The sequence below is a fragment of the Dipodomys spectabilis genome, unplaced genomic scaffold, assembly GCF_019054845.1.
Source record: "Dipodomys spectabilis isolate Male_0828 unplaced genomic scaffold, ASM1905484v1 ptg000024l, whole genome shotgun sequence".
Classification (NCBI taxonomy): Eukaryota; Metazoa; Chordata; class Mammalia; order Rodentia; family Heteromyidae; genus Dipodomys; species Dipodomys spectabilis.
The window spans coordinates 11,667,921-11,740,009 of record NW_024870701.1 but is presented as its reverse complement, the minus strand read 5'-3'; the positions used below and the strand labels follow the sequence as shown (position 1 = coordinate 11,740,009).

General features: G+C 37.7%; 1 protein-coding gene across 4 annotated transcripts; it reads left to right on the top strand.

Moving 5' to 3' along the window:
* Nucleotides 1-22,475: 22,475 nt before the first annotated feature.
* Nucleotides 22,476-63,857, top strand: Dsc3 (desmocollin 3). 4 transcript variants are annotated; one of them, XM_042675202.1, is made up of 16 exons: nt 22,476-22,538; nt 31,022-31,106; nt 33,505-33,704; nt 35,833-35,952; nt 39,103-39,258; nt 40,404-40,548; nt 42,559-42,725; nt 45,739-45,873; nt 46,471-46,656; nt 51,162-51,418; nt 51,525-51,667; nt 53,318-53,542; nt 57,178-57,402; nt 58,263-58,384; nt 61,366-61,620; nt 63,578-63,857. In XM_042675202.1, the coding sequence occupies exons 1-16, from the start codon at nt 22,476-22,478 to the stop codon at nt 63,773-63,775; spliced, it is 2,682 nt and encodes an 893-aa protein (XP_042531136.1). In that variant the 3' UTR covers nt 63,776-63,857. The 4 variants fall into 4 exon arrangements, with proteins under 4 accessions (XP_042531136.1, XP_042531137.1, XP_042531138.1 ...); XM_042675203.1 differs by having other exon boundaries at nt 33,505-33,713; nt 35,842-35,952; XM_042675204.1 differs by lacking the exon at nt 63,578-63,857 and adding an exon at nt 63,456-63,482 and having other exon boundaries at nt 33,505-33,713; nt 35,842-35,952.
* Nucleotides 63,858-72,089: the final 8,232 nt, after the last annotated feature.

Genomic DNA, 72,089 nt, shown 5'->3' with positions numbered 1-72,089 from the left:
AATAAGAAAAATTAAATTCAATGACCAACCAAATTCCAGGCCAGATTTCATGGCTTGCTTAGTTGATGAATTCTCTATGTGTGCTAACTATTCAGACATTTGAAATACATATCTCATATTTATAATGTGCCTATCTGGACTTTGTAGGGTTGGCTAATAGCAATTATTTTTCAGAAGTAATATTGGTTCAATAACCAACTATTTTTCAATAGCTTCATTATTCCTTAGTCAAAAATACAATACCAAAGAATTATTTTTATTATAAATCATTGTCAAAATTCTTGTATATTATTAATATGGTGAAATAAATGGGGCAGATATTTAAAAAATTAGTGTGTTTGCCAGTTGTTGGGTTTGATACAAGTTTTAGGGTTATGCTTTTCTGATATAGAAAGCTGAGTCTTTTTTAAAGACTATTTCTAGAATTTGCTGTTTTCTTTTGGGGATATCTTTGGTATAGTGTTACAACCACATTTGTATAATGTTACTGTTTTAAAGTTCAATGCTGTGGTATTGGTTAATGTATTTATTTTCTCTGTATCTGTTTTTTTCATCTGAAAATGGAAGATACTACTAGAAGTCGTTCCCTGGTGGTTGTATGACACAAATAAAATTTGCTTTTAAGTGTGCATGTCAGACAGTGTTCTGCCTTAATGGGCACTTCTCATAATAATAAATGAATTTTAATAAGCCACACATATAACCCACTTTGTATTAACAAAATGCCAATCAAGAAAATATAATAATGAACTCCATAAATTTTATAAGTTGTCAATTGAGACCATGTTTCTTCATAGTGATCATCTGATGATGGGATTATGTATGTATACAATTGTGCAGAACGTATTTTGGTACTGCTGATGCATCTGCATAGAATTACTTAGTTTGTATTACTCGGAAACTCCCTGGTTCAAAAGATGGAACCAGAAGATCTGCCAGCAAGCTTTTCCTTACTACTCTGCTAGCTGTCCTAATGGACATCAGCAATGCTTTCTGGGATTTGGAGGCTCTTTATTAGTCACTATAGTAATCTTAAGTGTAAAGACGTTTTCCAAGTAAGATTCCCAGAGGGAAGTCCCAGTTCCACCCTTACCAGTCATGGCTTTTGAAGTCTACTTGGAAGGACTGTTGTCGGAATGAATAGAAGTTGATTCATTGTGAGACCACACAGAGTTGCACTCAGTGTACTTTAGCTATTGCAACTGTCAACATGAGGTGATTGTTGGAAATAATAGTAGATTCTGTTTCAGATGGTATTACAGTTGCTTTATTGCTATGTGCCCAAATCGTCATTTATTTGAGATGGGCTTTGGCAACTTTCAGGGCTCAGAACAGTGTCTAGGTCTCCCATTCTTGCTATATAGGAATTTCACCCACAGCCTAGGACTCAGCATGCTAAATCCTGATGCAATTAAATTGGAGAGTAAAATTTCTAAACCATTGTTTGCCTCAATGAAGCAAAAGCATTGGGATTTCTCTGAAGAAAGGATGATGCCTTTTCTCTACGAGGAGAAAAGAAAAAGAGGGCTATTAGTTAGTGCAGTCTTCCTTTCTTCTTCCTTTCTTTCTCTCTCTTTTCTTCCCTCCCTCTCTTGTTTATTTATTGTTTGATTTTTTTTAAAACAAGTTTCTCTTATAGCCAAAGCTGGCCTCAAATTCACCTATGCTCTTCCAAGTGGGAGGTGCAGTGCAGTTTTATTTGAGATTTCCATCTAATCATTTTCCTCTTTCTTTAAATTTTCATCTTAAGAACAATTTTTATCTTGAATCTTAATTCTCTCATGCCAAATTTGATATTGACTCTGCCTCCTTCCTGTATCCTAGGCTCCAGGTTGAAGTCTTGATACCTGACTTCATTCTGGTCAACCCATTTCAAAGCATTCTGGGAAGGAAAGGCCTTTTCTTCTCCAATAAATGAAGCCTAAGGTGTTGCATCATACACATGGAGACCTACAGCTCTTTTCAGCTCTTTTTTGGAGACTCTTGTTAACCCTCTAGCATTTTAAATTCATATGTAGAAAGAAAGATGTGTGATGCTACTACCTCAAATCAGATCCTCCCAAGTTTTTGACTAAATGGTGTCTTAAACTGAGAATCTTTGATTTCTTTTCTCTTTGTACAACCTTTTAATGCCTCAATTGTTAAATTTTTTGAGTATTTTAAACACTAACTCATTCATAAAACAATTCAGTTGTTCAACATCATTTAATGCCTTTCTAGTGTAGTCATTCATGGTCTTCTAGTGTACGTTACACACACAGCTCTAGTATGAGAAAAGAATAAGATGAATCAGCTCTATTCCCCACCCACATACTCTGCAGGCCAAGACATGGTAGATGTGATTAAGGAATGGGCTAATAATGCCTGTAAAATATATGTGATGCCTGGAATATACATTGAAAACCAAATGTGAAGCTGTGGCTCAAGCAGTAGAGCATTATCTCTCAGCAAAAAGTCTCAGGGACAGTATTCAGGCCCCAGGTTCAAGCTCCAGGACCAGCACACACAGAAAAAAGTCACCAACCTCCTTTTACTCTCCCCTCTGTGGCACAGGTGCTTATACATTATTGTCCATTATTAGAGTAGGAGGTGTTGAACTTCAACACACATTCTTTGTCTTCCTCCCTGATTCACTCATTGTCCATTTCTTCCTTTGCACATATATAACACTCTTTGAAGACATGCTCTAAATATCATCTAGATATTGTTCTTCTAGAGCTATAGTGTTCATTTATAAGTGTGTGTGTGTGTGTGTGTATGTGTATATCTTCATGTAAGAGACTCATGGAGGACAAAGGTAAATCACATCTGTATGTTTTATATGCTAGTGGTCAATATATTTCAGGAGACCAAATTTCATAGTCTAAGTCACTAAGAGAAAAGATATCAAAGATTACATATTGAGAGTTTTGAATGCTACATTACTTTCTCCTGGCATACATTTTCTATTATAGACCTAAAGTATTTATGATTCTAAATTGAATCCTTTTGAATGAGGAGACCTTGAGTGAATAGAACATCAAACATTTGTAGTTAGAATTTAGTGCAAGAGATTGAAGCATGAGGCTTTGGAATCTCACTCTTCTGTTTCCGCTTGAGTAGTGTGGGTGGCAGGTGGCAAAGTTACAATCCGAGTATTATGGCTTCAACTCCTCCACTAATTATTTCATAAACCTGCTTATAGCCAGCTGCACCACAGAGAAATGCAACCCACAAGGATTCTTGTCTCTCTTTGTCACCAGGGCAGTGGGTACTCCCATTTGTTGGATGGATGGATGAATGAATGAATGCACATGTGTATTCCATAATTGATGAAGATTAGTCTGGAGGATTGCTTGAAGATTATTTTTCTCAATGTGATACTCACTGTTCAATGTGAAAACTATGTATAACTACCCATCCCCTTGATGTCATGATGTGCTGTCACTGGAGGGAATTATATTTTTAAAATAATAAAAAAAAAAAAAAACACTTTCTGAAGAATAGCAAATATGAACCAGTATGGTTTTTGGAATTTGGCAAACAGTTCTTAAGAGCATACCAGAGTGGGGTGCTGGTGGCTAAGCCTGTAAGCTTAGCTACTCAGGAGGCTGAGATCTGAGGAACACAGTTCAAAGCCAACCTGGGCAGGAAAGACATTCATCTCCAATAAACCACCAGAAAACCAGAAGTGGCACTGTGGCCCAAGTGGTAGAGCACTAGCTTTGAGCTGAAGAGCTGAGGGACCCAGACTTCAAGCCCAGGACTGACCAAAAAAAAATTATACCAGAGCTATATTAATTATCTTAACCCAAGAAGCATACACAAACTAGAAGGCAGGGAAGAGGACACAGATCTGAGAATTTTATCCTCATTAGATAGGAAGTCCATTCTGTAACAGGCACCACAGTACTGTGCACTGAGAGAAACCTTCAGATGAAGACCAGAGAAAGGCCCAAGCCTTCAAGGCAGTGACTGCATGGTCTGTCACATGACAATATGCTGTGTGCGGTCATTGTATGAGATGACACAGACAATGTGGTGAAAGACCCTACTGCTAATGATGGGAAGTCCTGACACACAGCTGGATGTCTGTGTTTCCTTGGGGTGGGGCGTGTATTTTTCTTTATTATTTCTTCCCCACCCAGTCTGAGTTTCAAGATCTGAAGACTGACATCCTAAAAAGTAGGAAGTGATCATTACTGGGAAGATTTTCTATCCCGATCTGACCAGTGTCCCTTATTCCAACTCTGGTTAATTACAGGTAAGTCATTTTTACCTTAAATCCTATTTAAAATTAAGCAAATAATGCCCAAGTCGCCTGTGCATTTTAAAATTTAATTTTAAATTTAAGGCATTCAATTTAGAATCTTCAAGTAAAATGAAAAAAAAAAAAAGGGAATACCAAGAAAGTAGCGTTTTGATAGAGCTAGTTGAGATAAAGCACTTTGTTCTCATATTAAAAGAAATAAATCTCATTTTCCAGAGGACTTTTATTGTGTACTGGCTTTGGGACATCTTGCTTGTTTTTTTCACTCCATTGAGAATTTTCTAAATTCTAGATGCATGTGAAGCCAAAGATGAAATGGTAGTTGATGCATGGGGCACATCTGTGTTAGGCTTTATTTCTTTAGTATTCTACTCTTGTGCTCCTACGGACAATCTGGCCATAACTACATGTTGAGTATGTAGAATTTCTAGCCGGCACATTTTTTTCTTTAATTATTTTGTTATGATTCAGGAGTGAGCATAGAACAGAATATTTCTTTAAGCTGTTTATAAATGTCAGAGTAGACTTGGTGAATATTTGCTTGATTATTTTTTTGAGTATGGTTCACAGATCATCTGTATTATAATTGCCTATGGTATTTGTTAAGGTAAACATCCCCTACAGAACCAGTACATTGAGATGACAAACTACTGGGTAGAAAATGACTTTAGCTTTTTCCAATCATGCTTTTTATCTCCACTACTCTGATGAGTATCACTTCCCTCTTGTCACCAGTGACCTATTCATGTCAAACCCGATGTTCAGTTTCTAGCCCTAATCTTACTTGATTTCTTCCAATGCCCTACTGCCTTCTGGTCAGCAGATTCTCTTCTTGCTTATGGGGTGCCACATTCACAGGGCACCTACCTTGGTCACTGATCTCACCTTTCTAGCGTAGGAGGCATTTTTTTCTTTCCCTCCCCTACTCTAAGAATTGGAATACTCACCATTATTTACCATAGCTAAGATATGGAACCAGCCCAGATGCCCCTCAGTAGATGAATGGATCAAGAAAATGTGGTATATATACACAATGGGATTCTATGCCTCCATCAGAAAGAATGACATTGTCCCATTTGTTAGGAAATGGAAAAACTTGGTAAAAATTATATTAAGTGAAATAACCCAGGCCCAAAGAAACATAGGTCCCATGGTTTCCCTTATTTGCAATATCTAGTATATGTATGAGTCAAGCGGAAAAGGTCAGATAATGTGATGTTAGGAAAATGAACCCTTAGATATGTATTTTAATGTTTTTTTCTTTCATGCATTTGTTTCTAACACATTTATAAGATTATCTCTTTGTTGCTTTGTATGTCCCTCCCACAGTATAACCCCTGCTTTCACTATATTTGATGTCAGTATAACTTGTAGAGGAGATGGGGAAAAACAAGTCATTTAAGGATACAGGTGGACCTGTTGCAACAATGAGAAGCACAAGTTGTCATGTCGAAAACGAGCTTTACAGTGTTGGTGGGGGGGGGGGGGTTGGGGGAGAGGTGGGGAGGATTGGGTGGGGGGGAGGGAGGCTGGGAAGGGATGTAAAGGGTAAACAAAGGAGGAGGCTTTAATGCTTGATAAGAAATGTATGCATTATCCTGCCCATGTAATTGTAACCCCTCTGTACAGTGTGTTCACAAAAAATAAAATAAAATAAATAAATAAAGAATTGGAATACTGTGTCTTCTCTAAATTTTCTCTTTTTCATCCCAAAGTTTTAAGTAATTAATGTATCTGAACTTGCATACATAGAAGACATGTCAAATGTCACATCTAATAAACCCCTTGATATTTTAATCCAATGATATTTAAGTCTCTCTTTTTTTTCTCTCTCTTTCTCCTTTTCTCCTAATTTCCCATTCTGTTGTCTAGTCCAAAGTCATTGTAGGCATCTTTGAGTCATCTCTATCTTTTATAACCTGTCTCCAACCCAACAACTAGTCCAAGGAAGGCTATAACAAATGAAAATTTTGATACCCATGCTTTTTATTTCCCTCTACCAATTGTTTACTGAGAGCAATCATGACTTAAAAAATGTATGTAAAACTGATCCATGGTCCTTTGCATTCAAAATCTGTCCATAACTTTTTAGGAACAAATGTAGTTAATATGAAGCCTATATTTATTTATGAGTTCTTTTTCTTTAAAGACATTCATTGCTTCTTTTTTTATACTTTCATGTCCTTTTACCCCTCTTGACTCATTTCAGCACCTCATTTCAGACTTCTCTTTCTTTTCTGAATACATCAAACTTACCTTGACCTAGGACTTGTACACTTGAAGCCAGGACACTTTTCCTTCAGATCACTAGTCCCATCTAGTATTATTTCAATTACTTCCTATAAAATATCCATATCTTGAGCTATTTAAACTGTCTCAGATGTCAGCACTGTTTGGTCTTCCTAAGAGGTGGGTTTTAGAAAACCTTTAGTTTCAGGAATCATTTGGTCCTACTGTTATCTGTGTCCTGAAAACTTGGCTGTTTTCCTGGTTCACAGTGTGGGCTAGAAAGACAAATTTAGGTGAAGCATGTGCTAAAGGAAGCGATTAAAACCAAACCAAACCAAACCCATAATCTCTGGGTGGAGCTGTCTCAAAAGGAAACAGGGTTTAAGACTGTGCAATGCCTCTGATTAGGAAGGTATTATACTTCAGCATTAGGGTGAAGGCTATGGAAACACCTAACTTTGTCTTATATTTACTATCTCACATTGATCAAAGTGATACTTAATAATTTTGGTTTTCTAAGCATGAAAAGAATACCAAAATAACATGGACTTTTTTTCTTGCCAATGCCTTTAGATATCAAAGCAAACTGTGAAAATTGTTTCTCTGTAAGATGAGGTATTTTGTTTGCCAGCACTGGGATTTGAGCTCAAGACCTTGAACATCCTAGGCAGGTGCTCTATCATTTGAGCCAGTCATATTTTTTCTGCTTTTACTTAGTTTTATAGATAAGGTCTGGGGCCTGCCTTGGTCCTTCCACCTATACTTTTCATGTAGCTGGAATTACAGCCATGCACCACTCCAAGTCCAAGCGGAGGAAAACTGTAATGACATATATAGATCATCTGAGAACCATAAAAGAAACACCAAGTCCCAATAATCAGAGTAAATATTTTCTGTACAGTCAAGCAGAGCTGTTGGAAGTTTACTAGAGATGACTTTCTCCAAGGACAACAGGAAATATCTGGCTTTGAATGGATAATTGGAGAAAATAACTCTTAATGAGGGTTACTCTTGAAGTTGGCTTATATTAAGGAACGGAGTCTGGAAGTAAGAGTAATGGAGTACAGATTAACAACAATGAAGACAGCAAAGTGGAATTTTTTTCATGCCCACTATGAAATGAATACACCTAAGGCTTTCTGATTGGACACAGAGTAGACAGTTTATGCAAGTGCATCAAAGATGGTTAAAACATAGGAACTGGAGATGTTACTTCTAAATTAAATGAAAACTAGTGCTAAAGAAGAGTCATTTAAAAACATGCATCTTGAGAGTTCTCAAGATGGCGACGGGGCAGTAGGGAAACGCCACAGCTCTCTCCAACCAAAAAGAGAGTTCGAGTTCCAACCTTTAATCTCCCCAAGAGACCGACAACAACAAAAAGACGAACACTCAGAGAAAAACCAGAGGTGGAAAATAACAAAAAAAGAAAGAGACGAAAAGAAGAATTTCAGAACAGAGAAGAGCGAAGACCCCTCCCCCAACCTTTACTGGCCGCGCGGCAGTGCGCCAAGCCGCCGGCCAGCCGGCCCGGCGGGGGCTGCCGGAGCCACAGAGACACAGGGGGCTGCTTGCAGATCACCAGGTACCGGATTGCAGAACAGCGGATCGCCAGGAACAGAGAAACCTACCAGCCGGGAGTCTCCAGGAGGATCCCACCCCACCCATCACTCTCCACCGGAGCGGAGAGGCTCCATCCCGCCAAAGCCGCCCGGCACCAGCAGCGCCACAAAGGGACCTGTCGCGATCGCAACGACCCGGCGGGGGACCGCCCAACCCAGCCCGCAACCACCCCAACTGAACTCGGACTGCAACAACAACTGACGGACTGCAACAACAACTGACGACCTACAGGGTGAGTACCCATCAGGGGACAGGGAATCCATCAAGGGAGACCAGAGCTGGAGGGAATCCCCAGACCCTGACCTAGACTCCCTACCCCAACACCCGGACCACAGGACCCACTAAAACTGGGAACTGTTCGAGAGCCCCACCAGCCGGTGGAGCACACTCTGCTGGCCAGGCCAGAGCAAGAGCGCCCCGGGAAGGGAGCTTAAATGCTCAAGCCAGGAACAGTGCCCCTGGGTCAAGACTACCAACAGTAGAAGAAATTTGAACTGTGTCCTCCAGGCTGCATAACCAAGGTGGTATACACATTAGCACAGGCCTAACGAGCGCGCTCCAGGCTGGGGCCGGAACCAGGCCAGGGGACCGGCGCCTGAACAAAGCAAAAAGGGTCAGAAGTGGGGCTGTGGCTCAAATGGTAGGGTGCCAGCCCTGAGCTGAAGAGCTGAGGGACAGCACCCAAACCTAGAGTTCAAGCCCACAACCAGCCCAAAACAAACAAAAACACATCAGGAGCCCATAGCAGACTCCAGTATTTGGGAGAGTGCATCCAGAGCAACTGATCTTCCCAAGAGCACCCGCAGGAGCAAACACAAGCAGTCTAGGCTGCTCAACCCTTCCAAAGGCGGGAATTGCTACAGCAGAGAGCTGAGAATCCTAAGTGAATAGCAGCTGGAAATAGGCTCCCAACAGAATCCAGATCAGGCACAGACTCTCTCTACCAATAGAGAATCAGCAACCAAGCAAAGACAGACACACCAAAACAAGATTGAAGAGCAGTCTCCTGAACCCCCATGCGAAAATCACAGAGAAAAATCACAAGGTTTACCACTACCCAGGACAGCAAGCTCACCTCAAAAGCCAGCAGCCACGCAGGGGAGAGCCCCAGTGGGAGCAAAGCAGGAATGGAAGACAAAAACTACATCCAAGGGTTGCTGGAGGCAATGACTCAAGAAATAAAGCGAGAAATGGATCAGAAATTGAAAGAGCACAAGGATGAACTATCAAAAGATATACAGGATATCAAACAAAAATTGGATGCAAAAATAGAAGCTGCACAAACCTCAGTAAGAAGTGAGATAAACGCCAAATTAGAGGTAATGCATACTGATATCACCTCATTGAGAGGTGAGATCAGTACTCTGAGAACCAACATTGAATCCATAAAGGGATCCATTTCCATCATGCAAACCACAATAGAAGCCACGGTCAACAGAGTGAATGAAATGGAAGGTAGAGTGTCAGATACAGAAGACAGAATACACCAACTGGACCAAAAAGTGACAGATATGGAAAAATCACTCAAATTAAACCAAAGGGAAATTCAAGAGCAAGCAGATAATGCTAAAAAATTTAACCTTCGCATAATCGGAGTGGACGAAGGTGAGGAATTCCAGAGCAAGGGAATGCAACACCTATTTAACAAGATAGTCAATGAAAATTTTCCCCACCTCAAAAACGACCATCTTAACTACATCACAAAAGCTTATCGAACACCCAACAAGCAAGATCCCAGGAGAAACACTTCTAGGCACATAATAGTAACAATGATGGATCTGAATAATAAGGAAACAATCCTGCATGCAGCAAAAATGAAGAAGGAGCTATACTACAACGGGAAAAAAATTAGAATCACTGCAGATCTCTCCACACAAACAATGAATGCAAGAAAAGCCTGGGAAAGCACCATACGAGCCCTGAGAGCCAATAACTGCCAACCCAGACTGATATACCCGGCAAAGCTAGCATTCACATTCGATGGAGAACTGAAAACTTTTAATAGCAAAGAAAAACTAAATGAATACATAAACATTAAGCCAGCATTACAAAGAATTCTAAGAGGGGGGACACAACCTGAAGAAAGCAACCAGGAACTGGGACCTGCCCCAAACAGGCATTACTCAAAGTCTAACTGAGCAAGCACAGGAGGAAAGGAAAGAAGAAAAACTTAGGAAAACGGAATGGCAGGGACAACAATGCATCTCTCTATACTTTCTCTTAATATAAATGGGCTGAATTCGCCAATTAAAAGAAAACGAACTGAGGACTGGATCAGAAAACAAGACCCATCCATCTGTTGCCTTCAGGAGACCCACCTCTCAGCCAAACATACAAACAAACTCAGAGTGAAGGGGTGGAAAAGGATCTACCAATCAAATTCCCCCAATAAGAAAGCAGGTGTAGCTATCCTGATATCTGACAAAATAAACTTTTCATTAAAATCAGTACAGAAAGACAAGGACGGACATTACATATTAATAAAGGGAACAATCCAAGAGGAGGATATAACCATCATCAACTTATATGCCCCAAATATCGGTGCACCCAGATATGTTAAACAAATGCTCTCAAACTTACAGAATAAAATAGATCCCAATACGATAATACTAGGAGACTTTAACACGCCACTCTCACCAAAGGACAGGTCTACCAACCAGAGGATTGGCAAAGAAGCTACCGAATTAAGTGAGGCCATACTTCAAGCGGAATTAACTGACATCTACCGAGTATTTCACCCTAAAACAACACAGTACACATTCTTCTCAGCAGCTCATGGAACTTTCTCCAAAATAGACCATATCATAGTTCATTCAAGGAACTTAAGCAAATACAAAGGGATCGACATAATCCCCTGTATCCTATCTGACCACAGTGGAATCAAGCTAGCTCTCAATAACAAAGCATACCGCAGAAATTTCTCTAATACATGGAAATTGAACAGCACACTCCTTAACAAGGCCTGGGTAACAGAAGAGATCAGAGAAGAAATAAAGCATTTCCTAGAACTCAATGAAAATGAAAACACCTCACAAAGAAACTTGTGGGACACAGCAAAAGCAGTCCTGAGGGGCAAATTTATTGCCCTCAGTGCCCACATCAAGAGAATGGAGACAGACCAAGTAAATAATCTCATGTTGCAACTAAAACAGCTAGAAAAACAAGAAAAAATGGGACCTAAAGCTACTAGACGAAGCCAGATAACCAAATTGAGAGCAGAGATTAACCAATTAGAAAATCAGAAAACCATAACCAAAATAAACCAAACAAAAAGCTGGTTCTTTGAAAAAATAAACAAAATTGATGGCCCGTTGGCAAGATTAATTAAAAAAAGAAGAGAGGAAACCCATATTAATAGGATTAGGGATGCCACGGGAAACATCACAACACGTACCCAAGATATCCAAACAATTCTAACAGACTACTTTCAAAAGCTATACTCTCTAAAGGAAGAAAATCTGGCGGAAATGGATGCATTTTTAGAGAAATACAAGTTACCCAAACTGAGCAAAGAAGAAGTTAACCAATTAAATAAGCCAATATCCTATAATGAGATACAGGAAGCTATCAAAAGTCTTCCAACAAAAAAAAGCCCAGGACCAGATGGATTCACAGCAGAATTCTATAAGACCTTTAAAGAAGAACTAATACCCATACTCCTCAAGCTCTTCAGAGAAACAGAGAAGGAGGGAGCTATCCCAAACTCATTCTACGAAGCCAATATCACACTCATCCCCAAACCAGGCAAAGACCCAACCAAAAAGGAGAATTACAGGCCAATCTCCTTGATGAACACAGATGCAAAGATCCTTAACAAGATTCTAGCTAACAGAATCCAGAAACACATAAAAAAAATAATACACTATGATCAGGTAGGCTTCATCCCAGAGACACAGGGATGGTTTAACATACGTAAGTCAATAAATGTAATCCAGCATATCAACAGAGCCAAGGTCAAGAATCACATGATTATCGCCACAGATGCAGAAAAGGCCTTTGATAAAATTCAACATTCATTCATGCTAAAAGCTCTGGAGAAAATAGGAATAGAAGGAACATTTCTAAAAACAATAAAAGCCATTTATGACAGACCAATAGCCAATATTATACTTAATGGGGAAAAGCTACAACCAATCCTCCTAAAAACAGGAACAAGGCAAGGATGTCCACTGTCTCCACTCCTCTTCAACATAGTCCTAGAACCCTTAGCCAGGGCAATAAGGCAAGAAAAAGACATTAAAGGGATCCGCATAGGGAAAGAAGAAGTGAAACTATCCCTTTTTGCAGACGACATGATACTATACCTCCACGATCCCAAAAACTCCATCCCCAAACTTTTAGAAATCATAAGTCACTTCGGCAAAATAGCAGGATACAAAATAAACCCACAAAAATCAGTTGCCTTCCTATACACTGATAACGCACAGGAAGAGAGGGAAATAAAGGGAGCAACCCCATTCACAATAACCTCCCAAAAAATAAAATATTTAGGAATTAACCTAACCAAAGATGTAAAAGAACTATTTAATGAGAACTATAAAAAGTTAAAGAAAGAAATTGCAGAAGACACTAGGAAATGGAAAGACCTCCCATGCTCCTGGATAGGCCGACTTAATATAGTAAAGATGGTGATACTTCCAAAATTAATATACAAATTCAATGCAATTCCTATTAAAATCCCAATGACGTACATCACTGAAATACAGAAAACGGTCCAAAAATTTATATGGAACAACAAAAGACCTAGAATAGCCAAAACAATTCTAGGGGATAAAGACAATATGGGAGGGCTATCCATGCCGAACTTCAAACTCTACTACAGAGCTATAATCACAAAGACAGCATGGTACTGGCACAAAAACAGACCCGAAGACCAATGGAACAGAATAGAAGATCCAGATATAAATCCACAGGCCTACAGCCAGCTGATATTCGACAAAGGAGCCAAAGACATACAATGGAAGAAACACAGCCTCTTCAACCGCTGGTGCTGGGAAAACTGGGCAGCCACATGCAGAAAACTAAAAGTGGACCCCAGCCTATCACCATGCACCAACATCAACTCAAAATGGATTAAAGACCTTAACATTAAACCTGAATCTCTGAAACTACTGCAGGACAGAGTAGGAGAGACACTTGAACTAATAGGCACAGGAAGGAACTTCCTGAACAGAGTCCCAGGGTCACAACAAGTTGGAGAGAGACTCGACAAATGGGACTACCTTAAAATAAAAAGCTTCTGCACAGCTAAATCTATCGCAACTAAGCTAGAAAGACAACCAACTAATTGGGAAAAAATATTTACCAGCAATATATCAGACAAGGGGTTAACATCCTGTATATACAGGGAACTCAAGAAACTAATCCCTCCCAAACCTAACAAACCAATTACTAAATGGGCAAGGGAACTAAAGAGGGACTTCTCAAATGAAGAAATAAAAATGGCAAAGAAACACATGAGGAAATGTTCATCATCCCTGGTGGTGAAGGAAATGCAAATAAAGACAACCCTGAGATACCACCTTACCCCAGTCAGAATGTCCCACATCCACAAATCAGCCAACGACAAATGCTGGAGGGGATGTGGAGAAAGAGGAACCCTATTACACTGCTGGTGGGAATGTACACTTATACAACCACTTTGGAAAGCAGTCTGGAGGGTCCTTAGAAAGCTAAAGATTGACCTCCCTTACGACCCAGTCATACCACTTCTAGGCATCTACCCTGAACAACAGGAACCAATATACAAGGACACGTGCACCTCCATGTTTATTGCAGCACTGTTCGCAATAGCTAGGATATGGAAACAACCTAGGTGCCCCACCACAGATGAATGGATCCAAAAATTGTGGTATCTATACACAATGGAATATTATGCAGCCATTAGAAATGACAAAATAATGGCATTTGCAGGGAAATGGATGGAGCTAGAAGGAATCATGTTGAGCGAGGTAAGCCAAGAACGAAGAGACAAACGGTACATGGTCTCCCTCATAAGTGGATGCTAAATCCAAAAGGTTAGTGATACGACAAAACTAACAGGACTTAAGAAACAAAGAACTCCCGCTCATCTGGTTGAACCACTACTAAATATCCTCATGCTGCTGATCACAAATATGGTATATAACATGTGAACACTGTTATATATTACAGACTGTGGTAGACAATTTGCTCCAGGGAAGTTAGAATGAACTTGTGACTTTGAAATTATGTAATCATTTAATCACAATCAAAAAAAAAAAAAAAAAAAAGAACCTCGGGGAAGGGAGGGAGGGAGGGGATGGTAGGGGGAAAACAATGGAGGGGGGTAACAATGTTCAAGAGGAAGTGTACTCATAACCTCACTCATGTAACTGTGACCCTCTGTATAGTAGCTTTACAATAAAAAAAAAAAAAAAAAAAAAAAAAAAAAAAAATAAAAACATGCATCTTGAAAACTTCCAGAGACTGAATTCTTCCAAACTCAAATTGTTTTATGGGTTTTTTAATTTCTGCTATTATATTTCTAGCTGAGCAGAGAGTCTTCTCTTCTCTAGCAGATACCTGCTCTTGGTCAAGAAACATGTTTTAGAATCAGTTATCTAGAGCAAGAATCTTACCCTTGATCTCACATTAGAATACATTGAGAAGCTTTTAAAAAGTTAAAAAATACCAAATAGAGTCCTCTCCTCCAGTGAGTTTAATATAAATGGTTTGAGGGTTAGGGTAAGTGCTGAGGTGGACCAGCATGTTGATATTCATTAAAGTCTCCCCATCATACAATGGCATGCAGTCAAAAGTAAGAACTGCTGTTTCTAATGATAATGTTCCTAACTTTACAACTTCTCTCGTGGAAGTCAGGACCTTAGTCGGACCTAGACCAACTTCAGCGACAATTTCTCATACTTTTCCAATCATTTGCTGTGCCAAGTCTTTCTTTTTGAAGACTGTAAATTAAAAATAGAGCCAGGCGCTGGCGGCTCATGCCTATAATCCCAGCTACCCAGGAGGCTGAGAGCTGAGGGTTGTGGTTCAAAGTCAGCCTGGGCAGGAAAGTCTGTGAGACTCTTATCTCTAATAAATCACCAGAAAACTGGAAGTGGCACTGTGGCCCAAATAGTAGAGTGCTAGTCTTGAGCTGAAGACCTGAGGGATTCCACCCAGGCCCAGAGATCATTCTTATAAGTTTTTGTTTCTTCAGTTTCTCCTGGAATACATTTTTCTTTTGGACAATCTCCAATTCTGGCTTTTCCTCCACTTTTTCCAGGAAGATCATCTCAATGTGGTAGAGGGAGCTCAGATATAGATTACTACAACACTGACTTCTGTAAGTGCTGTGGTGCATCCTGAGTTCTTTGTTTGCCATCATGTCTACCTTTAAACTCCTAAATTCACCAGTATTCTCTACATTTTTAAGCTTGTGCAACAAGAACTCAGAAATTGTGTGTGTGTGTGTGTGTGTGTGTGTGTGTGTTTGTGTGTGCCAGTCCTGGATGTTGTCTTTGAGCTTGTTTGCTCAAGGCTGATGCTCTACCATTTGTGCCATGGTGCCACTCCTGGCTTCTGAGTAGTTGATTGGATATAAGAGTCTCAAGAACTTTCCTGACCATGCTGGCTTACTGCTATCCTCAGAGCTCAGCCTCCCAGTAGTTAAGATTACAAGTGTGTACCACCATGAACCAGGCTCAGCACTTTTTTTGGAGTTGGAGGGGAGGGCTGGTCCTGTGTCCAGCCTCACTACTTGGCCTGGACACACGTATCATCTTCAGCATTCCAACGCCAGAATGGCATATGTTGCTTTCTGAAAGTGACATCTTTCAGATGCTTGCTGATATACTTTTCAGATAGGCAAATTCTTCATGACCTAGACAGTTTCATGGGTGTTCCTAAGGTAAGCTTGAAGTGTTGAATGTCTTGACTTCTATGATTTTTGTGAGATTTTCTGGGTCAAGATAAATAATATGCTGTTTTCATAGGTCACCACAGGCTGGTTTGGGAAGAGGAAGAAAACAAAAAAAAACAAGAAGAAGAAATAAAAGAAAAATATAAAAAGTGGCTTTCATCCATCAGTTCAGACAATAATGCACTAGGAAGATGTGTTTTCTTCTATCTATCCATCTGTACATTCAAGAATTATGAAATAAATAAAACCATCAAGAGATCCCATAGGAAAAGGTGGGGGAGTACTTGGGCTCAACTTTTAGCAAATAAAAGATCATTCTATGAAAAGAGTACCAAAATTTGAATTTAATAACTAATTTATATATTATACAGAAATAAACATTGTGAAGAGTTAATAAACATTGCCATTATAAAACATTAATACAAAGAAGAGTAACTCAATTATATTTACCGGTAGAAATGTGTGCATGAAAACAATTGCTCAAAATTATTCATAATTAGGGAAAAACTATTACAGAAAGACAAGGAAATATAAAACTACACTGGGAGGCTCAGGGCTGAAACTGTAAGAATGGCCATAGATAAACAGCAATTTTATTGAACAACACTGGCATCTTACTAGGTAGAGGGAATGAAATGGCCCTTCCAGGAAAATGATTAGCTTCTTGGTTTTTGTAATGTTTAGCTAGGACCTCAGAATATGTGGGGGTTTTTTGTTTGTTTTTAAGAGATAGGTACCTAGTGCAATCCTACATAGATGTCTGCAAGTTAGATTATCGCTTTCCTGTGAAGGTGGGGTATAGTTTATTATAACACAGAGAGGCCAATGCACACATGATGCTCAAAAGCAATGCAAGAGAAACACTTGTGGCACTGCGTGCCTGCTCCATGAACACTAATAAGCTAACTGATGGAAAGTATTTCTCTTTTAGAAATGCAACCCTTTAGGAATTTGTGACAGATTGAGAGAAAAATCTAGATGAACAGATTTTGAAGTAAATTAAGTTTACAAATGCATTATTATCAATGAAGAAAATAATAAGGGGCTGCATGTTAAGTCATGTACTGCACATAGGGAGCTGGTGGAAAAGCTCCTTCTCTGCTCCTGAGTTGGGCATGTTGTGCCCCTTCCCAAGCCTTCTGTTGAGGGATGGTCCTCCACAACTTCTGGGAAAGAGAAGGCTAATAGGGCAGTGAATCAGGGGATGATGCTGGGAAAATGACACATGAGATCTGGAAGTCAGCTGGCTCACACCTGTAACCTTCACTTATGCAATCCCATTTGTGTAGGCAGATGCTCACAATGAGGTCCAGAGGATATTAGAACATCCAGGAAAAACTAGAGTCTCACCCAGTAGGAAGACAGTTTTACTCTGAAGGGGTACCAATGGATGATTCTGAATGAGAGAAACTAAGAAAATTCCTTCTGGAATGGAGCTTTGTCACTCTGCCTTTACTTCGTTTCTGTAAGGAGTTGTCACACACATGCACACACACATACACACACATACAATGTTTGTCTTTGTGGAAAGGACTATCCCTTCAAGATCAGAGAGAAGCCACTGGGCCACACTGCCTGCTCCTTTTTGAAAATACTTTGCAGAAGAGGATATTTTGAGGGAGACTGAAGATGGTAGTGGAGGAAGAGAAAAAGCATTGTAATAGTTCTTGACTCATTAGTTAATAAAGAGAAACTGGCACACCCAACCTAGGTTGGAGTTACTGTCTTTGTGTGTGTTAGGATAATTGTGAATTCGAGAATTGTACAAGTGTTGTACTTCTGAGTGACTGTTGTTAAGATGTGAATGAAAGGCCTTTCCTCTGTGGATAGAAAAGTGTTCTGTGGATGGGAATGGGTGGTTCTATGGCCAATCATTCTAAGGACAAATTAATCCTAGAAGGAGAAATAGTGATGTGAGGACACCCGTCACAGAATCTGGAGGAGCTGCTCCTCTTTTCCAGGCCAAGCACCATTTTGTTGTAGACTTGAGATGCTCTTTGCTATCTGGAATATTTGCAAGGGATTGGAATTAGATCTGGAAAGAGAGTACTTTTGCAGGAAATTAGAAGAAGAAGGAGGCAGGCAGAGATTCGGGAACAGCTCCTAGGTAGAAACAAGATACATATAGGTTGTTCTTTGCTTAAGTTCTCTTCTATCCAGGATCCTCCAATAGTCTTTTGCAATGATCACATAGCCAAAGCTGTGTTCAGTAGTGTTCTGGGAAATAAGTGAGCACCTTCTAGTCACACTTTGTGACTCTCTAACCAAAACAATATTCCACATGTGATGGTGAGAATTCTGTGGTAGAATTCACTTTGTGTCTCACAGAGGATTATTCAAAACAATCTTGGTTTTAATTTATGCTTCTTTATATTCATATATATATAAAACTTTCATTCAAATATATTTGTCTATTTTTGATTGTCTGTTTCAGACATTATGTGATTGTTCCGGCTGTATTTTGTAGCAGTGTTTGAGGTGATCCATACCTGCCACATAACTGACCATGTAAGACTTGAGGTAAGTAGGTAGGTTACACCTACTCACAGAACTGAACAGGCAAGCCTGGATCTGGCCAGGGGTCAGTTCCCTCCTTATAAAACCAGCCATCGTTTCTATTGCCAGAGATTCCTTTTGGATACAAACAGCATTCCTTCTTAATTATTGGGAGGTTGCTTTCTGATAAAAAAAAAATGTTACACTCCATCTGGAATCCTCCAGTTGTGTGCTTTCATCTAAAATCTTCCTGTTTTTGATCCTTTATTACTGCTGCTCTGATCTTACAAACTAAGTATATAACAAGGTAAAATAATAAATTACTTTCTTATTTTGGTCCATTATGCTTTAAGCAGTGACTTCCAACTGCCTTCATAGTTTGATGGCTTGGATATTAAAATAAAGAACATATTGTATGGGGAAATGCAGAAATGTGGGACAAAGGGTGAACAAAACGCACCAGTGATACTAGACACTATGTTAAAAATGAACCATACAACTTGTGGTGAGGGACAGGAAGGAACACCTGGGAGAAAACAAGGGAAGAGGGACACTGTTCAAAAAGAAATGTGCTAATTAACTGTATCCTCTCTGTACATCACCTTCACAATAAAAGAGCATGTCAGTTAAGGAAAAGTTCTATAGGTGGCAAATTTGATCAATTTATATAAATACCGTAATGAAACCTCTTGGTACAATTAATTTATACTATTTTTTTCAAAAATAAATTAAAAAATAGAGATATGCTAGAAAAGCTTTTTATGCTTTAGGATAGCTCATGATCACTTAAAATTAATTTTATGATAGAAGACATCTACTTCTAACTATATTCAACTAAAACACATCTTCAATAAAATTTTAATTAATTTATTTTAACTTATAATATGAATGATTCAGTTTATTTCAAAGTCATTTTATGTTGCTATTACAATTTCTTTAAAGATTGCCCTCCATAAACATCCATTGTCTTATATTAGGACTTAAACTAATAAAGTTATACTGGACATATACATGTGATAACAAAATGGGAAATCCAAAATAGTCACTAATACTACACTCAGTAATAATTTAATATTCATATTATATCTAGAGTCATGCAATCAAATTTAAAAATGTTTCTACTTTGCTCTCTTACAGTAAGAACTCTTGCTATGATAACTTTTAGTTTGTTGGAGCAGAAAGTGGAAATTTAAACCAATTGCCATTGTCAGTAGGCTTAACAATACTCCTATTGTGCATCATAGACTAAACAACCAGAGGATAGCTATTTTATAGTTTTAGTCACTTGGAAAACAGTTATAATTAGGTCAGATTCTAGCTAATGAGGAGGTAAAATTGAAATCATAGAAAAACTAAGGATATTTAGAATAAATTTACATAAAAAATGTATGTATGAGTCAAGCGGAAAAGGTCAGATAATGTGATGTTAGAAAAATGAACCCTTAGATATGTATTCTAATGTTTTTTCTTCCATGCATTTGTTTCTAACGCATTTATAAGATTATCTCTTTGTTGCTTTGTATGTCCCTCCCCCACAGTATAACCCCTGCTTTCACTATATTTGATGTCAGTATAACTTGTGGAGGAGATGGGGAAAAACAAGTCGTTTAAGGACACAGGTGGACCTGTTGCAACAATGAGAAGTACAAGTTGTCATCTCGAAAACGAGCTTTACAACGTTGGTGGGGGGGGGGAAGATTGGGTAGGGGGGTGGGGGGGAAGGCTGGGAAGGGATGTGAAGGGTAAACAAAGGAGGAGGCTGCAATGCTTGATAAGAAATGTACGCATTATCTTGCCCATGTAATTGTAACCCCTCTGTACAGTATGTTCACAAAAAAATTAAATTAAATTAAAAAAAATCTATCACACATGCACACTTATGTAATACAATCCATGCTCAGGCAAAAACAGGTTTATTAATAATATAAAAATCCCCCGAAAAAGGGACAAATCGGCAGTACTTTAGAACACTTTAGAAACCCTTTTGTACACATTGATGGAGCTCCTTTTGGGGGGGGGGGGTTGTTGTTGGTCACAGGGCTTGAACTCAGCAACTGAGTACTGTCTCTGAGTTCGTTTTGTTCAAGGCTAGTGCTCTACCACTTTGAATCACAGCTCTACTTCTGGTTTTCTGGTGCTTAATTGGAGATAAGGGTCTCCAGGCCTTTCCTGCCTGGGTTGGCTTTGAACCATGATCCTCAGATCTCAGCCTCCTGAGTAGATAAAATTACAGGTGTGAGCCACCAGCATCTGGCTCTATTTATTGCCAAGACTTCAGCATGGTTTTTCCATGAATTGATCATGCTAGCCCAGTTTTTCAGCCACTGATGTTCATCTATTCAGCTGTACTAAGCCCACAATCCCTTTCTCCTTAAAGTGAAGAATTATCATTAAGTCTATCCAGAATATTCTCCTACTCCTGGTCTTTCCTCTGGTCTTATCACAGGCTTTCTTTGCTTCTTCAAAGCTTTTTTTTTTTTTTTTAGTGAGTTATAGACCTGGCCCTAAAATTTCTTCACTTTAGTTCTTCAATCCTTCACTCCCTTCCCAAGCAGGGCAGAGAGAGAGAGAGAGAGAGAGAGAGGAATCTGGACATTGGAGGCTCATGGCTGGCCCTTTTCTTATCTGTGTTTCAGAAAAGCTAGGTACATGGGGCTGGTGGGAAACTGAGAAGCTTACCTTAAGGTCATGGGCAAACATGAGGATTGAGAGGATGGGAGTGGAAGAAAGCAGTTGCGTGAGTTTTCTCTGAGATCGGAAGGGTCTTCTGTACAGACTTCCATTGATGGGTCCCCCTGAGCCTCAGAAGTGAAACTGGAAAGCAACACACAAGAGTGCATAAGTCCTCAGAGAGAGGAGTCAGGACTTGGAGGGAAGTCTCTTATGGGAAACACCTGGCGTGGACAAGAATTCTATCAGAGATGACCATAACTGGCGAATGGGGACTGTCTTAATTAAGGTCTGGTCCCTAAACTTTGGAATAGACTTTGAGGAGCAGTCATACACACATTTGGGAGAGATTTCTTCCGGAATCCAATCTGTTTGAAATCAAAGGGGGTCTAGGCAGAACTAAAGGAATATCCCTGGTACCGTTGGGAACCAGCTCGGGGGAGGGGGGGAGGGGGGTAATGACAATGCTTCCTTGAGCTCTAAATGGTCATGAGAGGAAACTGAGTCTCATGAAATTTCCTTTTCTGCAGCCGGAAGGGTGAGGGGTGGGAGTTAGTATTGACTGGCTTTGAAATCCGATTAAGTATTTCTGGACCGCTATTGCATTTCTGAGCTTCTTTTGCGAGTAGAAGGAAGGTGCAGTACATTCTCTTTCGATTGCAAACTGAAAAACAAAAATATCTCGGTGTAATTATCAAAACAAAAAAAGTACTAGACCGACAATTTAGATCCTAGAACAATTTGATGTTTAAAAGTCTCGTAGAAGGTGCCAAGACAGGCAGGAAGAGCAGATCTTCCAGTCCACGTTCTCAGGGACAGAAAAGGTGTATGTTTTGTTTCAACCTAGAGACATGGCCCAGAATTTGTTCCGGAGCTGAAGGGAGGAACGTGTGATCAGATCACAAGGCTGTTCCTGGCACCCAGGCAGCACCAAGTTGGGGCAGGCGGATTTGGGCTCCGCAGTGGGAATGCAGGGGCGCAGCGTCAGCGATGAGGATGCCCGCCTCGGGACGGTCTGGGCAGGTGATGGGCGTGGGAGAAGCCGGCAGAGGGTGGGCCCGGGACCGCTTTCCCAGCGAGCGAGCACCCTGGCGGCCTTGGCGAGCAGAGGGACAGGCTCAGGCAGCTCCCCCAGCGGCCCTGGCGGTGATAAAACTTGAGAAATAACTAGGAGGGGCCGCTCGGCGTCGCCTGAGTCCAATCGGGTTTCAGGAGAGAACACGCTCCCGGGCAGAGAAGCTCCGGGAGCCAAAGCAACTGCAAGAAGCCTTCGAGCGTCTCTGCCCGGTGCCCGCGTCCTCCTGCCGCGGTCTGGCCTGCGCCCCGATGGCCGCCGCCGGGTCCCGGAGCCCGCGGTGCGGAGCCCCGTGCGGGCTGCTGACCGTCCTGGTGAGCCCGGGGTGGGCGAGGGGGCGGTCGCTGGGGGCGCGGCAGCAGGGACTTAGAGGACTCCCAAGGTGACATCCGAGGTTCAGCTCATTCCTCCAGGGCAGGGACAAGCCCTAAGTTCGTATCTGGAGGGAGGGGGGAAAGGACTTTTGAGGGGGCGACTGGAGAGGTTTGTTTTGGGGGGCACCGATTCTGTTCCTTGCGTTTGGAGAGGCGCCTGAGTTCTCCCGCGCGCGGGTGGGCGCCTTCCGGTGACTGAGCGGGCGTGGGTGGGATTGGAGCCGCTCTGCAGGCTCCCAGGCCCGGTTGGTGATCATGATCAGGCTCCTTGGTGGGAGCGGGGCGGGGAGAGCAGTTAGAGAGGAAGCTTGCTGTTCAGTTATTTAGGCTTCTGGATCCAGCAGACCTCAGACAGGACATGGCACTTAAGGATCTGTCTGCCCTTCCCTGCCCTGAGCACACTGCGTTTCAGTTGACCTCCAACCTGGGATTTTTAGTGAATGGAACATTGGACCTTGGGCCTCTGGGTGGGGTTGCATCTGAGAAATGGGGTTTCCTGCTGGGCTTTCAAGAAAAGGCTCTTAAAGAGGGAGCCTATTGGGGAACCAGTCATCCATGTAGAGGTGGTGGGTGTATGAAGGGGGGAGCCAGGGCAGGGCGTGGGAAGGCTGGGTGGGTGGGCTGGTTGGTGGTGGGAATGTGGCCGGGATTGGCAGGTATAAGGCCAGAGTCAGGTGCGAGGGGAGTGAGTGGATCCTACTTAAATTAGAACGGTTTAGGAGATAATTACACGGGGGGCACAGAGCCCAGCCTAGGGCTCCCAAATGCTGCCGGCCTGTATGGAGATCCCCCTGGAAAGCAAGTGAGAAACAACTTCCCCAAAGAACATAGAGACTGGAAGCGAGAAATTCGGAGTTTTGGCAACACAGCTACTTGCCAAGCGTTCAGATTTAATCTAGATCAGGCAGCAACTAAGGATCCCAGGCCAGAAATAGTCCTGAGGTCTATCTGGAGGGGAGAGGATTCCGCCCGCGGTGGGAGTAGGTTCATTCCAGCTAAATGGATTCTTGCTGCCCTTACTTAGGGCCCAAGTTTTGTCAATCTTTAAATCAGAGAAATTTGAACATTGGATTCGTAGTTGTGATGTAAACTACGGTCAAGAAATGGTACAAGGAACTATATGGATCAGCTTTGCCACTGTGACAACAAAATACCTGGATGGAGTGGATGGAATAGCTCTTTATAAACACCGACTGCTTCGTCTGCGGTTATGTTTGAGAGCATTTACAGCATTTTGACTTAAAATCTGGTAGTTTGTGTTTTCCCTGAGTCAGGGATGAGGGAATGAGAAGAAAACTGTCGGCCTTCCCAAGAGTTCCGCAAGGCAAGGAAGCCAGGACTGTGTGTGTGGATGCAGATGCTCAGTAATGGCCGGGCGGGATGGAGCATGTAAATCTAATCAGAGAAAGCTTCATCTTTGAAGCGGTAGACTTGTTTAGGATTAATTCTTTTTATAAAGAACTTCATAGATGAAATGGGGGACACTGAATGGCAGTTCTTCTGTAAACTGCCCCCGTTTAACATACAACTTCAATACAACTTCAGTTTTGGTCTGGGTGGGTAGGTTAGGATGTCTTTTGATCCTGTCAACCCTATAGTCTTGTGTGTGTGTGTATGTGTGTGTGTGTGTGTGTATATGTGTGTGTGTACACACGCACGCGCATTTGCGTGAGCGCGAACTCAGGGCCTGGACACTCTCTCTGAACTCTTTTGCTCAAGGCTAGAACTCTACCACTTGAGCTATATATAACTCCACTTCTAGCTTAATGTTTGATAGTCCCCCCCAACCTTCCAATTCTGTACTTTTCCTCCTTGCAACTGATGTTGACAAAAGTGAATTCCATCTTTTCAAGTTTTGTATTATTGTTGTTGTTGTTGTTATTTGAGACAGGGTTTCCCTATGTACCCAGGCTGGCCTTGAACTCAAGATCCTGCTTTCTCAGCCTTTTGATTATGAAGATTACAGGTGTGCATCACCACACCCAATCTCATAAATTTATATTATTAATTAATAAATCACCAATGACTCCTTTACCAGAAAGATTTTTTTGTTTGACACACTAATCTTTTAAAAAATTAAACCCAGTTTATATTGACTTTTGTTGACAATTTATTTATTATATGGACAAATGAAGTAAGTAAATGAGAGGTAGATTATTTTAGAGCCACACAGTTGTATATATTTAGTATATGTGTAATATGTATTTAAATTAATGCATGGTCAATTACCTTTTCCAAAAGAAGGTTCTTGATGTTGTTGCTAGATTCATCAGTATCTTCTGAGTAACTGAGTAAATGGAAGCCAGTACACATTTTCTGATCCCATTGAAACTCTCACACCAGTTGTTTGCCACATATGACGTCTGTGATGATGTGCTATTAGTCATACTTTCCATTTAACCAGAATTCCCATTTTATGATGGGAATGAGCTTGGTTTGGACGAGATCTCTTAGAATCACCAGCGGATTGGCAGTAGAGGTAACTCTTACCATCAACCTTGGAGGTGGTAAGATTGAATAGATAGTATTTCCACTTTGAAGAAGTGTGCCGAGAACTGAAAAGTTAAAAATACCATAATTATTATGTTCAGTCAAGACATCTCCTCTCTATTTCAGACACTGTATCCCTTTCCATTCCTTACTTTCTTTGTATTATTTAGAGCGAACTTAGGACTTGCCCAAGCAAGGCAAGTACTCTACCACAGAGCCACACCTCTAGTTCAATTCTTTGGCTCCATTTCCTCTACTGATGAAAGGTATCTTGTAGAAAGCCTTCTTTGTGTATTCAACTCACAAAATTGAACAACACAAAAGTGAAGTAATCACAGATAGTGTCATTGATTTCCACTTTCCTTTGTGCACTAGATCTTCCTATCAGGATTTATTTTTCTGCTAGTATAATTGCATATTAATAACATTTATAAGTCACATTATAAAACAAAGTAATTTATTTCTCCTAGATTTCAGTAGACAATATTGTATATTATTTTTCCAATATTGAATATTATTTTTCCTGTGGATCAAATCCAAGACCTTCTATGTGCTAATGCAAGTGCTCAACCACTGAGCTGCACCCCAATCCCTACATTTTCATTTTTAAAAACTAAATTTGTTGCCTTTTCATTTAAGGTTGCTCATAATTATAGGTATTTAAAATCATATATTTTTTAAGTTAGTCAAGAGCTTTGCTTTAGAAGGGATACTACATTAAACTAAAATTACCAGTCTGTAAGTTATCAGTGTTTAAAATATAAAACTTTTTTTTTTTTTTTTGGTCGGTTATGGAGCTTGAACTCTGGGCCTGGGCGCTGTCCCTGCTCTCTTCAGCTCAAGGCTAGCATTCTACCATTTCAGCCACAGCATCACTTCCGGTTTTCTGGTGCTTTATTGGAGATAAGAGTCTCAAGAACTTTCCTGCCCGGGATTGCTTTGAACTGAAATCCTCAGATCTCAGCCTCCTGAGTAGCAAGGATTATAGGCGTGAGCCACCAGAGCCTGGCAAAATACAAAACTTTTATGTTTTTTCTTTTTCTGATGTCAGGGCTTGAACTCAGGGTCCCCCCTGCTGGCTTAACTTTCTTACTTCACAGGCACTCTATCACTTGAGCTACACCTTCAGCCTGGCTTTTTGCCTGGATTGACTTTAAATCTCATTCCTATGTGCCTCAAACTCTTGAGTAATCAGCAGTACATGCATAAGATGCCAGTGTCCAACTTTTAAGTTGCATGTTTTAGTAGTGACTTTAAAATAGTTAATTTAAAAAGTAGTTGATTTTGTTAATTTAATGCTGTTTTTACAGGATTTATTTATCCATTTATTTATTTATTTATTCTGATGCCATCTTGGGACTTGAACTTAGTGTCCTGGTGCTATCTCTGAGCTTTACTTGGTCAAATCTACTGCTCTACCACATGAGCCATAGCTCCATGTCCAACTTTTGGGTAGTTACTTGGAGATAAAAATCACAGATTTTCATTCCTGGGCTGGCTTGAAACTGCAATCCTCAGATCTCAGTCTCTTGTTAAGATCTCTGTCTTCTGAGCTGCTAAGATTACAGGTGTGAGCCACTAGTGTCTGGCTAATATATTGAATAATGTATTCAATCCCTACAAATTATACTCAAATTATTGTATTTATATTCTATAGTTTCAATAAGTATAACTTCTCTCTCTCTTTAATATTAGGAACAAAGCTATTTATGACCATAGCTGTTTCAATTCAGCATTCTATAGACAGTTCTAGCAAGCACAAATGCACTGGCAATAATACAAGAGATATAGGAATATAAGGAAAGAAATTTAACTGTCATTTGGCCAGCTCTAGGGTTAATTCCATTGAAGATACAACCTGTTGACTGATAAACTACTGAGACTGATAAAACCAAGATTCCTTGTAGATAGGTCGATATTTTAAAATTACTTCCACAGGCAATCAGCAGATAGTGAGAAAATACAAGTTAATAGCAATAATAATATATTTTGATATAATCTAAGAAAACTGTGAAATATCTTGAAACCAAAAATTCTAAAGCTTTATAGGAAAGTTAAAAAAAATGCTAGAGAATACATAATCTTCATGAATGGGAAGGCTCAATAGCCCTGATCTGTTGAGTTCTTCTGAACGGTTCAACAAAATTTCCTGAAACTTTGTCAAATGATAATAAAATTTTTGGAAAGTGATGGAGGCTAAAAAGAGCAAAGATAATTTAAAGAATGATAACAGAGATTAAGGCACCATAACAAATACCAAGACTTATTTTGAAGCTATATTAATTAAAAGTACATCATATTAATAAAGAGATAAAGGCACATACAATAGTCTAGAAAACATAGAACAGATTCTATATTTTGGGATTAGCCTATTTGGGAAATGGCTTTATTAGCTAAAAAAGGAAGAGTTATTATCATGGCTCTGGGTCAATTGGTAATATGTAATGCCAAGAAAGATTAGGTAGCTAAAGAAAAGTCATACACAAAATATGTTCTATTTGGGCAAAATGTTTAAAAATTAGAAATAACTTCATAATTTGTAGAACAAAATAGGTTTCTTTAATTATATACAAAAACTGAAATTAGAAGACTTGATTAATATTTTTGGATTATGTGAATATCTATCTGTACATTAATTTAAAATGGTGCTGTGGCTCAACATGGTAGAGTGCTAGCCTTGAACACAAAAGCTCAGGGACAGAGGCAAGAACCTGAGTTCAAGCCCCACAACTGACCAAAAAGAAGAGAAAAGAAAAGAAAATTTACAATTGTGTTATTAGGAGTTAATCTTTTAACTTGGCATAGAAGTATCTTTTAACTTTGCATAGATATATTTTATCTTGATTCATTCAGAGCTGCAATTCTTCTATGGTTATTATTTCATTATATTTTTCTTGAGATTACCTGTGCAAGTGTATAAGTTGGAAAGAATGTATAAACTGGAAGAAGTTGTGGAAAAGATCATTTTTCAGACAATATCATTTTTTGTTTGAAACAGCTTCCTTGAGGTAAAATTTACATCCCATAAACTTCACCTCTGTGAAGTGTACAACTCAATGAATTTTAGTAAATCTACAGAATGCATCATCATCATCAAAAGGAAAACTCCTTCTCTTTTACTTTCACTCTCTCTGTCTCTCTTCTCTCTGTATTTGTATATAAATGAAATCATACAATACGTGTCTTTTTATGTATGCTTTCTTTCACTGGCCATAGTGTTTTTGAGGTATATTCATGTGGTAGCATGTTTCTGTTTGTGTCTGAATAATATTCCATTTTATATATGAATCACATTCCATCTCTTCTCCAGCTAGTGCACAGTGCATTTTTACACATCTTGGTTATTGTAAAGATAGTGTTGCTATGATTAGTCATGAAAAAGTTTTTGTGGACATAGGTTTTCATTTAATTTTACCTTATTATTTATTTATTTAATCATGCAGCGTGTATCCTTATATCCCTCCCTCATCAGAAACAGTTCTTACAATCCTCAGGTGAAATAAATATAGAGAAGTTTCTGGTGTCCTTCTCACACTTTGATGGATTGTCTCACACTCCTGGGGTCATGAATGGCGCTTGGTGACCATGGAACCAGGTTGAACCTTCATGGGCTGGGCTCTCTGTGTGGCCTGAAGCCCACCCACACCATTACCCTTTGAAAAGTGATCTAGAAACTCCCCAGTATAGTCAGGTCAGAACTTCACCTCTCTTGGAAACTGCTGAACTATTTTACAAGTATCTGTTTCTCTTTACCTTTTTTCTAGCAGTTCTTATGGATTCCAGTTTGTCCACCTTCTCAACAACTTGACAGTTTCTATTTTGTTTATTTAATTACCTTTTGTAGTTATCTCACTGGAGTTTAATATTTCATCTCCCTAATGTCTAAGGATGATGGGCATGTTTAAAAATGTTTAATGACCAGTTATATATCTTCTTTGGAATAGGTCCATTATAAATCTTTACCTATTTTCAATGTTTTGTTATTGAGTTTTAAAGTACCTTGATAAGTGATGGATATAAGTATTTGTTATTATATAATTAGAAAATATGATTTCTCATTATGTAGAGTATAGTTTTACATTATAATATTATTTGAAGAGTAAAAGTTTTAAGCTTTGATTAAATTTTTGCATCAACTTTTATTTGTTGCTCATGTTTGGTGTTTTATCTAAGAAATCACTGCTTAACCTAGAATCATGAAGATGGTTTAAGTTTTTCTTTGAATAGTTTTAGTTCTTATACTTAGGCCCGTGACTTGTTTTGAGTTAGCTTTTGTGTCTCTGTGATGTAGGTGCCCATAGTCACTTTTATGCATAAGGGTTTATAATTATCCCAGTATCATTTTTTTTATTGTGAAAATACTGTACAGAGGGGTTACAATTACATGGGCAAGATAATGAGTACATTTCTTATCAAGCATTGTAGCCTCCTCCTTTGTTTCCCCTTCCCATCCTCCAGTATCATTTGTTAAAGAGATTTCTTCTGCAGAACTTTCAAAAAGCTAGCCATAAGTAAAGACTCATTTTCAGGAATTCAGTTCTATTCTGTTTTTATCATTATATCAATTCCACTCAGTGTTTATCAGAATTAGAATGCAAGTTCTCAAACTTTGTTCTTGTTTTTTTTCCCCTGAGTATATTTGAATTTTCTGCATTTCATAAGGATTAATAATCATTTATTTAAAAACTGGTACAATATCATTCTTTCTGATGGAAGCATTCCATTGTGTATATATATATATCATATTTTCTTGATTTATTGGTCCACTGAGGGGCATCTGAGTTGATTCTATGTCTTGACTATGGTAAACAATGCTGCAATGAATATAGTTGTGTTGGCTGGTTTTGGTTATGGTCTATTGGATACAAGCCCAGGAGTGGGATTGCTGAATCATAGGAAAGCTCTATGTTTAATCTTTTGAGGAACATCCGTACTGCTTTCCAGAGCCATTGAACAAGTTTACATTCCTACCACCGGTATAGTAGCATTGCCTTTTGGCCATATCCCCATAGGCATCTGGTGTTAGTTTTCTTGATAATGGGCATTGTAACTGGGTTGAAATGGAATCTCAATGTTGTTTTGATTTTCTTTTTTATTTTATGGACGGAGATATTGAACATTACTTCATGTGTCTATTGTCTATCCTTACTTCTTCTGAGAAGTCTCTCTTTAAGTCTTTAGCCCATTTATTAATTGGGTTGTTTCCTTGAGGTTTTTTTGTTTTTGAGAAGGATTGAACTGAATCTGTCAATGAGTTTGATGACTATCTTTTCTAGTCTTGAAGGTGGTATCTTTCTCCATTTGTTTGAGTCTTATAAAGCCTCTTTCACTGATATTTCATTTTTTCCAGTGTATAATTTTGTACTTTCTGACTAAACTTATTCCAAAGTTTTATTTTTCTTGATGCACTGACAAATAGAATTGTTTGCTCAATTTTGTTTTCAGACATTTTGCCAATTTACAGGAGTACAGTTGATTTTTGTAGGCTTATCTTATTTTCTGGAGCCTTATTGCTAATCTTTACTGGATTCTTAAGAATTTTCTATAAACAAGATCATATTTTCTGTGACTAGAGAAAGGTTTACCTCTTCCTTCCCAAGCCACTTGTAGGCCTGGGTTTAATTTGTTTTCTTGTAATTGTCATGGCTACAAGGTCCCATATAATGTAGAGGTAGAAAGTGTGGTTACTGTTGTCTTGTTCCGAATGTTAGAGGAAGGTATCCAATCTGTCTCACCTAAGTATGGAGTTAGTTGCACATTTTTATAGATATCTCTATCGTATTGAGCAAGTGTCCTTCTATTCTTAGTGAGTTGATGGTTTTCAACATAAATGGTTAGTAAAATGGTCAATTGATTGTTTTGGATCTATTGATATGATCATATGGAATTTATTTTCTATTACATGAATGTGACTATTTTCTTTTTAATTCTAGGTCTTCAGTTTTGCAGTTGAAGCCTGTGAAAAGGTGATCTTAAATGTACCTTCTAAACTAGAAGCAGACAAAATGGTTGGCAGAGGTGAGAAATTTGGAAACAGTTTTTTTGTTGTTGTTATTGTTGTTTGTGTTGTTGATTGAGGGGCTTGAACTCAGGGTCTGGGTGCTGTCCCTGAGCTCTTTTGCTCAAAGTTAGTGCTCAACACTTTGAGTCACAAGTCTACTTCTGGTTTTTGAGTGGTTCATTGGATATAAGAGTTACATGAGGACTTTTCTGCCCAGGCTGGCTTTGAAACATGATCCTCAGATCTCAGTCTTCGAGTAGCTGGGGTACAGAGGTGAGCCACTGTGCTCAGCCAAAAACAATGTGCTTTTAAACAAAAATTTAATTCCTAGTCTGTAAAGAGTATGATATATAGTCTTTGCCTTCTGGAGTTGAGCTGAGTCTCTTTGTAAATGGATAAAATCCAAGAATATTTAGAGTATATGCTTTTGATTTTTGTAACTGCTAAATTTTATAGTTAATCTGAGCACAAAACATCTGGAAGTGTAACCCTGGGTCTTGTGTTTATAAGCAGAAGCTCTACTACTTGATCTACACCTCTGGTCCCATTTGGTGTTGATTATTTTTAAGGTAGGGTCTCAATTTATGCTCAGGTCTGGAGGGCTGCAGTTCTCCAACTTATACTTCCCTGTTTTGCTGGTAATGAAAGATGCCCAGCATAGTATCCAGCAATTGTGATTCCCCCATAGGTGGAATAAGGTATACATGCTCCTTCATCCAGCCACTGAATGACATGGAGTTTGTGACCATTAATGCCACGGTTGCCCTCATTCTACTCCACCTGGTCCATGCTTTTGTGGTCACTTTTGCTGTAGGTTAAAAATGACACAAGCAATTATATGGTAAGAACAGCACTTCCATTATTTTGGGCTTCCAAATATTAAAGAAATGTAGAAAAGAATCTGAGAGAATTGAAGCAGTATGTTATCAATGCTGTATTGAGGAAAATGACCAACTGAGCCATTCCACTCGAAATGAAATATAACCTGGTCACTTGTACAGCAAGCTCTGAGCAGCTGGGCAAGCCTCAAGCTCTCTCAATGGCTGGGAAGCTCTAACCAGGGCGGAGCTATCCACTATGGTACAAGGAACAAGAAAGGAAAGCACCATGACAATTGTTTCTTGAAGAAGAATGTATGGCTTGTCTCAAAGATACCAACATTATTTTTTTAACAAAGTATACAATTTCTGGTTAAAGTGCATCAGCTAATTTTACTAAACAAAGACCACTTTTTCTTTCTTTTTGTGTGGAGCTCAGGGGGTTGAATGGATGCAAAGAGAAACAGAAGAGTTCCACTAGGGGAATGAACTGGAAATTATCACCTGGTTAAAAACATGAAGATGAGAGAAATGTGTCATCTTCCCTTAAGAAAAAATGCTGTCTTCTTTGTTTGACTGGATATGTTCAGCTATGACAGATCTGGGTTAAAGTGAAAACACTAAACAAGTTTAGTATATGAATTTACTTGGCGATAGGTACTTGAATGTAAACAATTTGATTTCTACTGAAGTGAACAAATGACAAAAGGCGTAGGAAATGGCTCTAACTGCATACTTACTTTTGCTATGTTTTATTGGCAAAATTCTCAGGGAGGGTGGATGTCGTAAAAAGTTTTATTGGGAGCTGTGGAGATCTGAAAACACATATAGAACCTTGGGGTTTGTGAGGAAAAGTAGGAAAACATTGGTGTCAATGGGAAAATTCAGAGATGAATGTTTTCTTGCATGACTAACTCATACATCCCATTGTTCTTTGTGCTCATGTAAGTAACTTCTGACCTAAAGGACTCAGATTGTGTTGTGAGAAGAGCTTCTGTGTGCTTATTCAGGTGTATGTGGGAGTGTGTGGGTCAACTTTGTTATGAGTGTAATGCATGTACTTCTTTAATTGGAAGGTGACTTCCATATGTCTGTTAGAAATATATTAAGGTTTAGAACATCTTATTCAACAGAAATACACAATCAGGAATTATGGTTTTCCTCACAAATCAGAAGCCCCAAGTTCAGTCCTAGATACTGCCCAAAACTATTTATTCATTTATTTTTGTGTGAATACCGGGGCTTAAATTCAGGACCTGAGTGGTGTCTCTTGACTTTTTTACTCAAAGCTCATGTTCTACCACTTGAGTCACCTCTACTACTGGATGTTTACATGTTTCAAACTGCAGTTTTTAGACCTCAGCCTCCTGAGTAGGTAGGGTTACAGATGCAAGCCTCTGGTGCCCAGTTTAAAACTTCTATTATTTTTAACTGAAAGAAAGTGGTCATTTTGTTAAATAACATGAAAGATAGGCAATTGCAAAGTGATTGGTTTGTATTGTTTCATTTCACAATTTTGATGGAAGAGTGACTTTTTACCATTTTTTCCTCTTTTCTATGTGTTTCTACCTTATAACTGGGAAATGTTCACTTGAAGTTAATTTGAAAGAATGCCTCAGGTCTGCAGATTTCATCCAGTCAAGTGATCCTGATTTTAGAGTTCTAGCTGATGGATCTGTGTTCACAGCCAGCACTGTTGTGCTGTCTGATGAAAAAAGATCATTCACCATACGGCTTTCTGATAGGAAGACACAAATGAAGAAAGAGATGATTGTGTTCCTGGAACACCAGAAGAAGGTATGCAAAGTACATTAAATATTTTCAGGCATGTTCTTTTACTAAAATACTTTCATTACACAATGGAATTCTATGCCTCCATCAGAAAGAATGACAGTGCCTCATTTGTTAGGAAATGGAAAGACTTGGAAAAAATTGTATTAAGTGAAGTAAGCCAGGTCCAAAGAAACATAGGTCCCATGGTTTCCCTTATTTGCAATAACTAGTATATGCCTGAGACAAGCAGAAACAGTCAGATAAGTTGATGTTAGGCGAAATGAACCCTAAGATAAGGACTCAAATGGTTTTTCTTTCTTGCTATTATTTCTAACATATTTATAAGATGATATCTTTGTTGCTTTGTATGTCCCTCCCCCATGGTATAACCCCTGTTTTCACTGTCTTTGATGTTGCTATACTTTGTGGAGGGGAAGGGAAAAAAACAAATTGTTTAAATAGGGATACAGGTGGACCCATTGCAACAATGAGATGTACAAGATGTTATGTCGAAAAATGAACTTTACAACTTTGGCAGCGGGGGAGGGGAGGAAGGGCACAGCAGAAGATGAGAAGGGATGGGAAGGGGAAACAAAGGAGGAGGCAACAATGCGTGATAAGAAATGTACTCATTACCTTGCTCATGTAATTGTAACCCCTCTGTATGATATTTTCACAATAAAAAAATTAATAAAAAATTGCAAAGAGGACCAAAGGACAAATAGGATTTTCCCTGGTTCTGATATCCTCTATAATCTCTCTCCAACTGTTTCACTAATTCTACTTCCTCCTTTTTTACCTCTCTTCCTCTCTACTCTTTTGTCTTTCTTAGCAGTAGTAAAGCTCTGGCATTCATTTTACTTTGGTAAATCTAAATGATACCTTCTCTATGAAGGATTCTTCTACTTTTCTTAATTCTAGCATTTATGTACCAGCACCAGTTAGGAACTATTGTAGCCTTTGGAATTCCTTATTAGTACAAACAATGGATCATGAGGAATGCCAATAGGAAAGTGGTCATAAAATGATGAAAGGTTTAGACTGAATTACCCCTACTCTATCTTATCTGTACTAATGATAAAAACTAATTAAATGGCTGCTCAGCATTTTACTAAGCACTTGTAAAATTATTGATTAATTAATTAACATGAAATCAAATGATTCCTTTTGCTATATCATGAAATAAAATGAGAAGTCTGGTAGAACTTTTTCCAATGATAGAGATTCTATAATCTTTGCTCTCTGGTATGGAGACCCAGTATTAACTGCTACTGAGTACATATCATTATGGAATGATAGAACTTACTTGCAGCACTTGAGTTTGAATTCAAGACCTTATGCTTGCTAGGAGGGTGCTTTATCATTGAGCCATGCCTCCAATCTTTTCCTGTGCTGCTTATTTATGAGATAAGGTACTGTTTTGTGCCCAGATATATCTAGATTGTGATCCTTTTGTACCTGAGATTAGAAGCACATGCCACCATGCCCAGCATCTTCTGTTTGAGACGGAGTGTTGCCCATTTTGCTTCCTTTAGCTGGCCTAGAACTGCAATCCTCTTAGCCTCATACAAAGCTTAAAAGACAGATTTATGCCACTTTTCTGCCTCAGCTAGCATCAAACCATGATCCTCTCATTCTTATCTAGGACAAAAGTAGCTAGGATGAAATTGTGAGCCACTGGTGCCTGGCTCCATTTCACTCAATTATAATATACATAAGTAGTACATGGCTAGTGGTTGTCAGTGGCTATCATGTTGGACAGTGAGAGTAGATGAAGATGATTAAGAATATGTCTTTTCTCTTTTTGGTTCACCTGAGAAGCAGAGGTTTCAATAGATAAAATAGGTGAGTGCCATTTCATGAGACTTTGAAAGCATGTGTTCTTTATCTCTACTTAGGATGGAACAAGAAGAAATGAGTATAGTAACAACTTTAACACCCTGAAAATATGATAATGTGAGAAGGGAATACTAAGGAAATTTACTAGTTAATGACATTTTAAAAAATCTGGATATATTCTTTCTGACTCTTCTAATGCAAAAAGATCTTATTAACTAGGTAGACATTAGGTTTATGAACTGGTCACTATTTTCCAATAAATTTGACTGTGATGCTTTTGTTTATCTTTTTTTTTTTCTTCCTCTGAATTCAGTTATTAAAGAAAAGACACACTGGAGAAACTGTTCTCAGGAGAGCCAAGAGGAGATGGGCACCTATTCCTTGTTCAATGCAAGAGAATTCCTTGGGTCCCTTCCCTTTGTTTCTTCAACAAGTAAGTTTACATTCCTTCTGAATGGATGTTTTCATTCTAATAGTCTGCTTCATCCCTCCCCTCAGGCTTTGAGACTCTTTAGGCATTTAAAAGCAAACAGATTTGATTGAAGTTATACAGGAGGCTTCATAAAAATGTGTGAAATGAGCAAATGAAAAGTGTTAAAATACTAATGATATGAGACAGACTACAGCAGAGAATGATGTTTATGGGTTTATTCACTCATTTAGCTGACAGCTGTTGAGCACTTGAAATAGGCACCTGTTTAGCTGGTAAAGGTGGAAAGAAACCTAGGCCTCATCCTTATTCTCATGTACGTTATTGGTCTCTGGAGAAGATAAGACTAGGTAAATGGTTGCAGAACTATGTGTGAAGTATATTTCCAGAGAAGTCACTGGGGTGATATAGTAACATGAACTTCCATGGTCAGGTGGGCTTCCAGGAAGACATGTCTGTGCTGAGTTCTGAAAGTCTTAAGCAGATACATAATTGTAAAAGAAGAGGGATGTACAACAGGTGAGAGCACTCATGGCTTCTGAAAGTGCTGTGGAGCTCAGTCTTCCTAGGTATGATGTAGTGAGGTGGATGATGAGGTGGAAGAGGCAGGTGGGGGCCCGAATTTTATGGGCTGAATATATTCTGCGATTAAATTCTTCTTTATCCTATAAACAGAAGTTTTGGGTCATGGTAACGATGTAACCGGGTTTTCTTTATATTAAAATCTGGATGGATCATACACAATGGAAACTATTATTGAAGTGAAAGCCTTCATCCCATTGAATTTCTATAACAGAAATTGCTGTGTAGTACTGAGTTCCTGACCCATGCATTTAATTTTACTTGTCCATTGTTACACTCTTGCTCATTCATATTAAATACGCTGAGGGAGTGAGTCCAAAGTTATGCTGATCATGAGTAATTTTAACAGTTGCATTGCTTAAGTTACTGCCTCTCAGTTTTCATTCCCTTAATAAATGTACAGTGACAAAGATGACATTTCTCTCTTCCTTGAAATATTTTCTTCATTTGTATTCTACAGTACCAGTCACTCAGTTTTTCACTTCTTTCACTGACTAATTTGTTTCTAGTTGTTCTTCACTCCCACATTTCTACACATATTGAAATGATTGTATGTTTTTTTTGTCCTTAATTCTGTTTATATGTTGTAATTGAATTAGATATGTTGAGATATTTTTGAATCCCTGGAAAGAAAACAACTTGATTATGGTGTCTTCTTTCTTTCTTCTTTCTTTCTTTCTTTCTTTCTTTCTTTCTTTCTTTCTTTCTTTCTTTCTTTCTTTCTTTCTTTCTTTCTTTCTTCCTTTCTTTCTTTCTCTTTCTTTCTTTCTCTTTCTTTCCTTCCTTCCTTCCTTCCTTCCTTTCTTCCTTCCTTCCTTCCTTCCTGAGGCTGGACCTGGGGCTTGAACTCTGAGCTTTTTAGCTTAAACGTAGCTTTCTACAACATGAAACACAGCTCTACTTCCAGCTTTTTAGTGATTAATTGGAGATAAGAGTCTCAGACTTTCCTGCCTGGATTGACTTTGAATCACAGTCCTCAGATTTCAGCCTTCTAGATAGCTAGGATTACAGATATGAGCCACTAGTTTCCAGGTATAAGGTATAAGGTATAAGGTAGTCTTCCTTCCATTTGTATTTTTTTGAATAGTTTGAAGAGCATTTATATTGCTGTTTTTTTAAAGCTCTGGGAGAATTCAGCTGTGAATCCATCTGTTCCTAGGCCTTCTTTGTTTGGAAATTTTTTGTTACTGATTCAGTCTTTTTACTTCTTGTATGTCTATTTATGGTTCAATTTTGGTGTATCATACGTGTTGGTGTGTCATACAATTTCTCCTTGAGTCTCTAGATTGGTAGAGTATAAGTTATTTCCTAATGATCTTTGCTAGGGATCTTCATTACCTAACGAATTTTATTGCTGTCTCTAATAATATGTTCTTTTTCATTTCTGGTTTTATTATCTTCTCTTTTTTTTTGGTTAATTAGTCTTGTTTTCAAAGAACCACTTTTTTGTTTCACTTAGTCATTTCAGTCTCAATTTTGTCCATTTCTGCCCTAATTTTTTTCCATTTACTTGTTTTGGAGATTATTTTGTTCTTGTTTATATAAGAGCTTGGAGGTGCATCATTAGATAGTTTCTTTAAGATCGGTCTGATTTTCTGAAGTAGGCACTCATGGGTCATCATCCAATCTTTTAATATTTATTAATTTTGCTCCATAAGGTCATTCTAAGGAACATTCCTGCACAATAATAAAAGCTTTTGTTTGCTTGCCAACCATAAGTGTAATTTTATTTTTCTGACTCTTCTTTTTTTTCCTCTCATTCCCCAAAATAATTTTTAATTGTTTAATTAATGTGGGAAAAAGTTCTTTGGAAATCACATTTCTTTTTGAGACATTGCCTGGGTCTTTTAAAAATAAACAATAGACAAAGGGAAATATTAACTTGTGGCAGGGGAGCACTACATTTACAACTTTCAGAGCTCATCTAGGATTATCTAAGAATACAAATGATTTGGAAAAGTTTTGGACATCCAACCTATAGGAAAAAAATGTTAGACTTTTCCTTTTTCTCTTTCATCTCATAATCTCCAAATAGAAATGATGCCTAGTTTGTTTCTCTTCAGTACCTACTGCACACACAAAAAAATCTCAGCTTCTTATAAGTTATAGGCAAATGAGCCAAAGGAGATGCTAACAGCTGAGCTTTGCTGAGATGTTGAAATCATCTGAGCAAAGACAAAGTGTAAATAGGGTTTATTACCATTTCTATTTTTATTTCTATCATTTGAAGCAGGTAGATCTATCTAAGACATCTAAACTTAGCTTTTAACTTTTGTTCATAAGCCTTTGGACACTCTAGTCCTTGTGTTATATTGCCAATGAGAGATTAAGCCAGAAAATGAATCTATAAACAAGTAGCTATTTTATAATTAGTAAGCACACTTCTTCAGATAAATTCCATACTGGTCTCTAATAGCCACTCTTTATATGCACCTAGGGCCTTTCACCTAAAATTTTATTCTGATTCTTCTATTGAAATATTTTCCTTTAAATAAAAAACTGACTAACTGAATTTTCTGAGTTCTATTGAATTTAATTAATTTTTACATATGCATATTCTTTTCTTTTCAGGTTCTATCTGATGCAGCACAGAACTACACTATCTTCTACTCAATAAGTGGACGTGGAGTTGACCAAGAACCTTTGAATCTGTTTTACATAGAAAGAGATACTGGAAATCTGTATTGTACTCGGCCTGTGGATCGTGAGGAATATGACGTTTTTGATGTAGGAATTTAACTGATGAGAATGGCTTATTTGATATCTCCTCTACTCTTTCCTGTCTTCTTGCACCTTTTCTTAAGGATATCTTCAAGTTCATAAAGTGTTTCTGAATTCTTGGTCAACAATTTATCATTGTGTTTGATAGGTAAGCCTAAATGAAACAAAGAGTTGGAATGTAAATTCAAGTACATTTTAAAGACATTGGTTTTGCTTCTGAGATATAGTCTCCCTCTCCTGACACTTACATATTCTTGTGTCTCCAGGATATGTTCACAGGTGATGGAAAAGATTCCCCAATACTGTACCTTCTTATTTTGCTTTCCTTTTACATAAATGATTCTCTGATCCTTTATGAGAACTAGATAAGGATATAAAAGTGGGAGGCCAGGCCTAAATGCAGCTTAATAACCAGCATCCTTGAAAGAATGAACTTAGTCAATGAGATTTTTATTATAAAGTCAGATGATTTTTATTATAAAATATTAAGTCTCACAAACTTGTGTACCATCCATGTGGTTCAGGGGGTGGATTTCCTGTTGGAGAGAAAGGTTCTACTTCTAGAAGAAAAAATAGATACCAAGCAACCTATTTGACTGATGCTTTCCATGTCACATGCTTTGCTATTGGCTCAAAAAGTTTCAACTCAGTGTAATAGTTAAATACTAAATAGGAATAGTTTTGATTAATTTGTGATGTGGGAGTAGCAAATGCAGTTGGCTAGAAAACTTAGAAATGTGTGGTCTGTGAGGTAAAACAGTAAATGGGCTTGGAAGTGACTCGGTTGGAAATCATTGCTTTATTTAGAATACACACACACAGTCATAGTCATATTTTTTGTTGCTGTGAATTTGTCTCAAAGTATACTTTGAGTCTTTATGGTCACATTTAAGTCTTTAGAATAATGTACACAGGCATCCTAGCTTGGGTGTACTCTGATGTAAATTTTAATTTGCAGTATACTAATTTCCACCAAATGCCCAAAGATTTTTGTGTAATGTGTCTCGCCATACAGTGCATTGATAATTAGAAAAGACTAGCTAGGGGTGAACTTTTAAAAAGATTTGCAGAGAAGATTGTAGGGCATCTTCTCTTCTCTTGCTACAGTCTAGTGTCAGGTGAAAACTGAAGTTGCTCTATTCTTTTTACAGTTGATTGCATATGCATCCACTGCCGATGGCTATTCAGCGGATTTACCTCTTCCACTGCCCATCAAAGTGGAGGATGAAAATGACAACCATCCTGTCTTCACTGAAACCATTTATAATTTTGAAGTTCCAGAAAGTAGTAGACTTGGTAAGGCTGCTTTTTTATGTGAAATGTGTTTGTGTACATTGTTTGAGGTACTAAGATTCTTTTATTGTGAAAATACAGTACAGAGGGGTTACAATTACATGGGCAAGGTAATGAGTACATTTCTTATCAAGCATTGTTGCCTCCTCCTTTGTTTCCTCCCTCCCCATCTTCCCTCCTCCCCTGCTTCCCCCTTCCCCACCTCCTCCACTCCAGCCAAAGTAGTAAAGTTCGTTTTTCAACATAACGACTTGTACATCTCATTGTTGCAATGGGTCCATTTTTTCAATGGGTCTACCTGTATCCCTATTTAAACAATTTGTTTTTTCCCTTCCCCTCCACAAAGTATACCAGCACCAAATACAGTGAAAGCAGGGGTTATATTGTGGGGGAGGAACATACAAAGCAACAAGGAAATCATATTATAAATGTGTTAGAAACTGAGATTTTTATATTAATGGTTACTTCATTCTGAGATAGCACTGAATACTTATCATAAGGCATACATTCCCACTAGGCTTAATGAACTTTACCAGGTTATGTGAGGAAATTTTGGCCTTTCCACCTTAACTGTAGCCACAGGCAACAGTTACTGAAGCATTGTACCCTATCTGGTTTATGAATTTTATTTCATTTTCTCCTTGTGTAGGTTTACCATGACTCTCAGCTCCAAAACTTCAGGATAGAATGAACAATACAATTTAAAAACCATATAAATATTTTAATGGGATTTTATTTAGAAGGGTGTTAAATGATATCTACTGAGGACACAATTTTAAATCTTATTTTATATTGCCTCTTCTCTTATAACTTCCACTTTTTACTACATTCATTTCAGAGCAAATACCAGAATAGCTATAGAGAAGTGGATGCTGAAAGTCCTTTATCATTGAAGCGTGGTGTCCCATGTGGAAAACTGAATTATTTCAGTTTACTTAGCTATTAGTGATAGTGTCTATCAGTCTTCTGAGACTTGAAATAAGAATAACCAGAGTCAAAAAGTTGAAAGACTGTGATGTCAATCACAATGGAGAACCACTTTGCTAATTGACCTGGACAAGTTTGTAGAAGTTATTCACATTTTCACTGCATTTTTGATTCTGTTTGTTTTTATATTTTGCTGTTATAACAAAGTTAACCTCTTTATTACTCCTATGTCCAATTGATGCAATTAAAATGCATTATTTTTGGGAGTTTAGAAAATCTATTTATTCATGTTGATTCTCTTATGAATCACTGTAAGAATCATGAAAGTCACCTTCAATTTTCTTAGCTCTTTAGTGTTAGTTACATTAGATGAACTATATTATGTATGGCATCATAATTCCAGGAATCTATTACATTTTCTTTATTTTCAAAGAGAAAACATATTTTTCTTGAGGATTCTGTTTATTTCCCGTAATAATAGGGAAGAATTGGGGCAAACACTTTGATGTTAACCCTTTGATTAACCCTAGGTACTTAAGGTATATCAACCATAGGATGAAGGAGAATGAGTCAAATAGGAATGCATGACAGTATGTTCACAAATAAAATAAAATAAATTAAAAAAAATAAAAAAAAAAGGAATGCATGAAGTAACATTGGGAGGGGAGAGTAGACAAAGGTCAACTTGAAAGTTGGTACAATTATACTCCAAGCCTAAATTTAGCTATTATATTGAGAACACTCGGAATTTGCCTTGAGTGAGGTGATATTGTACTATGTGAGAACATAGATTGAAATTATTCTTGATTGACATTTAATGACTGCTTTTTACTAATTTGCTATCATACATTTTTTAAATGTGAGCAAAACACATTATTCTCTGGTATGAAAATGTTTTGTATTTTACATTTAAAGTAATTTTCATTTGTCCTTTCTAAAGATGTAGCATTTCTGACAAAAAGAAAATACATGTCAAGTTAAGTTTCCACCGTTGTTAAAATTGGAGTGGAGTACGTACTACTGCGTAGACATATTTTGCAATCCTGGACATTTTAAGTTCTTTTCCCCCCTTCTTTACATGCATAGGGACGACAGTGGGAGTGGTCTGTGCCACGGACAGAGATGAACCGGACACGATGCACACGCGCCTGAAGTACAGCATTCTGGAGCAGAGGCCCAGATCCCCTGGGCTCTTTTCTGTACATCCCAACACAGGCGCTATTACCACGGTCTCTCATCACATGGACAGAGAGGTAGCTTTTGCGCTCTGCGAAACGTCATTTTTCTAATGATTGAGTCTCCTGTGCCCTATTTTCTATAATTTGCTATCCTATGAGCAGATTATGTTTTTGCCAGTTCTGGGGCACAAACTCAGGGGTTGAACGCTGTCCCCGAGCCTCTTTTGCTTAAGGCTACCACTTGAACCACAGTATCACTTACGGCTTTTTTTGGTTTATGTGGTACTGACGAATCAATCCCAGGGCTTCATGCATACTAGGCAAGCACTCTACCATGGAGCCACATTTCCAGCCTCTGATAGATTTTTAAAGTCATAAGAATATAAGGATTCCTGTCATTTTCTCCTTTTTTTAAAAAAAAAAAAAACATTAGAATAGAAAAATCAAAAAATCTCCTAAAATTATTACTATTAACTATTGTCTCGTTCTATTTTTTGTGTGATTAATTAGTTGCAGCTCTGTAAAGTTTACATTTCTTTCTTTCTTTTATTGTTTTTTTCTGTAAGTAGCTTTTTAAAATTTTATTGTCAAGGTGAGGTACAGAGGGGTTACAGTTACATAAGTAAGGTAGTGAGTACATTTCTTTTTTTAAATAAGTTTTTTATCGTGAAAATACTGTACAGAGGGGTAACAGTTACATGAGCAAGGCAATGGAGTACATTTCCTATCAAACATTGTTACCTCCTCCTTTGTTTGTTTTGCCCCTACCATCCCTTCCCACTTCCACAATTACATCCACCGCCCCCCCCCCCCTGCCCCGCAGCCTAAATTGTAAAGTTCGTTTTTCAACATAGTGCCTGTACATCTCATGGTTACAATGGGTTAACCTGTATATAAAACAAAATGTTTAAAAAGTGAGTACATTTCTTGTCGAATTTGTTATCCTTTCCTGAAGACTACATTCCTTATATAAGATGACGAACTTTATTTCAGGAGTTTCAAGCATACTCTAACACCTATTCAGTTATAATAGATGTACATACATTTTGTAAGGAAAGGATTAGTTGAGATGGAATTGATAAATTATTTTTTAAAAACCTACCATGCTAGTTGCCTGATAACAATGGCATATGGTCGTCTATATTGTAATTTATGTTTAAATGTGTATGCTTATTTTAATTTTGTCTTTTTAGTTTGCTTGTTTGACTAGATTGCTACTATGTTCATCTATAGAGAAAAAATGTGAGGACTTGCCTAAGTCAATTCCACAGGAACTTCTCTTCTTTTGTTGTTATTATTTCTCCTTTCATTTTGTTAGCCAATTTTATCTCCGCATTGTGAATGATTAGCTGAAGCAGATGAACTAGATTTGCAGGTATAAAATAACTATTGGGATACATTAATGGTCCCACTATAGCTAGAATAAATAAATAGACTAAGGATATAACAGGAAGTAATATCCTCAAAAAGAAAATACTTGAATTTGATGCTAAAAGAGAAAGGGGAGAATGGTGGGACTCTGCAAAAAGAAAAAAAATAGTACAAAGGTTTTGGTTTTCACCATTTTAATTTTTGTAGCATCAGAACATCTGCATGATAAAGCACAATGATAAGACTGAGTAGGAAAATTTAGAGGATATATAGACGTTTTGTATCTTTGTATGATGTAGACAGAATATAGTAATAAAGTTAAAAAATCTATCCTCAATTTTTATAGAATAAAACATGAGGTTTAGAAATGCTAAATTATTTAAGATTATATTTTGGGGGCCAAATCCAAATCTATTTGCTTGTTGAAAAAAATATAGTGGGATTTTTTTTGGAATAATGAGAGTAGCAAAGAAACAAATATTAAAGATAGACAGTGAATTTAGTGGAAGAAAAACACAAGGTATTTGATCCTTGAAGTCTATTAGAGGAGCATTGCGGGGTGGGAATGCTGACATACAATGTAAAAGGGAGAGAGCAAATTAAAAGGAAGGACTGAAGGATGGGAGAGGGAACTAGAAAATGGACAATGAAAAAGGAGTGGGTAGAGGCTAGTAAAAGAAAAGACAGGGCAACAAAAATGATTATGCATCACAAACAAATGATTATATATTTCACCATCACCACTCAATGTGAAGTCAACAGTGATTTCTTACATGATGAAAACAATCCTTGTCTTTTGTTGATACTTAAACCAAGACTGTTCTCCATTGAAATTCTGGCCTTTCTCTTGTTTCTGACATTTTTTTTTTCATATCTTTTGCTAGTCTTTTGTCCTTCTATAACTGTTTTATTCCATGTTTCCTTAGTTCTTCTCTTCCTGTAATCTTCCCTGAGTATTTGATTTCTGTTGTAATTTCAACCACTATCTACCTCCTGATGACTCACTCCCAAGGTGGTATTTCTGGCCATGGGCTTAAAGCATGGGCCCCTACAGGTGTCTGAACTTATTTACCTACATTTCCATTAGGCATATGAAATTCAACACATGCACAGCAAAATTCATGCCTTTAGTCACCCTTGCCAACTCTCTAAGAACTGTCTGTTGTTACTTTGTATTGGTTCCTGATATCCCTACCCAAGAAGGACAATTAAGCATCAAATTCCACAATTTTTCCCTCATAACTTGTCTCCAGAATCTGCTATTAATTCCTACTCCATTATAATTCCCAAGCAACTTTCTTCCCTCTCCTTTCCCTTGTCCCCTTGGTTACTGCCTCAAATTTGGACAATGAGTCTTAGGTTATTAAAGGGATTCCATAATTGCTTTAACTCTCAACTTAGTTCACCTCAAATTATGCCCAATATTTAATACAAATATTTTCTGCAAAATGCTCTTATTTTGTGCCTTCATTCTGACTTCTATAAAATATCCCTCAATTATCTGCTAAAACATAGGTCTAAATTCTTAACAGTTCTCTGTATAATTTCACCTGTGCCTATATTTCAGCTTTGTCCTTTTCTATCAAATTCTTAGAGTATGTGCAAATATAAAAGTCAAATAAAGAATATATCCACACACAAATTGTATAATTAGGGTATTGATTATGATTCTAGACAGACATGTCCCACAAGAATTAAACATTTGATTTGTTTTTAGGTGGTAGACAAGTATACATTGATAATGAAAGTCCAAGACATGGATGGACAATTTTTTGGATTGATCAGTACATCAACCTGTATTATAACAGTCACAGATTCAAATGACAATGCACCCACATTCAGGCAAAATACTGTAAGTATATAATATCAAAATCTATATTTTAATTGATTTATTTAATCTGAGTTAATTATATATTGGTCATATGTTGAGGAATGTGTTTATTATATAAATAACATTAAAGCTTAAATAGATTATGTATTTTCTTCATTTATATTAGCATTTTTATGTATGTCTCCCCCTTAAAGTTCTTTCATTTAAAAGATAATACTGGCCAGGTACCGGTGGTTTACCCTATAATCCTAGCTACTCAGGAGGCTGAGATCTGAGGATTGTGGTTCAAAGCCAGCCCGGGTAGGAAAGTCTCTGTGAGAGTCTTATCTCCAATAAACCACCAGATAAAACCAGAAATGGTGTTGTGGCTCACATGGTAGAGCTCTAGCTTTGAGCTGAAGAATGCACAGACAGTGCCCAAGCTCAGAGTTCAAGCTCCATGACTGATAAAAAAAGAAAAAAGATAACATTTAATGAAACAATACTTTTGTATTACAACTGTTTTGAGATGATGCATGTTAAAAACATACAAGAACAAATATTTTGGGGGTAAAAGACACCTTTTACTTCTTGTGCAATATATTTCTTTGTAAAACAACTGTTCATGAATTCTTTCAGTATGAAACATCAGTAGATGAAAATGCACACAATGTGGAAATCTTGCGAATACCTATAGAAGATAAGGATTTAATGAATACTGAAAATTGGAGGGCCAATTTCACCATTTTGAAAGGAAATGAATATGGACACTTCAGAATCACTACAGACAAAGCGACAAATGAAGGCATTCTCTATGTTGAAAAGGTATAGTAATGTTCAATAACCAATAATTTAGAAACTAAGGTCTTTTCATCAACAAATAGTGGAATCAACTAAGTAGTTTCAGATCATGGACTCTGCAAGTTGAGGGAGAACATAAAACCTGTTTAGTCTAACTATTCAAATTCATTGTCATGTTTGTCTTCTATAGTTTATTGTCCATTGCTAATCTCCAAGAGAATGCCTGAACATTCTTAATGATAAAGATCTCTTCGACTCAATTGACAGAGGGTATTTGGGGAGATTTGGCTCTCAGAAAATGCTCACAAAGCATTATCCATGTTTTTGGTCCATGCTTGCTAGGTAGTGTTCTATCCTGTGGACTACAACACCAGTCCTATATTTTGTTGGATATTTTTTCCTGGCCTGGCTTCAAACAGCCAACTTCCAGAGTAACTAAGATTACAAATGTGAGCCACTAGCATCATACACGGTGTTTTGTGAAAATGTTGCTATACACAGTGCAGATTTACCTTCTTTAGGACATTCATATTTCTTTTTTTTCTTTTTCTTTTTTTATCTTTTTTTTTAAATTGTGAAAATACCATACAGAGGGATTACAATTACATGAGAAGGTAATGAGTACAATTCTTATCAAGCATTGTTGCCTTCTCCTTTGTTTCCCCTTCCCATTCCTTCCCATCTCACCCTCCCCCCAGCCCCCCTCCAGTGCCAAAGTTGTAAAGTTCATTTTTTGACATAACGTCTTGTACATCTTATTGTTGTGATGGGTCCACCTGTATCCCTTAGCAAATCTTATCAGAAAAAGAAGAGAACACACCCAAATAAATAAGCTCAGAGATGAGAATGGAAACATCACCACAGAAACAACCAAGATTCAGAACATTATAAGGGAATACTTCTCAAATCTTTATGCTAATAAGTTTGAGAACATGGCAGAAATGGACCTTTTCCTAGCAAATATCTACATGCCAAAACTAAACCAAGATGAGTTAAACCGACTTAACAGGCCCATATCAAGCATTAAAATAGAAACAGCAATGAGACCTCCCATCTAAGAAAAGCCCAGGACCAGATGGATTTACAGTGGCATTCACATTTCTTTTAATCCTTACAAAATATAATTTTAGAACCTCACATTCTTTTCATTCTTTTGAGAAAATATACTTGGCTATATCTGATCCTTTAAAAGTAAGTCAGGATGAAATGTAGTATCACATCAAGAGCACTAAATGAACTTATTCTTCACTCTCTATATATACTAGGTATGTGGTTGCACTGCTGTTTTCTAGGGATCAAGCTAGGAGTATGGGATGGAAGGATCCTTGGTTTTCTGTTCCTAGGCTAGAACAAAGAATAATAGTCTGTGGGCAGATTTGGATGTTATTCACAGATGAAAGGAGACTTATCTGTCAGTTGCAATATGGTAGCAACTTTGGTACACAGTTTTGTATATGTAGTTGTTTATTCTGTGAGAGTTGTTAGTGTCTACACGTAAAAATGGGGCATACTCTGTCCGGATGTAAATAGAAAAATATATGTTAAACTTTTCCTCTTTTCAGTTTTTATAATACAAGGTATTACAATAATTAAGCTTTACTACTGAGTGTGGAAACGTAATAAAGAAACACTGACAATAATGGACAACATCTAATATTTAGTAAATACCAAATATCATTTGAAGTGCTTAAGAATGATTTTGTCATATTGTTTAACAAGTCTGTGAATTAATTATATGTTAATTAATAGCTAAGAGATATATTATTTATTTTAATTCAATTTGACTAAGCAGTCCCTTTAGGGAAGTCAAAGTTTGGAACTGAAAGTACATACATTGTAGAGTTTCTCACCTTCACGCTGTCCCTCTTTACATCTATTCAGATTTTCTTGGGGAAAAAAATGAATAAACACGATAAGTTTCTTGTTTATTATTACAAATGTTGCAAATACAAATGTTTATAGGTATTCATTTCATATCTTTTAAAAACAAATATACTTTATTTCCTCATAGCATATCATTTAGGTAATTATTATATTTGCATGGCATAAGACTTTATGGTATGAATATATTTGTAATCTGTTCCTTATTTATGGTGGTATTTATCTTGCTTTAGTCACAGCCATGCCTGTTTTTATTTTATTTTTATTTTTTATTTTTTTTGGGGGGTCCGGTCGTGGAGCCTGAACTCTGGGCCTGGGCACTGTCCCTCAGCTCTTCAGCTCAAGGCTAGCACTCTACCACTTGAGCTACAGCGCCACTTCCGGCTTTTTTTTTTCTGCTTATGTGGTGCTGAAGAATCGAATCCAGGGCCTTAAGCATGTAAGGCAAGCACTCTACCACTGAGCCAACTTCCCAGCCCCCCTGCCTGTTTTTAATGTGACAGAGATATTGTTTAATGTTCTTTCCTAATGATATTTTTCTCTAATTTGTGTCTAGAATTTCTGTCCATATCACAAATGAGATTATGTATAGTTATTTTTTTCTTTTATACAATTGCTGTTGTTTTATAATCAAGTTTATGCTCATCTTCATAAAATAATTTATTTTTCTTCTGTTTTCATGCTTTGATTTGATGTAAAAATTCCAATATCATTGAATTACTGTTATATTCTATTATCAATTTCATGCTGTTTCATAGAATAATTAAATTTCTTTATTTCCATGCTCACCATTGAATTAAAAGACTTATTTGATTTTGACAATGAGCCAGATAGTTTCTACAATCATTCTTCCTAGTTCCAAATAAGGAGGCTTAGACAAAAAGAAGTAAGATGCTAGTAGTGGTATATTCATAGAGCTAGGATAGGTGGTTTGTGGTTGCATATCTGGCCTATCCGTGAGAGATATTTCTATTCACACAACTAAAATGAAAACCCAGATATACCTAGTACTGAGCCCTTACCCATCATGATTGTGTTGTTCTTCCACTGTGGTGCCTTTAGTCACATTCCCCACTCCCATTTTTTTGCATACTTAAATTACTTGGCTTGATAAAGCCATAACCTCATTGGCACAAGGGAATTTTCTTTTTATTTATTATGATCTTTAAGTAGTTGTACAAAGGATTTGCCATTTAACAAAGCAGTACCTGAATACAATGAATTTTGATCTTTGATTGAAATATTAATGTACTTCTACTTTTTTGAGTTTACTATTTCTGCCTTTATTATCTCCATTGCTAATCTTGCATCCTCTTTAACTTGAGCCACAAATTATTTTCCAACAGTTTTATCACTAAAATTTTCATTTGTTGTGCCCCATCTTCTTTTCTATTTGCTTTTGTGCAAACTCTTAGAAAACAGAATTCTTCACAGCCACCTTGGTTGTCACAGGAGTCTTTGAAGGTATCGTGCTCTTTTCCTAGGAATATTTGTGATTAGGCAGTTAAGTTATATGTTTAAATCAACTTAGTCCCAGTGAAACATCTTTTTAAAACTCAAACAGCATAATCTGAACATTAGAAATTTACACCTGTCATACATAGCTTGCGAGACAGTCTTTGTCAGAATTAAATAAACAGATACAAATGCTCTTCACTCCTGAATCTTCAGTTAGGATACATTTTGTGGATTCTAAGATTCAGAAATTTCATTTCTTTTTGATATGTGCCCATACATGGGCTCAAACTCAGGACTTTGTACTCTTATTTGGCTTTTTCCACTCAAGACTTACACTTTAAAACATGAATCATACCTCCTCTTTTTGCCAATTAATTGGAGATCAGAGTCTAATGGACTTTTCTGTCCTAGCTGGCTTTGAATTGAGATCCTTAGGTCTCAGCCTAGCTAGGATTACAGATATGAGTTAGAAGTGTCCAGCCAAAATGTTCTTGACTTATTAAAGGACTTAAGATTAGTAACATTTCAATATGTTAAATATTACTCATCCATTTTTACTTTGTTCACTAGCCAATAAGAGAGTAACGAAAGAAAATAAATCTCTTCTATGAGACAGACAAGCTGTGTATCCTTCCAGTGTGTTGAAGTCAATGCTTAACTTTACAAGATTTGTCCAATGCCTCAATGTTAAGTTCAGTATTAAGTCAATGTTATTTATCTAATGAGTCAGATGACTCACATGTCACCCTGTTAAACATTGTCATTATTTTGCAATATTTCCATTTTCAGGATAATATTCTCTTGTGTGAATGAATAATAAAAATATTTCAGGAATTTATTCTCCACAATTCTATTAAAAAAAATTGGATGAGGCGGGTTAAGGTGACTCACATTTATAATCTTAGCTGCTTGGGAGGTAGAGATCAGAAGGATCATAGTTTCAGACTAGCCCATGCAAAACATTATGCAGACCCACCAAACAAGTCAGATTTGCAGTTACCCACTTGGAATACACTTTTAATTGGCTTTTTGGTAAAAGCTTATTAGCACAGAATAATCTATACATATAAGAAAGGATAAAGCCAATATTTAAATTTAAGCGGTGTTCATCTTGATCAAAGTTCATTTTTCCTTTTGAAATATCAAATATGCTTTGCCTTGATGTAAGATGTATGTCCTTTATTTGAAAGCCACTGAATTATGAAGAAAACCGTCAAATGATCCTCGAGATTGGAGTCAACAATGAAGTTCCACTGACTAGAGAAGTAATCCGAGTGACATCCATGAACCGAGCCTTGGTTACAGTTCACGTGAGGGACCAGGATGAGGGACCTGAGTGCATCCCTGCATCCCAATACGTACGGATTAAAGAAAACTCAGCAGTAGGCTCCAAGATGAATGGCTACAAAGCATATGACCCTGAAAATAAAAACAGCAATGTTTTAAGGTGCAACATAATTCATAATTACATAGTAAATAATACACTTCTCATAATTGAGATGGCTACTTATTTTGAAATATGATGCCAAAAATTTATTATTGTTCATTTACAGATACAAAAAGTTACATGATCCTAAAGATTGGATCAGCATTGATGAAATTTCAGGATCAATCACAGTTTCCAAAACTTTGGACCGAGAGGCTGCGACTCCTAGAAATGACTTATATAACATTACAGTCCTAGCAATAGACCAAGGTAAAAATAAATAAACAAAATGGACAACATTTAAGTACTTTATAAGGAACCAAGAGAAAATTAGTTTGTCTTGTGCAGAATTATTCTTGTAAGTCTATGGAATTCTTAGAAGTTACCTTGAAAATTCTGGTTCTATCCCTCAGTCACGTCATAAAATTAACTGCTGAGAAACATGAAACCATCCTGTATTTATTTTTATATTTCTACATAACAGGACCTTAAGTGTTTATGCCACATGTTTTACAATTATTAGGTAAAGATAATCCTTTGAAGTTTGTTCATTAAAAAAAATGTGCTGGTCCTAGGGCTTAAACTCAGGACATGGGCTCTATCCCTGAAGTTTTTTTTCCCTGTGCTCAAGCCTAGGGCTCTATCATTTGAGCAACAGCTCCACTTCCAGTTTTTTGGTAGGTTTTTTTTTTTTTTTGATTGGTCATGGGGCTTGAACTCTGGGCCTGGGCGCTGTCCCTCTGCTCTTCAGCTCAAGGTGAGCGCTCTACCGCCTGAGCCACAGCACCACCTCTGGTTTTCTAGTAGTTTATTGGAGATAAGAGTCTCATGGACTTTTTGGTAGTTTTTTAATTTTTAAAATGTTTTTATTAATAAGGTTTTTTATTGTGAAAATACCGTACAGAGGGGTTACAATTACATGAGCAAGGTAATGAGTACATTTCTTTTCTTTTCTTTTTTTTTTTTGGGGGGGAGGGGTCTGGTAGTAGGGCCTGAGAGGGCACTGTCCCTCAGCTCTTCAGCTCAAGGCTAGCGCTCTACCACTTGAGCCACAGTGCCACTTCCGGCTTTTTTTCTTTTTGCTTATGTGGTGCTGAGGAATCAAACCCAGGGCCTCATGCATGCAAGGCAAGCACTCTACCACTGAGCCACCTTCCCAGCCCAATGAGTACATTTCTTATCAAGCATTGTTGCCTCCCCCTTTGTTTCCGCTTACCAAAGTTTAGTCTGTGATCCTCAGATCTCAGCCTCTTGAGAGCTAAGAGTCACCAGAGCCAAGATGACTTTTGTTCCTTTAACCCCAAATTATAAAACTCTGGCTTCATATTAAAATAAAATATAACAATGTATAGACATAATTTAGACTAATTGAATCAGACCATCTTGCTGTGGACCCAGATACTTTAAAAATAAAATACCTTAAAAATCTCCCTAGCTAGTTTGATGTGTATGATAATTAGAATTACTTTTCTGAGCCGGGAACTGGTGGGTCACATGTATAATCTTAGCTATTCTGGAAGTTGACATCTAGGAAACTAAGATTTGAGTACAGTGGAGGCAGACAAGTTTTGTAGACTCCATCTCTAAAAAAAACAGCAAAAAGCAGGACTAGAGGTGGAGCTCAAGTGGTAGAGCATCAGCTCAGAAAGCAAGCCAAGGAAGTTTTGAGTTCAGATTCTGAAACTAGTGAAAATAATTTTCTGTCACCACTTCAAAGCTTACATCCATCTGCATCAGATTCCCAAGGGATAAGATTTTGCAATTCAGACACTCATTGTTATTATTTAGTAGTAATAATGGTTAAAGTTTCCTTGAAACATGCATCAAGAAATTATCAAATGCTAATGCTTGTGCTTAAGAACTATGCAACAAAACGTCATGAAGAACATTAAAAGTAAAGAAATGTGTTTCTCTTCTTAGAGGGTAGATCATGCACAGGAACGCTTGCTGTGAATATTGAAGATGTGAATGATAATGCGCCAGAAATACTTCAGGATTACCTCGTAATTTGCAAGCCGAAGATGGGCTATATGGACATTTCTGCTGTTGATCCTGATGAACCGATCCATGGAGCTCCATTCCAGTTCAGCTTGGCAAACACTTCCCGAGAAATCCACCGACTATGGACCCTCAACAAAGTTAATGGTATTTAATAGAAAGAATGATTTACATGCTTTGAAAGAACTCTACAACTAGAGGATGGGTTTACTTGTTTACCTATGTAAAGCATATTGCTCAATTCACTTTTATGTAGTCAAATACAATTTCATTTCATATAGTTAACTTAATCTTTTGCAAATGTCATATGGTGACGATGCACACACACACACACACACACACACATAAACACACACAAACGCACACACATACATTAGATAAAATAAGGGAATCATAATTTTGATGCAGGTAGAGTTTGCAATAAAGAAAAAAAAGCTTTCTTAAAATATTAGGCAGCATGCTGGGTGCCAGTGTCTCACACCTGTAATTCTAACTACTCAGCAGGCTGATATCTGAGAATCACAGTTCAAAGCCAGCCCAGGCAGGAAAGTCCACGAGACTTTTATCTCCAATAAATCACTGGAAAACCAGAGTGTTGTGGCTCAAGTGGTAGAATGCTTGCCTTGTGCTGAAGAATGCAGGTACAGCACCCAAGCTCAAAAAAAAAATTAGGCAGCATAAGGAGTGTATGTGTGTGTGTGTGTGTGTGCATGTGTGCGTGCATGTGTGTGTTTTTGCCAGTCCTGAGGCTTTAATTCTGGGCCTAAGTCCTTTACCACTTTGAGTCACAGTGCCACTTTTGGCTTAGTCTGAGATTAATTGAAGATAATAATCTCAGGGATTTTCCTGCCTGGGATGGCTTTGAACTGCAATCCTCAAATGTCAGGATTACAGGTGTGAGCCACCGGCTCCTGGCTATGGGTGTGTATTTTTTTAAGTAATATCAGTACAATGCAGAGAGGCCAGGAGAGAGGTTGTTTAAACTGTATTATATAGGCATGGAAATGAGAAATCCAGGCCTAAGTAAGAGCACAGTCTGGTTTCCTGGAAAGGGAGGTGGCGGGATGTGGAAAGAGATCTAGCACTGGAGACTTCAGGAGCTGCTTGCAGTGACAGTAGCTTTTCCTATAACAATAGCTTGTATTTCATCTGCACTTCACTCTGTTGTGTTACGTTCTTTCATGCAGCTACACTTTTGTACATGTCCTTTCTGCCAACACTACCTCCTTTCCACATAGTATCTCATTTTATTTATTTATTTATTTATTGGGTCCGGTCGTGGGGCCTGAACTCTGGGCCTGGCGCTGTCCCTCGGCTCTTCAGCTCAAGGCTAGTGCTCTACCACTTGAGCCACAGTGCCACTTCAGGCTTTTTTTTTTTTTTTTTTTTTGCTTATGTGGTGCTGAGGAATCAAACCCAGAGCCTCATGCATGCAAGGCAAGCGCTCTACCACTGAGCCACCTTCCCAGCCCCTCATTAAATTTATGAAATGCTTGCTATCCATTAGGTAGTGCTCTAGGATACACAGAGATGATCAATGAAACATAATCCCAGTTCAGATGTTCCCCAATCTTTTATGCCCTGTCTTGCAGCACATTTCATCGCGTATTATCACTGTATCTCTTTCCTCCAATACCTGAATTGATCAGAATTAGAATCCATCTTTGTACTTCTGGTCCTGTGACTTTTAGATACTGTTTTAAATGTGCCTATTTAATCAATATTTAGTTAAGAAATAGTCACAGAAGAAAAAACATGCTAGGTGATGGAGTAAATTGGTATTAGAAAGTTTAGAACATTTTTTTAAACTATGTGGAGGGTTGTGTGGGAAGGATGAAAAGTGATAAAAAGCCTTGTGTGGCAGGCTGAGACTGACATTTGTATTGTAGGTGACAGCAGATATACCTTGGGGATTTTTCAAGAAAGGCAGAACTGCATCCGGATTTATGTCTCATAAAGTTGTCATTGGTGATGGGAATTTGAGGAAGGCTGAGTTGAGAAAGAAAACCAGTAGTAGTGATTTTGCACTGCTATGAATAAATAAGATACAACCTAATTATGGCTCAGCTCGGGGGCTCAGAAGGAAGGGACTTACAAAGTCTCACCTTAGACACCGATGATTTTGAAGGGTCCCAAAGTAGACAATGGAATAATTCACATTCCTCTGGGATGCTTTCTGATATTAAGTGCATCCAAAGTCTGAAATTTTCACAACTGGAACAGTACATTTATCAAGGCTTAGGCATTCCAAATGACTTCCAGTTTGTACATTATGTGTTTATCATTGAACTTGATTTATTATAAAAACACAAGGAAGTTCTGAATGGCATTAAAAGTCTGTAGAGCTTTTGGTTAATTAACAGTAACATAACATGCAAGGATGATTAGGGGAAATTTACCAACATAGTTGATAAAAACAAATCATTTGAATTGGGTGCCAGTGGCTCATGCCTCTAGCTATTCAGGAGAATGAGATCTGAGAATCATAGTTCAAGGATAGCCAGAAAAGATTCTGTGAGACTCTTATCCAGCTCACCATCAAAAAGCCAGAAGTAAAGGTGTGAATCAAGTGTTACTCAAGCTATGAGTAAAATTACTTATCAAGAGCTCCAGAATCTGAATTTAATTCCTAGTATTGGCGTGCATGCATGCGCCCACGCACGCGCACACACACACACACACACACACACACACAATCTCCAAATAAAAATCTCCAAATTCTGTGATTCCCTGTAAGTTTTACTGACATAATTAGTTTTTTCCCCCTGTGGAGATTACTTCTAGATTCAAGGCATTACTAATAATAACAAATGTATTGCATACTCTGAAAAATAGTTTTACATATTAAAGATAGATGACTAAAAGAATATGAACTGAAGACATCCTTTGCATATTGCTGTAGGAGAAACAGTAAGTTTTACAGTATATGAGCTAGCTCTAGGAAAAATACTTGAACTGTTCATTAAGAGCCAGTCTAGCATTATTAGTTTGTATCTAATATTATTTCATTATTTAATGGAATATTAAATATTGCTGGAATATTGGGTCACTCTAATGTATAACTATAATTATATTTATTTTGTGTTTTTTTAAATTTGACATGAGATCTCACTATATAGCCTAAGGTAGTGTTGAATTTGCTATCCAACTGACAGCCTCCTGAGTGCCAGAATTTTTGGTCTGCTTTCACACTTGGCTCCAGATGATTTTTTTAGGAATATCTAAGGACTGACAAGGGTCAACATTAACAATATTAGTACTTAAAAATGTAGAAGATAGTTCTCTATTTGTACTCTTTTGCATGTGACAGGCAATTCTTTGCGGATAATACCCTTTAAAACAAGTATGGTGAAATAGATGCTAAGGAAAGTCTGCATGATCCTTTTTTCTCTCTTAATTTACTTTATTGTTATTATGATGTACAGAGAGATTACAATTACATGAGTCAGGTAATGAGTATATTTCCTTTTTGTATAGTGTTTTCTGTTCTCTCCCTCTCCCATCCAGTCCCTCCCTCCCATCTCTGCCATGAGTTCTATAGTTCACTTTCATCAGTGTCCAGTGAGTTCCACTGCTGCACTGTTTCACCCTTTCCCCTTGATTCCTGTCCCTTCCCACAACCCTTCCAAAGGTATACACTTGAATATACCATACATAAAGTATAGCAGATAGAATCTTCATAAACTAAAAACTTTAAAAGAAAAGCTTTCTTGTTTCCATATCTTGGAGTTTGTTTCATGCTCTTATAAAAAAAATGCTTAAACCCTTCTGTTTTCTTACAGATACAGCTGCCCGTCTGTCATATCAGAAAAATGCTGCATTTCAAGAGTATTCAATTCCTATTACTGTGAAAGACAGAGCAGGCCAATCTGCAACCAAAATCTTGAGGGTTAACTTGTGTGACTGCACTCACCCAAGCCAGTGTTTCCTCATGGCAAGGAGTGCGGGCATAACCCTGGGGAAGTGGGCCATCCTTGCCATACTACTGGGCATAGCTCTACTCTTCTGTAAGTTTCCACTTTACTTGAGATTAAAGTGCAGAGTAAAAGATTGGAGGGCAGAAAAGGTTTTTAAAAAGTAAATGTGTTAGTTGGGCACGGGTGACTCAGGCCTGTAATCCTTAATCCTAGCTACTCAGGAGGCTGAGATCTGAGGATCATAGTTCCAAGCCAGCCTGGGCAGGAAAGCCTGTGAAAATTTTATCTCCAATTCACCACCAGAAAACCAGAAGTAGAATTGTGGCTTGAACTGGTTGAACACTAGCCTTGAGCACTAAAGCTCAGGGACAGCCCTAGCCCAGACCCTAAATTCAAGCCCCATCACTGCCAACAGAAAAGTAAAAAAGTGTTCCAGCAACCATCAAGTGTGACTTCTTTTGGGGTTAATATCTGAATTATGTTTGAATATTTTCTGTAGAAGGGAACATAACTCTTCTTGAGACAGAAGATTTCCTACTTGGACAGAATTTTGAACATTTAGATTGCATCAAAAGTCTCAATATCCCATTTGTATTTCTTAGTCTGAATGCTAGTCTGTTTAGGACTGATTAGAACAATCTTAAATTCTGCTCCGTGAAAGTCCACTAAAAGTCACTTTAATTTCATATCTATCTCCTCTCAGCTATAGATTTAGGGAAGATACTGAAATCATAATGATCTCATTTTTAAATCTAAGCTAAATCATGGTTAATTGATTTGGAAAGATCAAAATAGTTCATTGGGAATCAGTAGTTATATTTTTTAAAATTTAATTGTAAAGGTAATTGCATTTTCTTTCTGCTGCCCTTAGGCCATAGGAAATAAAAAGTGACTCTTTTTTGTTCCTTGTGTATTAAATTGACTTTGGGGTTTGTTTTGTTTTTCTTCAGCTGTACTGCTAACTTTAGTATGTGGAATTGTTAGTGCCAGAAAAGGGAAAAAATTTCCTGAAGACTTAGCACAGCAAAATTTAATTATATCAAACACAGAAGCACCTGGAGATGATAGAGTGGTAAGTAACTTTTAATGAATATTTCTCTTTCTCTCAAATATTTTAAACTCTTCTTCATAAATTTATCATGAAATGCAGGAGTTAATTTTATACTTCGTACTTGGGCTAAATTATGTGAACTATAAATATTTTGCCAATAGTTAAGCCTTTGTATAGTGGCATTTATTAACTTCTTAAACCAGATTTACTGTTTTAGTTATGCTTTCCCCTCTTCTTTAGTATTATAATTGAAACATTGATTTTATTTGCTTGTTATAACAATAATCTTTTTGGCTACTCTGCAATGTGTATTTCCAGATATTATTCATTTCTCTAACTCTTTGATCATCTCTAATAGAAAAGAAAGCTTGTGGAAAGTATTAAAACAATAATTTTTTTAAAGATAGATTTTTTTTTAAAAAAGGGGTATGTTTGAAAGATTGCTACCATTCTCCTTTGTTGATTATTTTCAGGTCTTTGTAGGGACTTGGCTTTACAGTTCTGTTTTGTGGGAAGTATACAAACAGTACTTAGAAGGTTTATTTGTTCTCAAGCAATTCTATTTTTTTATGGAAATAGAATCTACTTTTATGGAAAAAAGAAATAGGTATCTGAGAGTAAGCCAGTATGATAAAGCCCTGTTAAAGTTCAACAATAATATAATTTGTGAGTCTACTCATAGACTTTGGATCAACCAGGAAGGCTTAAAGAAAGAGGTACAGCTGACTGTGAGGCTGAAAGACAAAGACAAGGCTGAAAGTGAAGAGATGGTGAGCCTAGCTAAAGTAGAGGAAAACAGCCTAACGAAGAAGAAAGGGGATGGCCAAGTTTCGGGGCTCTTTAATAAATAGAAAACAATTTGCTTTGGAATAAAACTTGGGCATGGGAATAAAGGCTTGCTATTTAGGCACTGGACAAGAGGATCTGGGAATGAACTGGGAGATGAGACTTCTCCATACTACTGAAGGATATGGGTTCGTTGTGGTACCCTAAGTCAGGAGGGGATCAGTGAGAACGAGAAGACATTACAGACTGGGAATGTGGTGGCTTAGCATCTTTTGATAGGATTTAAACATGAGGTAACTCTATGATGATAATAATAATTGGAATATTGAAATCGAGATGAATAAAGGCATAGAAAAATGGGCTCTTGAATGAATTTCAGGGACGAAGTAGGAAGTGGAAACGAAGTATTATAGCCTATTATATTATATTATATGTACCAAAGCCAGGAACAATGATACATTGGTCCTTTTTTCTGTCTCAGGATAATAATACCTTTCTTCCTTGCTCTTTTTATCTTTCCTTCCTTTTTCACTATCATGCAAGAAGGCAACCAGTCTATGTTCTGTATTTGACAGGCCTACCTGCTCAGTACTGTGATTTTTTCTGTAATCTGAAAGGAAAGTCAGAAAATGAATTTAGTGTTTTGACAACTCTTGACTCACCTCATAGGAAATTCCTATTTTATATCTGAAAATGGGGTGGAGGCATTTTATGTATGTGTTCTTTACCATTTGGTGTTAGCATTGATGGGCATTTTATCATATTTATACCTCCTCTCTTAGAGATATTTCTCAAGAGTTTGGTATTATTAATTCATATCAAAGCAAACTTTATAAGCTGTCTGAAATAGAGTGAATACAATAAAATCACTGAGGGAAGGTGGCTTTTAGTTTTGGATCAGAGTTCTAGTTGAAGGCTTTCAAATGGGATTAGAAGTTAGTTGAAAAACCGTGGACTGGAAAAGCCTGCCTGGGATTTATAGACAGAGGAACGAACAGTTGCTACTCAGAGAGACTCTGGAGGAGCTAAGCAGGAACGAATGGAGGTAGACACAGCCATAAATTCTGTGGGCCAGTATACGTTTTCAATTCTATTCAATTTCAATTCATTATTCATTAGCTTAGAAGTATGTCTCTGAGCCTGTGTTTATAATGACAAAATTACGTCAACAAGGAGAATTAACCATCAGAAATTTATTATTGTTGTTTTTGTGGTGGTGGTGGTGGTAGAATTTTGTCTTAATCAACCTAAGTAAATATAGGATAGCACTGCCACCAAATGGCCACTTTTAAATTATCTTCCTGGGAATATTTTTCTGAGGCAATGAAATAGTATGTATGAATTTTATAAGTATATTTCAGTTGCAGTAAATCATCTGAACTTCCAAGTCTTCCACTTTAGAGTTTATGTACATGAAATAGAAGGAAAATTCAATTAAAACCAAAACAATGCAGTGGAAAGCCTAATTAGAACAGAGGCTCTTATCTCAAAGGTAGTTTGATACTTTATAATTAGAGCTCACATGATGAGGAACAAACTTTAACAAAGCTTCTGACTTGCATCTTCTGGTAACTTTTCTCAGCTACCCTTGAACCAAGATCCTCCTAACTGTGCCTTCTGGGTGGCTGGCACCACTATAGTTTGTTTTTGAGATAGGGTCTTGCTAACTTTGCTGGACTGACCTGTTAGCGCCCCCCCCCCCATCCTGTGATCCTTCTATTTCCCCTCCCCAGTAAATGGAATTGTAGGCAGACATGAACCACCATGCCCAGCCTCCCTATGCACCTTTGACTTCAGACTCTCTTACAGGTATGCATCTCTCCCACTCCCCACGATACTCTTACTGGTCCTTTATTCCCCTACTCAAGAGTTTTCCTGGGGTATTCCATTTACCTTCCATTTACCTTTGCTAGATTGGAACTTTAACACTCTACTTATATGTGTTTTAATGCAGTACTTCTGTGCTCCTCAAACATTCTGTGTTTACTTAGAGAGATGAGTGGTCACATTCTTACTGGTCTATTTTTCTCTCTTTTTGGAATAAGAGTTTCTTAGAGCCTCATCTTTTCATGCCTTTGCATGTACACACATAATTAATTACAAGCTGATGAGTGCCTATTGGATGCGTGAATGAAAACTGAGTAGATGTTCTGTATCTATTCTGACTTTCCCTGGAATCCAGTTCCTTCCAGCATGACTTGTGTGTTGCTTTGTAGTGTTCTGCCAATGGCTTCACCACCCACACTGCTAACAACTCTAGCCAAGGCTTTTGTGGCACCATGGGGTCGGGGATGAGAAATGGCGGACAGGAAACCATTGAAATGGTGAAAGGACACCAGACTCTGGACTCCTGCCGTGGGACCGGCCATCACCACACCCTGGATTCCTACAGGGGAGGACACCTGGATGCGGACAACTGCAGATACACCTACTCCGAGTGGCACAACTTCACTCAGCCTCGACTCGGTGAAGTGAGTCCTCCAGGTGTTTTTAACTGCTAGTGGAGAACCCCAGGAAGTTGTGATGAATATTGATGTTCAGAAATGACTGTTCCAGAATGTTCCATGAACCTTCTCTTGCTCATTCTGTTCATTTCCGAGTACTCATTGGTTTTCTTAGATAAGATATCCTTATTCCTCTGTCATAGATACTTAGTTTGTAAAATACCACAAGTCAGAGGTTTCTAATATCCTCCACTGGAGTTTCATCTTCAGAAGAAAGTAAAAAAATCTCCTTTATAATTACAGATTGCCCAAATTAAGTCTGTATTTCATTGTGACATTACAGACATACATGTGTCAATTTAGGATAGTTTCTTGATTTACACAAAATGTTTGTTGTTTTCACTTTTTCCCCCTCTAAGTTGACTAATTATAATCACGTATTTATAGGGCATTGTAAGCAATAGTATGGAAAATGTTTAGTGTGTAGAATGATTAAATCACCTCAAATATCTTTTTTTGTTTTTTGGTCGGACATGGGGCTTGAACCCTGAGCTTAGGCGCTGTCCCTGAGCTCTTCAGCTCAAGGCAAGTGCTCTACCGCTTGAGCCACAGCGTCACTTCTGGTTTTCTAGTGGTTTTTATTAGAGATAAGAGCCTCATGGACTTTCCTGCCTGGGCTGGCTTTGAACTGTGATCCTCAGATCTCAGCCTCCTGAGTAGCAAGGATTACATGTGTGAACCACTGGAACCCAGCTTGAAATATCATTTTGATGAGGGCATTTGAATTTTATTCTTAGCAATCTTACAATATACAACCCACTATTATAAGCTATAGTCACAACTGAGATATTTTTAGTATTATAAATCAGTAGGCAAATATGAAATTTTCTTCCTGTGATTTCTAGTCCACTTTTGGGCATTATCAAATAACTTAGTTAATTCATTGATATTTTATTATAAGTTTTCATATTACTAATAATGATACCGTAAGGTTCAATTTCTAAATATTTCTTTCTTCCAAATACTTTGTAATTAGAGATTAAAAAAAGAAAAATAATAACACAAAGAAAGGAGGGATTAAATAACAGCTTCTCAATCTCCATCAAAATTCCTGAAAAGCTTCATTATAAACAATTCTAATTCCATTAACTTTTCTGTTTAAAAATTTTCTCAGATGATTTTTATGGGCAGCTAAGGAAGGAGAACTTGGGTTAAATATTCTTTATGGAATTAATTCCCACATCTTTTTTTTAAAAGTAGGGCTACTAGTTCCTTTGTAGCAAACTGAATCAGGCCCCCTCAATCCTTGGTTTAATGGCAAATAGGCTATGTTTTGTGATATGGTTGTAGTTTATCATATGTCCCTAGCAATGATGTTATTTTCCTGTATGACGATGAGTTAATATTCTTTTATGACCAACCTGAGAAGAACACAGATTAAGACACACACAGGAGTATTTTCAGGTCCTAAAGAAAGATACTTGATAACAAAGGCCACTCTAGTGACTCTGATTTAGAGAGGGACTGAATGCAAAGACCCGAAGAAAACGAGACTTAAGATGTTTAGTAGCTTATAAAGTAACAATGTCAAAAGTAATAGAGTAGGGTAAGCCAGAGCTTTTACTCAAAAAAATAGGACTGCTTAATATCCAAGATCAAATCCCAACCATTATACATATTGTGAATAAGCCTGACCTCTAGACATAAATTTAAGAGATAAATATTCCTTAATAGTAAAAAAAAAAAATGTTTTTAAATGTGTGTACGTAACTTTCATTTCATGGGTTGTTAGTAATGTAAGCTATACTGACTTTACAATATAGTTGTGATATAGACCAATCATGTGCATTTTTTGTGTGTAGGAATCGATTAGAGGACACACTGGTTAAAAAATAAACATAAAAGGTAAATAACAAATACATTTTATGTTCCTGTGTTTAATTTGTGTAAAGCAATAATACAAACATTTCTTTTGATGTTACAGAAGTTGCATGTGTGTAATCAGAATGATGGCCACATCTCCTCACCAGACTATGTCCTCACCTATAACTACGAAGGCAAGGGCTCTCCAGCTGGCTCTGTGGGTTGCTGCAGTGAAAAACAGGAAGAAGATGCACTTGACTTTTTAAATAATTTGGAACCCAAATTTCTTACCCTAGCAGAAGCTTGCACAAAGAGATAATGTCACTGTACTGCAATTAGGCCTCACTTACTAGATATGCTGGAAGTTTCAAAAAAATGATGCTGGAAAATTCCATTCAATTTACATACAGATTGGTCCTGACTTACAGTGTTTTGAGATATGATGTTTTGACTTTATTATAGTGTGCAAGTGATACATCTTAGGGAGAAGTAGTGCTTCAAATTTTAAATTTTAATATTTTCCATGGTGGGTGATATAATCCACAACATGGATTAAAACCATAAGTCTCAGACAGCTACACGATAGAAAGGGAAACAGCTGATATTCTATGATGTAATGGGTTGCTGGGCTACAATGTTGACCAGTCTGAGTGCATGATGTGCATTTTCAATTGAGTGACATTTGCAGCTTATGTTCCGCTTTATTCAGATATAACCTTCTCTTAACCAGAGGAGTAAAAAAGCACGTATAATGAATTTTTATAAGTTTTTCAAATTCAGTGCCTTACTAATTTGTATTTGTAAAGCAATTTCTGTTATATTTCTAAGACATGCAAATTATTTTAAAACTAAGGCAAAGAGCAAATCTTATGTTATAGTTGAATTTAGAGTATATACAAGATCATTCTTCTTAATAAATTCATTGGATAAACATTAGTTAGAAAAATAGTGAGGCTAGGTCAACACTTTATTACTATACTTTTTCTTCAAGTGATTGTTTAAAAAAAGATACAATTATTGGGTACCACAATTTAAGGTAGTTTTAGGAATAAATAGTCGAGACTAAATTAAATTAGAAAATTTGCTACCGTACTTGGCCTTATTTTCAAATTCTTTAGTTTGGAAACAGAATTTGTTGAGTAGTAATTTTCTATAGGGGCATAGTTTAAAATGAATGTATAAAATATTGATCAATGAAATATGAAAATCAAAACAAAAACAAAGAAGAGAACATCAATAATTGAAAATGAGGCTGAAATATACTCAGCCCTTCTATAATGTTACCAAGATTTTCAAAAAAATAGAGCTTCCTTTGTCAATATTCATGTGTTACATAATACCTGAACACACCAGTAAACAGTTCGTGTAAACTGGAATGGTTTATTTAAACTTGGAAACAAATCAGCCTTTTCTGGCTTCAATGGGGGAAAAAGAGGACCTGGTTGAAAGTTGATTTGAATTGTCTCACTGACAGAGTTCTGTATCCACTAACTGGCAGCAAGTTGAAGAATACCCACACAACTAGGACTCAATTTTCTGTTGGCAAGTCTTGGGAAGTAATCTAAGTCTCTTTTTCTTCTTCTTTTTTTTTGGTCGGTTGTGGGCTTGAACTCTGGGTTTGGGCGCTGTCCCTGTGCTCTTCTGCTTAAGGTGAGTACTCTACCACTTGAGCCACAGCACCACTTCCAGTTTTCTAGTGGTTTTTATTGGAGATAAGAGTCTCATGGACTTTTCCTGTCTAGGCTGGTTTTGAACTGCAATCCTCAGGTCTCAGCCTCCTGGGATTACGGGCGTGAGCCACCGGCGTCCGGCTTCTTCTTCTTTTTTCTCCCTCCAATACCCAATTTTTTTTTTTTTTTTATAAATTTACAGCCAACTAACTATGCCCTGTCAGTCAGAATTTGAAGGCTAGGAAGAACTGGGATGTAGCTTTTCATGAAAACAAGTGGTCTTACCACACTGTCCTTAGACTCAGGCCCACAGACCTGTCCCTGCTCGTACTGTGTGATCTGAATTTCCTTTCCTAATTTGCTATCTATCTCAGAGTAGCATCAGCATGACTCAAGCAAAGCCAGACCTCCATGGCCAACATAGTCCAAAAGACTTCCAGCAGAGATTCATTAAGGGAGAAAATATTCCAGGTTTCCACTCCTCCTTCAATGTGAATTGTTTTCTATCAATTTGCTTTGCTACAAGGAATTTTACAATCGTAGAAGATACAGGAATCATTAAGGAGGAAAGATGAAGTTTTCACTTAAGAACACAAGGAATGGGCAAGCCCAAGAGATCAAGCGGTCATGTGGGAGAGGGCAAGCAGGAGTGCCAGATACTTGACAGTCCTAGAGAGTAACACGAAGACCCAAGCCTCCAAGGTCAAAGAGAAAGACCGACAAAAACCGTGAGCAGTCTGGAAGGCAGCGTTTTCTACTTCATTTTCTCCTAGGCCTCAATCTGCCTTTTCCTCTTTCACTAGCAAGAACAGCTGGCATTTGACTTTTGGGGACTTGTCAGCCACGCCCTTCCTCATGCCCTGACTTGTTGGAGGGTAGAGTCAAAAGAAGCTGATTGCAGATGAGTGTAAGGCATTCAGGACAGGACTTGAAGAGGTTGTGTAGAACACAAAAAGGCGTTGATGAGGAAGGCTCTATCCCTGTTTTAGATCTCTGGGCCCTAACCAGGTCTTCAATTAAATTCAATTATACATATATATATTATATATATATATATATAAATTACTGACTTGATTCTACATTCATTTTCCCCCCATATTTGCTCCTGAAATCTTACTTTAAAAATGTATATGTATATATAGGCACTCTGTGTGTGTATGTGTGTGTGTGTGTGTGTGTGTATGAATACTAGAGCTTGAACTCAGGGTCTGGGTACGGTCCCTTAGCCTTTGCCATTCAAGGCCGGTGTTCTACCATGTGATCCAAAGCTTGCTTCTGGCTTTTTGGTGATTAACTGGAGACAAAAGCCTCACAGACTTTCCTACCCAGGATGGTTTTAAACTACAATTCTCAAATCTCAGGCTCTTGAATAGCCAGGATTACAGGTGTGAGCTACCACTGCTCAGTTTACAGGTAGGGTTTTAAATGAGTTATTTTCCTTTCAAAGTCTTCCTAATTTCAATGCAGCCATTTAACACGCAACATTTTAACATCCTTTCTTCATGTATGAGGTGAAAATTGTTCTATTTTGTTGTGCAAGGAAACATCTTTATAATGCTTTAATTTTTTTCTACCAGTCTTGGGTTTTTAAATGTAAATATACAGATTAATTTTTTCTTACATTTATAAGGAAGCTTTGGCTGTCTTAAAATGCAATGATTTTTTTTTTTTGCCATGTTTTTCCCTAAGCTTTAATTTTACCATGAAATAAGTGTTACCTTGCTTTGGAAACATGGAAGGTTAACAATGAGTGAAAATTGGATATGTAAAATGAATGCAATAAAATGATGCTAATTGGTTTTTTTTTGTCTTTTTTGGGTTTAAAAATAAACTATCCAATGTGGTTGTGTGGCAAAATTGCCATGGGAATAAAAATCCTCAAAGGTGTTGTATTGGAGTGAATTTTTTCGCAAACGTGCCATTGGAACATGACTGACATCATTAATATATATTATATATTGAGGAAATATTCCATTTGAGTCACGTCTCGGTTTGTATCATCAATGGACACATGAGTATTGGATTCTGATTTGATATAAGTACTACGGGGTTGTGACTTAGAGTGAAGCAGGGATGCTGCACGGAGACAAGAGTTTAATTTTGAGGAGCAATGTCGTCAAGGGGAAACACTATGAATTTAAAAAGCAGAAATCAAAAACCAGGCAAGATAATGTCCAAAGTTAATCACAAGATTATACAACTAACTGAGATACTATGGGCTCCTAGAAAATCTTCGCCCCGTGTTGGGTTTTCATCAGTCCCACGATGGACTGGGTCCCAGGAAAGGTAAGTGTGGCCCTTGCCCTTTTCCCAGCCTCCCTCAGCCCAGGAGACAATCAGACACAGCGGGGAGCCAAATCCAGCAGGTAGAAAACAGAGAGCAGCCCTTTTTAAAGCCAAAAAGGACAGGTGGCATGGCAAGGGAGGAAGAGGAACCAATCACTGTCAAGGTCACACCCTATCATGCACCTGAGCTTTCACAGGCTGGTTAGGCACTGATCATAAGGCAAATTGGGCTCTGCCCACTCTACTCTCTCCCAGCGCCATCTTGGCTGCCCTTGTGCTCTACAGCCCCGCCCCCGGCCGAGCTCACCAAGGCAGTGTATCCTGCACAGAGATAGGCTGTCCATTCTAATTTAAAAAAAATCATTACCTGTATCAAAAGACTTAAAATTTAATGGAATTTGGAACAATTTTAAGTTCAGGGACTTTATTGGTCATGATTTCATTTGTTAAGTATTGGCTTTCAGAAATGGGCCCTACATTTCCTTTGCAGTTGTAAAACATTGAATGGCTTCCCAGTGTTCAGTTAGTATTGATTTGGTTAAAGATTGGGTCATAAGAGTTGAGAGCACTTACCTTAAAGCCAGAATGGCTGCAGATGAATCCTCCTGCTGCTACTTGGTAGCTTTGTGGTCTTAGAAATGTTGCATAGCCCCTTTCCTAGTTTTCTTATTTTAAAAATGAGAACAATCTCATGAAGTTGTTGAGGTGACTGAATTGGTTAATACATTTAAAGGGCGTAGGACATTGCCTAACCTTGGTAAGAAAAAAATGTTGGACACGCTACAAAACATCCCAGGTTCTTATGTGCTGTCATGTGTGTCCCAAGTTCTTAAGTCTTGAGTCTTATAGCTCTTCTGCTCTTCCCTCACCCATTAACATAACCATCAGAAACTAGGGTCACAGTGATCTGCTGAGACTCAATAAGAATGCATCTGAGGTAGGGTACTGTAATTCTAGCTATTCAGGAGGCTGAAATTTGAGAACCATGTTTTAAAGCCAGCCTGGGCAGGATAATCTGCTGTAGACACTATGAGCCAATATTTCCATTGATCCAAAAAGACAAAGTGTGATTCCAGGGAAAATCATAAATATTTTGTTATTGACTTGGCACAATTTAGATTAGTTTTATTATGTTTTCCAAATGCCTTATAGTAAATACACTGCATGGTATTAGCATACATTTGTTTTATGAAAAGTTATATTTCAACTTTAGCCTGAATAAGTTTGCTTCCTATACATAAGGAGTCAGAGACTGCATGGTTAAATTGCACTACTGATTGCTGAGTTTGGGCTTGAAAATGATGGCTTGTGGACTTTGCTGGTTTCTTTGCCATGGTGGGACCAGTTGTCAGCTGAGGACAACTGCAGATCTCTGAATACTATGATATTTCTGGCATTTCTGACTTAATATCAGTCATCTCTGACAAGTTGAAGCAGACATATCAATATTACTTGAAGCAATGCCAACAAAAAATAGCATAAGTAAATTAGAGAGAGAAAGAGACCAAAAAAACAAAGAAAAAAAGTGATGTCATTTCATTGACATCAAATTAGCTTGGTAAGATTTTTTTGTTTTGTGATTCAAACTTGGTGCGTTAGACTGTCTCCACACCACACTGAGGTTATTTCTTTAGAGTAAAACTTGAATATGTCCCTCAGCTCCAATCCCCAAATGCTACAATCTTCCAGAGGGAACTCTTACCCATCTCATGCTTTTTGATTTATCATTTATCAGGAGGTAGATTTTATATGCTAACTTAAACTATATTTTACATTCCCAGTAACAGATTCATAGATGAAGAAAACACATCTTTTTCTCTAACTTGGAAATTTACTGGCTAATTTTTTTTTTTGGGTCAGTCATGGGGTTTGAACTCTGGGCCTGAACGCTGTCCCTCAGCTCTTAGTGCTCTACCACTTGAGCCATAGCTCCACTTTGGATTTTTCTGTTTATGTGGTACTGAGGAATTGAATCCAGGGCCTTATGAATGAAAGGCAAGCACTCTCTCACTGAGCCACCTTCCCAGCCCCAACTGGCTACTTAAAAAAAAAAAAATTATCCTTAAGTAGTTGTACAAAGAGGCTTCAATTCAACATGTCAGTTTGTGAGTACAATGCATCTTGACCTTTTCATAATTTTCCTCCCATCTCTTCCAACATGTATACCAGTCTGGTGAAAAGCAAATAAGATTATTCTTTTGGTAGGTGAGGAATAAGACACTATGTGAATAATCATATAAAACTCAAGGAAACAATGACAATAAAAGTGTGTATGTACACAAAAAGATAAACTTCAAATTTGAATACCATTAATGTGCTAAACAGCAGCAATCACTCTGACTTAGACATGAAACTCTTTTACTAAGTAACCTACAGAAGTACTGTTTTCTGTGTTTAAGTTCATTGTTTACATGAGCATCTTCATTCTTCCAGCCACTGGCAAATTTTGTTCAACTACCCCATGACAAGCATGGTTTTAGGAGCTGAAATTATAGCAATTAAGAAAGGAGATAGATAATAAATGAACAAATATGTAAAGCATACATCACGCAGACATCAATGATAGAAGTGAAATAAAGACCATCGGGAATATTTATGTCTTATTAGGAGTGGATGAAGACTGTAGTTCAGTATTGGAGTGCAGGTCTGAAGGAAGTAAGGGAGCAGGCAAAGGAGACACGGAGCAGCGAAGAACAGAGGCTCAGGGTAGGATTTTGCTTGCTACGCTTATGATCAGTAAAGCTGAGACAGGTGAACTTAAGTGGAAGGAATGAGAAGTAGGCATGGGATGGGGGGACAGAGTGAGGGTCACAGTAGGAAGCTAGAAGATGCAGGGTTCTGTGACCATAGCAATAGCTTGAGATCTTACTTGAATGAGGAAAAACAAAACAAAACACTGGAGGGCTGGAAAGAGGGGAGAAATAAACTGTAACGATAATGACATCATAGGTTAAACAAATAACTATATTTTCTTTTTTTGTCGGTCGTGGGGCTTGAACTCTGGGCCTGAGCGCTGTTCCTCAGCTCTTCAGCTCGAGGCGAGCACTCTACCACTTGAGCTACAGCACCACTTGCAGGTTTCTGATGGTTTATTGGAGATAAGAGTTTCACAGACTTTCTTGCCCTAGCTGGCTTTGAATGGTGATCCTCAGATCTCAGCCTCCTGAGGCCAGCACTGTATTTTCTTTATTGTCCTATTTCTCCTTTGCTTCCTTTTTCTCTTTCTAATTTTCTTCTCCTATTCAGTGCCTTCTTTTTCTCTGTAGTTCTTCCCCCTTCTTGTTTTGTCTAATCTGCTCCACAGAGAGCTGCATTTGTGCCAGAGCTTTGCTGCTTTCTTGTCTTCTCACTTGCATGTCAAGGTGGAGGCTCCCAGCTAAGCCACTTTGGAAGACTGCACACAGCTCACACAGAAAGCGTGCACCAGCAAGTTGTTTGGAAAGCTCTAGCTGCCAATAACAACTTTTGGCATCTGGTTCCTCTTTTAACAGCGGGATCTAACTTATCTTTTAACATGTCTTTGCAGCCTTGAGCCTGACCTGATTTCAGAGCTCACTGTTTTCCCTCCAGCAGTTTTCATCACCTTCAAATGCTCTGCCCCACCCTCAGTCAATCCACTCTGGTTATAATGTTTGGAAAACATCCCCTCTAAGCAAAGCCTACATGTTTGCTCTAATTTTATATTCCAGGGTACACATTTTTTATTCATCTCTGAACCAACAACACTACAATTTCAGGTGTTGGTAGGGAAAGGAATAGATCTAAATATTTATGCCTCAAGGAGTCTGCCAAACAAACATCCAAAACAATCTTCTTGAGGACTAAGCAGATTAAAACAAAGATTTCAAAGGGATTAAAGTTGGCAATTTATTTAACTTCATTATAAATGGGAAGTCCTTACAGTTGGGCTTTCTGACATTCTCTATAAAGAGAAATGAGCACACCACCTGTTTTATCACAGAGATTATTTTTTCCCCTCTGAGTTTATTTATGTGTCTAAATAACACATTTATCTAATTATGGAAGCATAGACTATGACGAGTCTATAATATGATGATAATTAATTCATTTTTATCTATTGTTAATTACTTCAGCTGTGCCTTAATTCATATTTAAAATGGATTTTCTTTCTTTGTCTCTGTTTAAATCATCCTTTAAAAGCCTGCTGTGATGCCTGTGTGGTAGGTAGCTCTTCCTTACTGCTTTTTTTCTGCTGATGCTTACATAAAACAAAAGTAAAATAAAAGTGCCTGAGAGGGTTTTATGGTTAAAGCAAATTGTTTTCTATACATTGTAGATAGTAGGTGAAATTCCCAGCACTGGACCGGCCACTTCTTCAAAAATCTATTTCTTATATGGATAAGATGATGTCAGCACACAGACAATGCTAAATGCCCCTTTGCTTATTACTGGATTTAATTTTCTAATATACAATTAGTCAAACATGGACATATCATTCAAATTTGCTTTATAGATCTGTTGATGAGATGTATTTTTGTTTTTTTTCTTCTTTCACAATCTGTTAGGTGCAGAATCTGTTCATCGTTGAGGGCCAATGAGAAGTTCTTTCAAGTAGAATTGGGTGTTTTTCTAATTTCACTATAAAACATGAGACAGAAATAATGGCCTCCTAATAATGAGATAAAACTCCAAACTGTGGGTAGTTTCTGAATTTAA

Coding starts and splice junctions, on each gene's coding strand:
- Dsc3 (XM_042675202.1), top strand. CDS start 22,476: ATGGCCGCCGCCGGGTCCCGGAGCCCGCGGTGCGGAGCCCCGTGCGGG. Junction 31,107..33,504: donor AGACAAAATGGTTGGCAGAG/GTGAGAAATTTG, acceptor GTTCACTTGAAG/TTAATTTGAAAGAATGCCTC. Junction 39,259..40,403: donor AGGAATATGACGTTTTTGAT/GTAGGAATTTAA, acceptor TTCTTTTTACAG/TTGATTGCATATGCATCCAC.